General features: G+C 37.5%; 1 protein-coding gene across 1 annotated transcript; it reads right to left on the bottom strand.

Moving 5' to 3' along the window:
* Positions 1-39,131: 39,131 nt before the first annotated feature.
* On the bottom strand, positions 39,132-66,947 carry LOC124804967 (coatomer subunit epsilon). Its single transcript, XM_047265358.1, has 6 exons — positions 66,793-66,947; positions 60,175-60,338; positions 59,941-60,093; positions 59,655-59,790; positions 44,311-44,535; positions 39,132-39,335 (listed from the first exon to the last, which is right to left on the bottom strand). The coding sequence occupies exons 1-6, from the start codon at positions 66,892-66,894 to the stop codon at positions 39,201-39,203; spliced, it is 915 nt and encodes a 304-aa protein (XP_047121314.1). The 5' UTR covers positions 66,895-66,947; the 3' UTR covers positions 39,132-39,200.
* Between the last annotated feature and the right edge of the window lie 5,142 nt (positions 66,948-72,089).

Here is a 72,089-nt window from a genome sequence, read left to right as displayed (position 1 = left end):
TGCGAGGTGAATATCCCCAGGATATGATGTCACATTTCAAAAGGGAATGTATTTATTTATTTATTTATTCATCCGTGGAACAATAAAATATTGTATGGATGTCGTCAGATTACAACACATGAGCACACATACATTTACAATTAAACAGGTTTCTCATATTTTGTGTAGTTTTTATAACTAGTCATACACATATTTATAATTACATAATATTTTGGTGATAATGTCATATGTTGCTAATAATCTACATCTATGTTAAATATTCTTTTACAGTATAACAACTTTTACTTACTAAAAAGGTTTTAAGCTTTTGTCTGAAAGTGAGGGGCTCATTTATTTCTTTAATTTCTTGTGGTAATTTGTTGTACAGTTTTATCCCATTATAAAATATACTTTTTTGCGTCTTTGCCTTGTTCTTTCTATCTAGATGGAGGTGGTGACAAGCTCTTGTTTCATGGTCATGTATTAGGCTGTTTGTGTTGTACATGTTGAGATTTTTCTTAATGAACATTATGTTCTGAAAGATATACTCACAAGAAACAGTTAGAATTCCTAGCTTTCTAAATAATTCTAGACAGTGGGCCCTGTTGTTGCTATTTGTTATTATCCTTATGGCTCTTTTTTGTACTTTGAACACAGTTTGTATGTTACTGGCACTTGTTCCCCAAAACATGATCCCATAGCTGAGGACTGAGTGTAGATATCCGTAATATGTTATTTTAAGACAGGTATTATTGCATTCCGGTGCAAGGATTCTAAGAGCGTAGCATGCTGTGGATAATTTCTTTGCCAAAATGTTGACATGGTTTGTCCATTTCAGCTGGCTGTCTACATTCATCCCTAAGAATTTGGTACTTGTTACACATTCTAATTCATTATTATTAACTTTTATTCTAGTGGCATTGTGTTTTTTGTTCAATTGGAAGTTAATATAGTTAGTTTTCTTTACATTTAGGGTTACTTTATTTTTTAATGACCAGTTGTGGACATCACTGAGAGCCTCGTTTGCTCTTTCTGACAGTTGTATTGGATTTTCACCTGTTGTTACTATGTTGCTGTCATCAGCAATAAGTATTTTTTCGCCATGTCTGATACTTTGTGGGAAGTCATTAATGTGTATAAGAAACAATATTGGGCCTAATACACTTCCCTGTGGGACGCCTATATTCACATTTTCTGGGTCAGACAGGTGTTTTATAAGGGAATTGTTTGAAACTTGTGATATCTCAACTCGTTGAACTCTGTTTTCCAAGTATGATTTGAACCACTTCTTTGTCACACCTCTTATTCCTATTTGCCCTAATTTATGAAGTAAGATTTTGTGGTATGCAAGAATAATACACCACTCTAACTGTTTCAGCACTTATGTTGTTCCATATAATTGTTTTGGCATAGGTCATTGTAGATAGTTTAAAATTTAAGAATGTGCTTTGGGAATTACATTTAAGATTGTCTTGTAAGTAAATGCCAAGAAATTTTGTTTCAGTGACACTGTTAATTTTTTTGGTTTTCCGTAGACATAATTGGTTTTACTGGATTTTTATTTCGCTGCGTATGGAGGTGTATGATGACTATTTTTTGAGGGTTTATCAGTAGCTTATTCCTCACAAAACACTATGAAATTTTTTCATTTGCGACTTTAGCATACAGACTAAGGGCCTTTTCATTTTCACCCTCAGTCAGACAGTGGTGATGTCTGCAAATAAGACTGGTTCAAAGTGTTGAACATGTAGAAGGAAGTCAGTTATGAAAACTAAGAAGGGGAAAGGAACTAAAATTGAGCCTTGTGGTACATCATGGGTTAATGGGGAAGGTTTCAAGTGCTAAGCTTGGAGTTAGTTTTTTCCATATGTTTGATCTCCGTTATCTGAGAGATATTTTCTAAGTAGGGTTTCAGTGACTCGCTTGGCACACCTTTTACACCACAGCACTCTAAATTTCTTAGAAGAATTTCATGATCTGTTAGGTCAAAGGCTTTGGTTGAATCCCTGAAACATTTGTGCCACTATTCACTGCACTTAAAACACAATTTATGAGGGTGAAAGTGGCTGTTTCACTACAGTGCTTTGGCCTGAAGCCATGCTGACATCCTGAGATAATATTATTTTTGTTAAAAAATTCAGTTAATTGTAACAGAACTAATTTTTCAATGATTTTTGAAAAGCCTGACAGGAGTGTCTCAGGCCTATACAGTTGACCATCTGTTGTCAATCACCCTTTTTGTAAAGCAACACAACTTATGAAGTTTACAGCTGCTGCAGGAAGATACCACTCAACTGTGAAGAATTGCGGATACGTAGCAGGGATGGGAGTATCCGTTCCACCGATATTTTTTATAAATAGTCAGTTATCATCAATTCCGGCTGAACAATTATTTTTTAATGACTTAATGGTGTGTAACGTTTCTTCCCTGCTTATTGGTCAAAGGAACATGAATGCACTGTTTACACATATTCCAGAAATTTCCTCTAATAGTTTGTTTGATGCTTTTTCCCATTTGTCACTTCAATGAAACTAAATGAAATAGAAATAATGTTAAATGACCCAAATGATATTTCTGTACTATGCTTGACAGAACACTGGGTCAAACAAGATATGTTACAGCAAACATACATTCCTCAGTTCAAACTTGAAAGCATGTTCTGTAGGAAAATATCAAGTCATGGGGGTACCTGTGTATATGTTAATGAAAGTGGTGTCTGTCCAGTGAAAAAGATATAAAACTCTCTATAGCTGAACTACCAAGGCAAAATACAGTTATTATTTGTGGATAGAGGTCAGCAGATGGAAACAAAAAAGTGTTTTACAATCGCATAGAGGATCTCATAGAAGAAATATAATTATATATGATGAATTTCATATCGCTTTCTGGAAATCCAATAAATTCAGAGATGACATTATAAATCTACTATAATCATTTAGCGTCAGTGCAGCAGTATCTGAACCAACTCGAGAAACACTGCATCTATAATTGATCAAATCTTGATAAATATGTGCAAATATGACTGTAACATACAAGTTGTAAACAGGGGTTTTAGTTATCACAATGCTCAAATTCTTGCAATGAGTATTTCAGACACTTAGTTCCCAGTAGAATATGACACACTGTAAGGAATTTCAGTACAAAAAATGTGGAATATTTTTGTTCTTTCATAAAGGGTGAAAGTTGGAAAGATGTATATGACTGTAATGATACTAATGAGAAATATGACAAGTTTATGGCTACATTCAAACATTTTTTGAAGTGACCTTTCCCAAGAAAATAACTCCCTTTAACTTTACTCAAAAAACAAACAAGTGGGTTACAAAAGGGATAAGGATATCATGTCAAAATAAAAGGAGATGGTATGAGTACTTCAAGCAAAATACTAATCCTGACTTTGTTACATATTTCAAAAGGTGCAAAAGAATACTAACACGAGTTATTTCAAAAGCAAAAAAACTAGAAATGACAAAATATTCTGTAATTCCAAGAATAAATCCATTTATTTATTCATTTTGATCCAACATCAACTGAATACAAGAAAGGTTTTTTTTTTTTTTGTTCCAGTCTTCTGGATAAGTCAGAGCCTTACTTACTAGGGTTACATATTATTGGCTGGCACTTTTATCTACACAACTTTTTCTAAATTTAGTTGAGAGAACAGAGTTACTTATATGGACTATACATAAAAAAATTGTTATTGCCATACTTAGATTAAGGAATCTAGAGTTTGTGACACAGTATTCATATCTGACATTCAAATATTTACAGTCTGTGATACAGTCTAAGATCTGAGATTACATAAAGTGTTGTTGTATGGGAGATATGTGGGGTCTCTCTCTACCTCTAGTGTTGTGATTGTGTATTTCTTTATTAAGTGTTTTGTTACTGTTTACTGCCATAATGATTATCTTCAGCACATACAGGTTATGAACAGTTAGTATTTTAAATTCTTTAAACAAATTTCTGCAGGACTCCCTGGCACATTTCTTTCCCATAATTCTAAGTGCCTTCTTTTGTAAGATAAGTACACTTTTCATATTACCTTTACTGCTGGATCCCCATACCTCTATCCCGTAGCTTGCATGGGATTCAAATAGTGCAAAATATATTTGCCTCAGAGTGGCGATGTTACAAAAAGGTGTCAGTTTTCTTAGGACATGTATGGTAGTACATAGCTTTTTGCAAATATCATTCACATGATCAGACCAGTTTAACTCTGCATCAAGTGTCTGGCCAAGAAATTTGGTTGAGTATTGTTTTTTAATGTATTCGTCACCCATTAAGATTTGGTTTTCATCAGTTTTTTGCCTCCCAAGATCAAATTCAATATAGACAGATTTATTTGTGTTTAATTTTAGTTTGTTTTCATTAAAATATTGCAGAATTAAGCCTGCTGCAGTATTGGATTCCGCTTCGAGCTGGGAATAGCTTGGATTGCAGCATATTAACGTGGTATCATCTGCATATAAGATAGCTGTTGCATGGTTTGTTATGGACTCAGTATCATTAACATAAATAATGAAAAGAAGTGGTCCTAATATTGACCCCTGTGGAATACCAAAATTTATGTCAGTGGTGTTTGATTTGTATGCTCCCTCTGTAGTGCTAATAGACACAAACTGCTTCGTATTTGCCAAGTAGGACCTCATCAGATTATGGGCTGTGCCTCGAATGCCATAGTTTCACAGTTTGTCCAGCAATATGGTCATATCAACACAGTCAAATGCTTTTTGTAAGTCCAGAAAGATGCCACATACATATTGTTTATTATCTATTGCTTGAGTGATACCTTTGATTAAGTTGGATGCTGCTGTAAATGTGGACAACCCCTTGACAAACCCATACTGCCCCTTAGAAATCACTTTTTTGCATACCAGGAAGTTCCAGATTCTTATGTATATTACTTGCTCAAAGATTTTGGATGTTATTGGAAGAACATAAATGGGTTGAAAGTTTTCTACTAGATTCCTGTTGCCTTTTTTAAAAATAGGCACAACTCGGGAAATTTTCAACTCATCTGGAAATAGACCATCTTCCATATGAGAGTTGATAACTGTTGATAAAGGTGATGCAATTTTATGTATACATTTCTTAAGAGTGTCCAGACTAAGACCATCATATCCTGCTGCATGGGAATTCTTTAAGCTACTCACTATTTTAATTATTTCTTCTTTACTTGTTGGCATCAAAAATATACTTCCTGACACTGGTGTTCCTCTGAATTTGTATTTATGATTTTTAAGATGATTGATTATGCTGGAGCCAGCAGAAGTAAAGTAATTGTTAAATAGATCTGCTATCTTATTCTGATCAGTTTCTATTGTGCCATTTATCAGCAAGTGATTTTTAGTTGTATGTTTCCCAGATTTACCTATTTCTCTATTTACTAGTGACCATGATGTTTTGGAGATATCTTTTGAGTTCTGAATGATACTTTCAAAATGTTTCTGTTTTTCCGAAATTAGAAGGTCTGCATAGTATTTCTGATACTTTTTGAACTCTTCTTTTAATTTTTTATTGCTCAAGTCATTTAACATAGCATACTCATACCATCTTAGTTTTTCTCTAGCCTCAGTGACTGAACTTGATATCCAGTTTCGGGTTACAGCATGTGACTGAATTCTCTTTTTTATTAATGGGTAGGCTTGGTTAAGAATGTAGAATAGTTCACTTGAGAATTTGCCATAACTATTGAGTGTCATTAGAACACTGTTCCAATCCACATTCCTTAGATATTATTCAAATGAGTTATATTTTGGTCTGTATTCATCCTAATATATCTATAGCAACTGTGTGTAGGGACCTTTTTTATGTGCACACTGCACATCTACTGCATGGTGGTCGGACAAAGCACTTATAATAACAGAAGATGTAAGATCGTAAAGACAAATACCAGTGATTATGTTATCTATTGCAGACTGGCATGTTTCAGTCTCCCTGGTTGCAGTGTTTATCAGATATCTTATATTATATTTAAGAAGAGTATTCTTGAATAGTCTAGTGTGTAACTTATCTGCTAGTACATTTATGTTGAAATCTCCTATAATTACTAACTTGTTCAGGTGTGATATCAAAACATTCTCTTATCATGTCACAAAACTTTGGTAAGAAAACTTCGAAGTTTCCACCTGGCAGTCTATATAAACATATAACATAAATTTCATCATTTGGTATCTCTATACATGCTGCACATAATTCAATTGTTCCTTCTAATGAATATTTACTTGAATTTACAGAATTAAAATCAAATGTGCTTTTTACATACATTGACACACCCCCACCTCTGATAGTAGATCTGCAGAACTTATTAGCTAGTACCATGTTTAGAGGTTTAAAAAGTTCTAATTTGGCATCAGATAGCCAGTGTTCACTAATGCCAAGCACATCAGGCATAGTTTCATTTACAAACATGTCTAATTGTTCATGTTTCTTGCTTCAGCCATGTCCGTTCTGGTGGATTATTTTAAAGTTGTAAATACCTTGTTGTAGATTTCTCTGCTTTACCGACTTAAATAAGGTCCTATCTCTGTTTCTCTTGTGGGCTTCCTCCTCTTTCTGGTTTCCCACTAAAAATCATTTAGATGGGATGGAGGCACTGGCTTCTGTCTGCTGTCTGAAGTTTTTTTAGTTGACAGTACTGGTTCTGCTAATGTTGGAGTTGATTCTGCTGCTATTGATGATGGTTCTGTTGCTTTTGCTGTTGACTTTCCTGCTGGTGTTAGGGCTGATTCTACAGTTGATGGAGCTGTTACTGCATTTGTTGTTGTTAGTGTAACTGTTCTTGATGTTTTTACTAAAGCAACCTAGCAAGTTATAAAGAAAGGAATGGGCACTATGCCAGCTAATCACAGTAATATAGAGCTGATTATGAATAAAAATAAACTAACTGACCCCAAACATGTGGCTAGTGTTTTCCACAATTATTTCTCTAATATAGCACAGCAGTTAATAAATACACACATTGTCGAATAGCCAGCCAGTTACTCAGACCAAAAAATTCATCCAAAAACTTTATTCATGTATCCAGCAATACCTGAGGAACTGTCAAGAATTCTAAAAGAATTACCCAATAAATACTCAGTGGTTGTTGATAATATACCAGATGCTATTATCAAAGTTAGCGCAACATTTATTGTGGAACCACTAACAGACATAGTAAATTCATCTTTTGAGAGTGGTGTATTTCCAAATAATCTACAAGCTGTAAAGGCGCAAAAAGTGATATTGCTATTATAGGCCAGTTTCAGTATTGTCAGGCTTCAGCAAAATTATGGAAAAAATGATTGTTATAAGAGTAACAGTTTTCTCAGATAAAGAGAGGCTGATAAGTGACCCCAACAAAGGTACAGAGCTGGAAAGTCAACTCAAGACAGCAAATTTTGCCTTCTTAAATGAAGTACTAAAAGCAGTGGGTGATAAGCAACATATATCTGGGTATTTCTGGATCTAAGTAAAGCCTTCGATGTTATTGATACGGCATTCTCTTCTGTAAATTAAGTAATTATGGAATGAGAGGCCAGTCTGAAAGGTGGATCCAGTCGTACCTCAGCAATCATCAGCAGATTACAGAAATAAAACACAAAGATAGTGAAACAAAAAAAATTTCTAGTTTTTACAATGATGAGGAGAAAATGAAGTAAGGAGTCCCACAAGGGTCAGTTCTGGGACCTGTCCTATTTCTGCTGTATATAAACGACTTGGCTAATAAAATACACGATGGAACCACTGTAATCTTTGCAGATGACACTAATATTCCAGTTAAATCACAGAACGACGAAAATCTGCAGGAGACTGCAATATCAATTATGCATGCCTTAATACAGTTCAGAACCAATAGGCTCATCATAAATTCTGAAAAAAAACTGTGGCAGTTAACTTCCACACCACACAAAACCTCCAGCCTGCAAACCCTGTTTTCACTATTGAAGTAAAAAATGTGTCGAAGGTCAGTCATAAAAAATTTCTAGGCATTCATATTCAGGCAGATCTGATGTGGGAGGTGCACCTAAACAATTTAAATAAGAAACTGAATTCACTTGCATATGCTGTTAGGATCCTAGCTCAGAATACAAGCTGTTCAACAGTGCTGACAATGTACCATTTTGTTATACAGTCGCTACTTATGTATGGAATAATGCTTTGGGGGATTCCACAAATCATACAATAACATTTAAAAAACACAAAAAGATTATCAGGGTGATAAAAAAAGCTAAATGGAAGGATTTTTGTAGACCCTGTTTTAAAATCCACAAAATATTGCTGCATCCTTGCTTGTATATATACAAAATACTAATTTTCACAAAAGGAAGCATATTAATAAAGGAAAATCTCTTCAGACACAACTATGATATACACACATACAAAACAAAGCAAAAGAGGAATCTACACATGAAAACAGTAAATACAAAGTTATGCAAAAGAGGAGTGTATCATACTGGAATTATGTTATATAACCATTTGCCTTCTTACCTAAAATGCATACCAACATCAAATGCATTTAAAATAAAGCTAAAACAGTTCTTGCTTGAACACTGCTTCTGTTCTTTGTCAGAATTTATGGAACATCGTAATAAGTAAACCTCATTTAGCAAATTTTACTAATTGTCAATTCATAATAAAGTTCACATTGTGCTTATCATGTCATCTCACTGCTATTATCACATGTAGAAGCAATGTAGTACACCAGTCTACATTATTATGCATTTTGATTATGTCAACAATGTAGTTAAAATGACTGCTGTATTGTAAATTAACTACGTTTACCACTGTCCTGTATCGCATGTGCAAAGAATGTACTAAAATTATTCTTGAACAAATAAATAAATAAACAATAGCTCACCAGCAATTTTGGTATAGTAACTACTCAAGTGATTACCAATTAATTTTGGATCAGTGCTCTCATTGACAGCATGTGACAGTGCAATATTTTTGTGTATTGCTGCCGTCCCAGTAAATCTCTGTACCATGGTCCATATAGTCCAAGTTTTGTTTCATGACTCCATAATAAATTTGTTGTTCTCTCTTAATTTTCTTCCTTTATGGCATGACTCAGAATTAACTCGTATTTCATAAAGTAGTGAACAAATTCAGGGCTACTATCTTTTTTTGTTAGTGCAAAAAGTATTCATTTTGCTTTACATAGTACTGTGATCCCTGATGTGATTCGTGTTTTGGATCTTCTGGCACCTTTACTAATTATTTTCTTTTTTGGAAATGCCATTTCAAAACAATGCCCGTAAATTTCCAGGAAGTTATCCAGTTCTTTATCCATGTTGTAATGGTTCTAGATTTTATCCATGAGTGGGTTTTTAGCATATGTTTGAAGTGTTCAGTATTTTGTTCAATATTTTGCTTACTATATTTCCTTTTGTAGATAACACTTCCATCTCTATGCAAGACATTACTTCCACATCTTCTTCTTCTTCTTTGTCTTCTTCTTCTACGTGATCAGGCCCAGTGGACCACACACTGCTACAAGTTTCCTCCTCCATTGTATTCTGTCCATTACTGCTATCCTCCATCCGCCCACATCTATTGATGCTTGGCTTAAATCTTCATGAAGGCCATCCCTCCAATACTTCTTGGGTCTCCCTGGGGGTCTCTTTCCTGTAGGTGTGAAATCCAGGAGCTTCCGAGGCCATCTGTGATCTTCCATCTGGGCCACATGGCCTGCCCACTGCAGTCATTTGATTTTGATAGCTCCTGCTATGTTGAGCTGCTGGTATAGTTCCTCAAGCTCTTGGCTGTGTCTGATCCTCCATTCCACTGTGTCTGCATCCAGAACCAAACTGAAGATCTTCCGAATCACTTTTCTCGCAAAAACAAGAATTACTTCCACATACAGTCAGTAGTTGTGCACTGTGGTCACTGTAGCCAGTATTAAAGTTTTCTGAGATGTTTATGTCTGTGTTTACAAAGATCTGATCAATATTTTAGCATTAGTTTTTGCTGTGCCGTACAGAAGTTATACTCCTTAATAATATTAAAAAATTTTTCTCTTGAGGGCTGTGTTTTAAAAGATCAGTATTAAAATCACCAAAGAGAACTACAGTTTTGCATGTATTTTTAAGTTTTCCTAGTGCAAGGTGAGGGTTTTTTATTAAATAAGATGCATAAATTGCTATCAGGGGATATGTAATCAAATATTATTACAATTTCCCTGATGTTACTTAAAATGCTTCAAAGTATTTTTCACTGCCTAACTGTATAACATAGTCTAATGTTACTGCTATACTGACCTAAAGAGCAGTTACTTAGTTAAGCCTTTACCTGATGATTTTTGCAAAAAAGTTGATAATAAGATAGTTTAGTTAGTTGCATGTGTTGTGGGTCATAATGACAACATCTTGCTATGATCTGGAATGAGTCAGCTTTACAATTATAGTATACTTTCTCAACAAAAAAATGCCAACATGTCTTTACCTAAGTTTCCTTTTTCACTTCTTTTTTATAAGCAGATATTTCCACAAGACTCAGTAGTGAGACCCATTCATTCCTGTCTACATAGGATTTAAACGAAGAATGCATAAACTGTACAACAGAGGTGTAGGTGAAATAGAGACTAACAGCTTGATATAGGACACTTGTAGTCCATCAATCTGAGAGACTGCCTCAACTTTGCTACAAAAGTACCTTAGCTACAGTATATATGTGCCGCTCGAGATTTTGACTGAAATTGTCCTTGAATATTAAAAACCCCTTGTTCTTACACTTAAAAAACATAAAATTGATATTTGTGTAAATCTTGCCTCAAAAGTATTGTGAATTTTAACAGTACAAATTAACAGTTAAATCATTTTGTTTGCTGGCATCTTACTATAAATAATCCAATAGACATAACAGATCCTGGGTGTTCCATAGAAATGTATTGAATCCAAACTCTTAATTACATGCTTCAGGCATGGGCTATCATCAGACAATCTGTTAAAAAACATTTACACCATGAGCACAAAAATACTTCATGATCCACAGAGTAAGGTAAAAAAAGTGACAGTCAGATTCACTGAATACATACCAATGTACATAATGAAGAAGGGTGCATAAGCACTGACACATAGTGCGTGAGATTTCACACAGAAAAACTGTCAGATTCAATGGCTGAACATGAAAGTAAAGTGAACAAACCATGCTAACCAGAGCAAAGTAAACTAAATTGGGTGAAATTATGTATGGGGTTCCCCAAAGTTCAATCTTAGGTCCACTATTGTCCCTCATATATGTAAACGATCTTCTGTTTAGTATACAACAAGCAGAATTATTTCTTTTTGCAGATAACACTAGCATTGTAATCACTCCAACCACATGTACAGAAACAATAGAAACAGTAAAAAAAGTTCTTAAAAATATAATAGACTGGTTTTCTATGAATTGTCTCACCATCAATTTAAAAATAAAATAAAATAAAAACACAACTTATTCACTTCTGCACATCTAGAGGTATTACACCAGTGATAAGTGTAACATATGGTGAAGAAATAACAAATAGGATGGAAACTTTAAAATTCTTAGGTGTCCATATTGATGAGAATTTAAATTGTAAAAAACATATTTTGGAACTCCTAAAACAACTTAGTTCACCCACTATGTTGACATATTTTAGCAACTCATCTTTAAGCAAGAATGTCTTCATTGCACAAAAACATGCTGTCAGAATAATATGTGGTGCTTACCCATGATCATCTTGCAGACATCTCGTTAAGCAGTTGGGCATTCTGACTACTATTTATTCTCTCATGATGTTCATTGTAGATAATCCTCTAAAGTTCAAAGGGAACAATTAAGTACATAATTACAATACCAGACGGAAAAATGATATTTGTTACTCCACATTAAGGTTGTCTTCAGCACAAAAAAGTGTACAGAATGCTGCAACAAAATTTTCTTTCACTTACCCAGTGATACAAAATGTCTGACAGGCATCAAAGTAAAATTTGGAAACAAACTGAGAACCTCCTTGTATTCTGTGGAAGAACTTCTATTTCTGTTCTGTGTAAGAGATAATGGATAGGACTAACTATCTCATAACATCTGCATATCTTCTTTCTTGCCATTTTCTCACATGATATATTGCAAACTATGCAACAGGTAGGTTCGAATACTTTTCTGAAAAGCATTTGAACTGCTACCCCATTGCAGACCATCAATGAAGTACAAGCTTACAGAATAGTTTCCCAGATATATTAGTGGCTCAAAGACTTCTTACGTAATAGAAGGCAGAATATTGTCCTTGATGACGAGTGTCCATCAGAAACGAGTATTTTCATGAATGCCATAGGAAATGTGACAGGACTGCTATTATTTTCTATACATGTAAATGATCTGGCAGACAGAGTGAGCAGCAACCTACAATTATTTACTGATGATGCTGTGGTGTACAGAAAGGTGTTGAAGATGAGTGACTGTAGGGGGGTACCAGATGACTTAGACAAAATCTCTAGATGGTATGATTAATGGCAGCTGGCTCCAAATGTAGCAGACTGTAAGTTAATGTGAATGAATAGGGAAAACAAACCTGCAATGTTTGGATACATTGCTATTTTCTCACATGATATATTGCAAACTATGCAACAGGTAGATTCGAAATACCTACTTTTCTGAAAAGCATTTGAACTGCTACCCCATTGCAGACCATCAATGATGATGCTGGCACAGTAACTATGTAAAATGCTACAAACATGTGAGGATTGTGGTTGGGAAGGTGAATGGCTGTCTTTGGTTTATTGAGAGAGTTTTAGACATGTAGGGTTCATTATTAGAGGAGACCACATATAGGATGTTAGTGTTATCTAATATCGAGTACTGTTGGAGTGTTTGCAACTGTTATGTTGAAAAGGAGATAATAGAGAGAAAGTTAGCAAATTCTATAGGCTTACTCTGTCAAAGATTGACTTAGTATTTGGGAACATAAGACCAACAGCAAGAAATTTATCTTGGTGTATTTTCACGATCAATCTGTTGTTTATATGTTTATTCACTGCTTAATGCCCTCTGTATGGGAAGTGGATGTTTTTTACCAATACTATTGTTTCTAGTCCACCAGAAGCTTTGCACATTTAAATCTGCATCACCATCTTTCTCATGATGTTATCTAGCAATACTGACAAATCGGTTAGAACACTACAGACAGATTCAGAGAGGAAACTGAAAACAAAGCTGACAATTCATTGCTGCAATGACCATGAGTGACTACAATCTCTAACATTCACTTTTAATTCATTCTTACAAAAATCTTCCGTATATGGATGAAGAAATACAAGGAGGTAACTATTTTGTAAATGCAAAGGCCATATTAAATGACTTGTGTGATACTGATAAGCCTTCTAGTTTGGTTTGCAGTGAATTTTACACAATATCCTTACTGCATGCTTCTGTAGAATAAGTACTTTGGCTGCAGAACAGATAAAAAACAGAGAATTCAGGGTTTGGTTTGAGAAAAGGACACAATATGCAGTGGATGAATATGCCAGTTCTTTACATGCATTTACGTTTGTCTGTCTACTTAATCTATATATTTCTTCAATTTACCTTTGCAGCTGAGCAACTGTCCCATCTACTGTTACATACTTCACATACCATAACCATTGATTTTTTTAAGAAAAGTGCTCTGTAGTGCCCAGATAAAGTACTTATGAAAATTGCCCACTTACTGTTGTAACATAACAAACCAAAATACACTCACTGTAGTGTACAATACATCAAATTACTAAACAATGGGATACTCTGCAATTTTTTGTATATGAAGAATTACAAATCCTCAAAGTTGAGATCGCAAACAAATTATGTTGTGATTACTAGTGTGGACTATATATGAGCCATCTTCAGATCATAAAAACAGTCTTGATTAGTGTAACTGCCATAATTGCTTAAAAAGCCCTCTTTTTTTAGTTACAACATCCATTCAGAATGTATTAGTGAAATAATTTGACATGTCATTTGCATATAATCAATTAGAACAAAAGTCATAAAACTAATTTATTATGTAATTATTGCTGTAATAAAGGCTTTTTTGTAGCCAAAATTAGTGATCACAATAATATTTGTTTGCAATCTTGACTTTGATGTCATTTTTAATCCTTAATATATAAAAAATTGCAATGTATCACTCTTTCCAGTGAGACAGTTTAACAAATATGACACTGTTATTTTATTTGTTGGTTATATATTAATTAGGGTCACTTTGATTTTCAGTTTACATTAATTATTGGTTAACAACATTTGCGATGCTATAGAAAATCCTTTAATACAGTTTTTATTCAAGTCTTATAAAATGACAAACAACTGAACATTGTTCATTGTAAAAACTAAAAATAAATATAAAGCAGCCTAGAATGTAGTAGAAAATCAAACAAACATGGATAAGGAAGAAACCTCTATCCCAACTGACTATAATAATCGACAAATATTTTGTAACTTCTGCAAGTTCCCTTGCATCACAAAGTTATGTTACATCTGATGCTGAGGCTTTCCTTTTGCAAGCACAGAATAAAACAAATGATAGTCACTTGGACAAAAGTTACTGTAACAGACATTACTAACTCAGTAAAGATTAGATTAGATTAATACTTGTTCCATAGATCATGAATACGACACTTTGTAATGATGTGGAACATGTCAGGTTAATAAAAGATGTCTGTACAAGATATTACATTACACAAAATATCGCATGACACTAATGTTTAAGTTGTTTTTTTTCCCTTAATTTATATCTAAAAATTCAGCCAATGAGTAGAAGGAGTTGTCATCTAGAAATTCTTTTAATTTATTTTTAAATGTTGGTTGGCTATCTGTCAGGCTTTTGATGCTGTTTGGTAGGTGACCAAAGACTTTTGTGGCAGCATAATTTATCCCTTTCTGTGCCAAAGTCAGATTTAACCCTGCATAGTGAAGATCATCGTTTCTCCTGGTGTTATAGCTATGCACACTGCTATTACTTTTGAACTGGGTTGGATTATTAACAACAAATTTCATAAGTGAATATATATGCTGTGAGGTTACTGTGAGGATCCCTAGATCCTTAAATAGATGTCTGCAGGGTGACCATGGGTGGGCTCCAGCAATTATTCTCATTACACGTTTTTGAGCAATGAATACTTTTCTACTCAATGATGAATACCCCAGAATATGATGCTATATGAAAGCAGTGAATGAAAGTAGGCATAGTAAGATAATTTACTGAGATTCTTGTCACCAAAATTTGCAATAACCCTAATAACATACGTAGCTGAACTCAGACGTTTCAGCAGACCATCAATGTGTTGCTTCCAGTTTAACCTCTCATCAATGGACACACCTAAAAATTTTGAAAATTCTACCTTAGCTACAGACTTCTGTTCAAAGTCTATATTTATTACTGGAGTTGTGCCATTTACTGTACGGAACTGTATATACTGTGTTTTATCAAAATTTAAAGAGAGTCCGTTTGCTGAGAACCACTTAATAATTTTGTGAAAAACATCATTTACAGTTACATCACTTAGTTCTTGATTTTTGGATGTTATTACTATACTTGTATCATCAGCAAAAAGAACTAACTTTGCATCTTCATCAATGTGGAATGTTAAGTCATTAATGTATATCAAGAACAGTAAAGGACCTAAGACCGAACCCTGTGGGACACCGTACTTGATTAGCCCCCCCCTCCCCCCCCCCCTCTTTGAGGAATCAGCTGTTGTTTTAACATTACATGAACCACTTATTTCAACTTTCTGCATTCTTCCAGTTAAGTATGAATTAAACCATTTGTGCACTGCCCCCTCAAACCATAATGATTTAGCTTATCTAAAAGAATTCCATGATTTACATGATCAAAGGCCTTTGAGAGATCATTGTCGAATTACTCCAGAGCAGAGGACTACTGTGGTTTCAGTTACTATGTTATGAACTGAATAATTATGGAAATCAGAACGCCCCTGTTCTATATTTTAAATAAAATTCTTTATTTTCTCTGGAGAGAAAGAGTTATGCTCCCAGTACACAAAGACAGTGACATAGACATACCAGATAACTGTAGATCAATATTAATTGTCGCTATAATATTTAAAATCATAGAGAGCTGCATACATACATACATAGATTTACATTTAGTTTGAGAATAACAAGTTACTGAATGAAAGCCAGTTTGGATTAGACCAAACCTGCCCACCACAAAAGCTACTGGAATCCTGTTAACTGCAGTTCACGATGGTTATGATAGGAAACTGACCACCTGTGCTACACAAGACCTCAGTGAGATTATTGCAATAATGCTAGAACACTATGGTAATGTAGATAAACCACTAAGTTTAGTTAATAATTACCTGAGCAACAGGCAACAATCACTGTATGGGCTACCAAGTGAAATTTGTGACTGGATTCAGGATTTTTTGGTATAGAGGATGTAGCATGGTATGTTCGACAGAGATTCATTGACAAGTGTAGAAACAACTTCTGGAGTGCCCCAGGGAAGTTTGTTGGGACACTTGCTGTTTATGTTGCAAACAATATTAGTTCCCTCAGACTTTTTGTGGATGATGCAGTTATCTTTGAAGCACTGTCTGAAAGAAGTTATGTAAATGTTCGGTCAGATCTCCATAAAATTTCAAAGTGGTTCAGAGATTGACAACTTGCTTTAAATGTTCAGAAATGTGAAATTGTGTACTGTATAAACAACTAGTATCCTATGAGTATAATATCAACATGTCACAGTTGGAATCAGTCAACTCACACACAAATATCTGGGGGTAACACTTTTAGGGATATGAAATGGAATGATCACATAGGCTCCATTGTGGTTAAAGCAAGTGGTAGACTTTGGTTTATTGGTAGAATACTGGGGAAATGCAATCTACAAAGTCTTGCAAATCACCCCTGCAAATCACCCTTGGAATATTGCTCAAGAGCGTGGAACTCATACCAAACAGACTAACAGGAGATATTGAATACAGAGAAGGGCAGCATGAATGGTCACAAGTTTGTTTGATCCATGGGATAGTGTCAGAGAGATGCTGAAGAAACTGAACTGGCAGACTCTTGAAGATAGGTGTAAACTATCCTGAGAAGAATTACTTATAGTGTTTCAAAACCTGGCTCTAAAAGAGGGCTCTATGAATGTACTACAACATTGTATGCATCACTCTGTAGGGATCATGAGGACAAGATTAGGTCAATTATAGTATGCATAGATACATTAAAAGCCTTAATAACTGGTACCATTGGGTGTGCCCTCTACTGTAGACTTCACCATTATTTGCAGAATATAGATGTAGATGCAGATGCATATGCATGTCAACAAGAAGTAGGCACTAATGGAAATTTAGAGGTGTCTCCCACAAGGCTCTGTTCTTGGACCGTTCCTCTTTATAGTCAGTGATAATTACTTCTCAAACTGCATTCCATATAGCCAGCAAAAATGTCCTATATGCTGATGATATGACTATGACTTCATCCTACTACAATATTTAGCTGGTTACAGACAAAAGTAAGGAACTGTTTGAAAAAAGTAACCATTGGTGTAAATCTAACAGGCTACGTGGGAAAAAACGTGGAAATTTATTTTAATCTAGAGGTACAGAAAGAAGAGAACAAATTGTCAAACTATTGCGCTTTGTAATAGATCAAAGACAATCATGAGAGGAGCATAAAAGTATTTGAGTGGTAAACTTGAACATGTGACTTTATTACTAAATAAATTAAGATACTGTATAAAAAAATAACTGGTTCATTGTTACTATTGTGTTCTCTTAGACACAGTTGCAGTATGGGAAACTGTTACTGGGAAATTCACTTCATTCAAACTGCTTTTTCAGATGGCAGAAAAAAAAGCAATCAGATGTTTTCAAGGATTGGGTCTAGAGAACCCTACAAGAAAAATTTCAGTTGACTCAATATAGTGACACTCTCAAGTCTCTGTACATATAATTGTTTAATATATTTCAAAGAAAATGTACACCAAGTGGCAGCAGAACACAAAAATAAAAGACAGTTGTAATTAGCAAGCTTTTGGAGCCAGGCAGAAGTGTTGAAGGGAAAGGAAGAGGGGTGAAGAAAAAGGACTGGAGAGGTCTAGGAAAAGGGCCAGATTTCGGGAAAGTCACCCAGAACCGTGGGTCTGGGGACACTTACCGTATATAATGAGAAGGAAAGACTGATTGTCGGGGACTGCATCGGATGAGATTTGAAAACCTGAGAGCTTAAAGGTGGAAGACAGGGTAATATGCAGGCAGAGATTACCGCTTAAACATCATGCATGAGTTAATAAGAGTGAAAAGCTAAGTACATTGTATGTAACAAAGGTGGGAGAGGGGGATGAAAAAAAAATAGATGAGGAAGACAATGAAAAATGTAGAAAACTAAAACGGAGAGAAGCAAAGAGTAGTTTCAGTGAAGAAATGCTGAGATGGAGGAGATTAATATAAATTAAGGCCAGTTGGGTGGTGAGAACCAAGGACATGTTGTAGTGCTTCTGAAGATCTGGAGGAAGACTCTAGATGGTGTGTGTGGTGAAACAGGTGCCGAGGTCACGAATGTCATGTTGTACAGCATCCTCTGCAACAGGATATTTCACACTGCCAATATACACCCTCTGTCTATGCCCGTTAATCCTAATTGATAATTTTGTGGTAGTCATGCCAATGTAGAAGGCCAGACAGTGTTCACATAAAAGCTAGTATATGATGTGTGGTTGCGCAGGTGGCTCTCCCTTTGATGGTATATGTTTTGCCAGTTACAGAACTGTAATGAATAGTGGTAAGACGGTGCATAGGTCAAGTCTTGCAGTGGAGACGGTTATGGGGGCAGGAGCCATAGGATAGGGAGATGGGTGGAGAAGGAGCATAGAGTCTGAAGAGAATATTGCAGAGATTGGGAGGGCAACAGAAAGTTATTGCCCACCACACCTAGAATAGCTTTCCTTCACCCTCCCAATCTCCACAATACCCAGTTTCCTAGACCTCTCCAGTCCTTTTCCTTCCCCTTTAACCCTTCTGCCTGAAGGAGGAGCCACTGGCTCCAAAAGCTTGCCAATTACAACCATCTTTTACGTGTGTGTTCTGCCACCACTTGGTGAGTAGATTTTTTATCTACTCAATTAAATAATTTTGTCAATAAAAGAAAATGTATAGAAATTTACTGAGACTATGTATGACTTGTATATAACCCACTGTCTGCATACTCCAGGAGATGAAGTGTTCCATGCATTATGAAACACAGAAGCAGTTAATTCTGTCCACCCTTCCTACTATGTGTAGTAATAGCTGCATATAGCTGTTTAGCTGAACATCTTAATACATGGAGAAATCTGCACAAGTCCTTCAACCAGCAGTGAATGTCAAATTCAAATAGCAAGAAGAGAGAGAGAGAGAGAGAGAGAGAGAGAGAGAGAGAGAGAGAGAGAGAGAGAGAGAGTCATAATTTTCTTGCAAAGGAATGTGCAGTTTTCTTCAACTGATAGATTTATTTATTCACCCAGGGATCATTTCAGAGTGATAAGACTTTGTCGTCATAATACAATGAAAATGATTAGCTTTAATATGCATACACACAGAATATATAAATGTGTTTTTACAAGGAAAGGACCGATGGTCAGCCTTGGCCTTGCTGAAGGAACCTCCCAGTCATTTGCCTGAAATGATTTAGGAGAACTATAGAAAACCTAAATCAGGATGGTCATACAGAGTAAACTCCATCATTCAGCATCATATGGTTGTTCCCTAATATATATATTCCTTTGGTCACACAAAATTTGCACCAGATAACTTAGGGCCTATAAAATAAAATATAGTTTTGCACACACTATGGATACCTACTGGTGACTCCAGGACATCGAGCATGCTGCTATGCCCCTTGCACTCTCTTAAGTCTGTTTGGAAAACTGATTCTAGGCTCATAAACATGTTGCTTTACCCCATGCAGGGCTCCATGGCCTCCATTCAGTCTATCTGGAAAACTGAGCCAGCAATCCCCATGATGAGTGAGATACTGAGCTCAGGAGAATGAGAAGACATTACTATCACTATAAGACTAACTACAGATCTTGGCACATTTTCTTGTAAAAGCATTACATTGTGATCACATACTGTAATGTGATGGGTTGTTGTAGTTGTCCCTACTCTGAGCCTCTAACAAGGGAACCTCCCCATAGCACTCCCCTCAGATTTAGTTATAAGTTGGCACAGTGGATAGGCCTTGAAAACCTGAACACAGATCAATCGAGAAAACAGGAAGAAGTTGTGTGGAACTATGAAAAAAATAAGCAAAATATACAAACTGAATAGTCCATGCTGAAGATAAGCAACATCAAGGATGGTATGAGTTCAGGAGCGCCGTGGTCCCGTGGTTAGCGTGAGCAGCTGTTGAACGAGAGTTCCTCGGTTCAAGTCTTCCCTCGAATGAAAAATTTACTTTCTTTATTTTTGCAGAGTTATCTGTCCATTCATTCATTGACATCTCTGTTCACTATAGTAAGTTTAGTGTCTGTGTTTTGCGACCACACCGCAAAACCGTGCGATTAGTAGACTAAAGGACGTGCTTCTGCAATGGGAACCGAAAACATTTGATCGCAAGGTTATAGGTCAACCGATCCCTCCACAGGAAAACACGTCTGATATATTCTATACGACACTGGTGACGGCATGTGCGTCACATGACAGGAATATGTTGTTGACACACCTAACTTGTACACTTGGCGAATGGGTAAAAAGATTCTTCTACCTTGCCCGATTTACGCTTTCTTGTGGATGTGATAATCCCATTGGAGAGGCACGTCCTTTTGTCTACTAATCGCACAGTTTTTCGGTGCCGTCGCAAAACACAGACACTAAACTAATCACAGTGAACAGAGACGTCAATGAACGAACGGACAGATCATAACTCTGCGAAAATGAAGAAAGTAAAATTTTCACTCGAGGGAAGACTTGAACCAAGGACCTCTCGTCCTGCAGGTGCTCATGTTAACCACGGGACCATGGCACTCCTGAGGTTACACTGTCCTCGATGTTGCCTATGTTGCACATGGTCTACTCAGTTTGTATATTTTGCTTATTTTTTTCATAGTTCCACACAACTTCTTCCTGTTTTCTCAACTGATCTGTGTTCAGGTTTTCAAGGCCTATACACTGTGCCAACTTATAACTAAATCTGAGGGGGGTGCAATGGGGAGGTTCCCTTGTAAGTAATCTTTACTTGTGTAGTATGCACTATTTATGAAGTACACTTTTGATGCCTTTTTAAAGATATATATTTTAATAACTTACTTCATCTCCTTGAGCAATTTGTTATAAACAAATAACCTTATAGGTTGGGCAACCACAAGCTAAAAAAATGTTCATAATGTGGAGGAAAATCAAATAATTTAAAATCAGAAATGGTATAACAGTCTATAATAATCCACAATAGCTGTTTATTGCATTTTCACATTACAGCGACCAGTTTCATACCCTGATGGTTTATCTTCAGGCCACATAAAACTAATACTTCATGAGCCAAAAAATCCAAGTACAAATGTGCATAAAAACATGTCACTTTTCAGCAAAACCTTGGATGAAACGGCAGCTGGGCATCTGATATGAACCATGCATGATCATTAAAACATCTCCAAAACAAAGTCAAAAGAAGAGCCCAGACAGCACATGACAATCCACAAGTGAAAATACAATAAACTGCTATTGCGGATTTGGACATTCACTCTTTTAGTATAGACTATTTTACCATCTCTGATTTTAAATTCTTTGATTGATCTTCATATTATGTATTTGTTATACAATCAAATTAGCTCTTATCCATGATTATGTATAGAATTATTAGTGAAACACTTACTAGCATAATGTTTTGTATTATATGCACAACAGATTGTTAGATGTACTCACTTGGTGCAATAAGAATACACCTATGGAAATTCCCACACCCTTTTCTGCAATTTAAAAACTATGTCCATGTTTTTTGCCTTTGATCCCCAGAACAGAATACCATAGCTAAGAACTGAGTGTGTGCAAGAACAGTATGTCATAACAAGACATTGGTTGTTACAAACAACTGCTAAAACCCTAAGAGCATAGTGTGCCAGTGACATTCTTTTTTGCCTGTGTGTGCATTCCATGTTAACCGACCGTCAGTATTGATCCCTAAAAACTGTGTGTTTGTTGAAAAGTCTGTGTGTTTATCATCGTGCTTAATGCAATACAGTTGTTTTCCCTCTTTGTGCTAAAGTGCATGCTTTTTTTTATATATATATATATATATATATATATATATATATATATATATATATATATATATATATATATATATATATATAGCCACCTGTAAACATCCTTAAAGGTTTCACTTGCCTTCTCTATTAGGAGTTCTGGTGATTTATTAGCGACTATGATGTTACTGTCATCAGCAAAGAGAACATTCTCTCCATGTCTTATGCTGTCTGGAAAGTCATTGAGCTACAGAGTGTAATAGGTGTATACATGCAGATATTTTTATTTGTGGTACTGTAATATGTACATTCACCAGAGTGCTGGTTTTTTTTCTCTTGTCGAACAGTCTTCCGACAAACACATAACAAATTTTACTACCTGGTGTTTTTTTTTCTGTATGATCATAACTGCACCATTAAGTGGACTACACCTGCCACTATAGACTAACTGTTTTGTGTTCATGTTTCACTGCTTGACCTGCTGCCCAGGGTAAAATAAGCATTAGTGGCTTGCTCTTGCCACACTTGGAGGTGTACCAGCCTAAGTCAGTTAGTTTCATGTTCCATGGATCATTTTGTATGATAGATTATAATGATGTGGAACAAATCAATTTACATTCACATCACAAATTAATTTGTACAAATTCTTCTACAGAATTTGTTTTCTGATTTTACTTTGCTGTCTGTCAGATATTTTATAGTGGGTGAGTGATCAAAAAAAATTTTTTTTTTTGCAAAATTGTTCTCCCCTTTTTGTGCTAAAAACAACCTGAATGTGGAGTAATGAATACCATTTATCCTTCTGGCATTGTAATTATGTACATCATTGTTCCTTTTGAACTGTAGTGGACTACAGTATTTGCAAAAAAAACCTTGTGAGGGAATAAATATATTGTGAAGCAGTAATCAGAATGTCAAACTCCTTAAATGGATGTCTACAACATGATTGTAGGTGAGCACCACATATTCTTAAGCACATTTTTGAGCAATGAAGACTTTCTTTGTTAAAGATGATTTGCTGCAGAACTTCATTATATTACATTATTGAATGAATGCATGTGAAGTACGGTAACTTATTGATCTGTCTCTCCCCAACATTTGCAATGATTAAAACTGCAACTGTGGCTGAACTAAGTTGGCTTAGGAGTTCCAAAGTGTGCTTTTTCCGATTTAAATTCTCATCAGTATGAACATCTAAGAATTTTGAATTTCCATGCTATTTATTATTTCCTTGGCATGTACTACACTTATCATTGATGTAGTACCCCTAGATGTGCAGAACCAAATATGTTGCATCATTTACAGTTGAGTGAGAGACCATACACAGAAAACCAGTCAGTGATACTTTTAAGAAATTTGTTTACCATGCAAATTGTAATAGCTATAATTATAGTCTGCAAATGATGTAACTACTGATGTAATGTTGTTCAGTACACTGTTCTCTATCACTAATACAAGTATTTGCACTTATACCCATTACACACTGCATATTAAGAATGGAACTGGGCCCAATACGCTACCTGGAGACACGCCTACCATTTATATATTTCTTGCATAACAATTACTTACCTAAAAATGTATCATTGGCAGACGTGTGAGCTATCTCTACCATTTGCATTAAATTATCCAGGTAAGGCTGGATTCACTTATTTGCTATTTCTCTTACACGTAGTGTTTCTACATCGTTTAGTAGTATTTTATGATTAATGGTGCCAAAAGCCTTGCAAAATTGTAAGAATATGCCCAGAAGACAGTCATGCTTGTCAAGAGCTTCAAGTATCATTTTGTGAACTCTATAATGGCCGATATTGTATGTCTCTCACTTCAGAAACCGAACTGTATTTTGTTAAAAAGGTTGTATTTTCCATGTAACCTATTAGTCCAACTTTCATGATTAATTCATTTATTTCTGAGAATGCTGATGGTAGTGAAACTGGCATGCAGTTTTCTATACTTTCTGCATTATCTATCTTTAGTACAAGCACAACTTGTATATTCTTTTGGTACTAATGAAAAATATCTGAACTAAAGGATGAATTAAGGATGGGTCCGCCTTTTCACAAGTACATAAATTATTTTTTATCACCCACACACGTTTCACCACAGTTGTGGCACACTCAGAGGGATTTGTATTATTTTCCTTTTAATTTACATTGTGTGTGTCCTGTGTCTGCCACCAAAATCAGCCACAGGCATAAATTAGTACAACATGTTGTCATTGTAGTAGTTTGCTAGTCCTTAGCGTGACAAGTTCATTTATATGTACCTAACCTGATTTTGTGTAGTTGAGCTGAATGTTTTCTCCGGATGATTTATAAATACTGTATCCTCTTATGTTGCTGTGTGTTGAATGGTGAATGTGCATCCAAGCCACAGCAACATAACAGCAGGACACAATACTGACAAACAAGCAGGAGAAAATGTCCAGCTCAACTACACAAAAATGACGTGGTGTGGCTGATTTTGGTTGGCAGCCACAGGACACAGAATGTAAAGTAAAAGGAAAATAATAACTAAAAAAATAAAACATTGACAATGCTGCAACTGTGGTGGAACATATTTGGGTGAAAACAAAACAATAATTTGTATACCTGCAAAATGATGGAGCCATCCTTCCCTCATTATTATTTTTCTGCAAGCACGAGAACTAAGTTCAAAACTCCAGTATGACTGGCTCAGTAATTTATTTGTTAATGAAGTCTGTATGCTGCCTATGCACATCTTCAGAATAGAGACTGGAACATCATCTATGCATGCTAACTTCTTATTTTTAATTTCAGAGTTGTCTACCTGTTTTCAAGTGCTCTTTTGAAACATATCACTGTGCTTGCTTTGTATCCTATTTCAGTGTGGGTAGTCAATGTTTGACACTGTAATATAATTGGATAGATAAAAAATTGACTCACCAAGTGGCAGCAGGAGAACACAAACATAAAAAAAGGGTTTTACTTATCAAGCTTTTGGAGCCAGTGGCTCCTTCCTCCAGCAAAAGGGTTGAAGGGGAAGTAAGAGAGCTGAAGGGAAAGTCTTTTCTTCTCATCCCATCCGGAAGTCTCTCCTGATCCGGGGTTCTGGGAGACTCTTTTTAACTATACCTCTTTTGATAAACGTCACAAGTTCCTTTCCCTTCCCCCCTCCTCCTTCCCTTTCAGCCATTCTGCTGAAGAAGGAACTACTGGCTCCAAAAACTTGCATCAGTGAAACCTTTTGTGTGTGTGTGTGTGTGTGTGTGTGTGTGTGTGTGTGTGTGTGTGCGCTCGCTCTCCTGCTACTTGGTGGGTAAATTTTTTATCTATCCAATTATATTCTATTTCATTGTGGGTGCTACATGTGTTTTAGGAATATTTTATTGCAACTTCTCCTGACGATTTCTGTTACTCTCATAATTGATTTGTATGTCTATCTTTCTTTCCTAGTTTCATATTTCATAACATCCCATACTAATTTTGATGTGTTGACAGAAGTGCCGACACAGTGTTATTTTGAGGGGGCCGATAGGCACGCTATCTAACGCAGACGGGGTGAATTCTGGAACAGGATAACTATTGAATGGTAGCAAGAAAAGTACGTAGCTGGAATATACTTAACTTTAATGACTCCTTGTGATACATCTCTCTTGACTATACAAATGCGACTCGTAAGATACATGCACTGTTACAATTGGTGCCTTGCTAGGTCGTAGCCATGGACTTAGCAGAAGGCTATTCTAACTGTCTCTCGGCAAATGAGAGGAAGGCTTCGTCCGTATTGTCGCTAGCAATGTCGACCGTACAACTGGGGCGAGTGCTCTATCGTATATCGAGACCTGCCTTGTGGTGGCGCTAGGTCTGCGATCACACAGTGGCGACACGCGGGTCCGACATGTACTAAATGGACCGCGGCCGATTTAAGCTACCACCTAGCAAGTGTGGTGTCTGGCGGTGACACCACAAATTTTCTTATATTTTCTGCATTACGTGTTATTTTGTCAATAAATGGTGTTATGTGGAGCAAGCAGTTCCGTCCTTTATTTCTTTTTGAACCTGTGAAAGTAATTTAAGAACTGAGGAATGATATAGTGTTTTTGCAGTGAACTGAAATTAAAGTTTGTGGGAGGATTTATAGTACTTTTAGCTATCCATCCATTTTCTGTAGCTGCTGCTGTTAAAGTGGCCACTTTTGGAAATACAGCCCCAAAACTTAATGTAAACAGAGGGTAGAACTTGGGATCTACATTGCTTTCCATATACACTTCATCCCAGGTTTGATTTGCCTATGCCCTATAAAATGTTTGTATTTTATGTCCCAAGAACACCTGTTCATCGATGGTAGGCAATGAAAACTTCATAACTCCATTTGGATACATTTTACAGGAGCAGCAAAAACAGTTTCTTAAAAAATATGTAAAGTGATACAGATAATATTGCTACACATGTAACTATATAGTAGAAGTCTAGTTATTGACAGATTAGAGAAATCCATTACTTTCAAATCTCACTTTGATATTGGAGCCTACTGGTTACTAGAATCACAGACATACAAAGTTACAAGATTTTCATTGCCTACCATTGACATGTTCCTACATTTTTGTGGGTTTTATCGAGCCTGTCTTCAGCTTTATCATCTGACAGTAATGATCAGAGCAGCCAAGATAAATACTTTACAAATTTCCCTGTCAATATCTGTAAGTGAATGATGTAAGACTAATGCTGAACTTTTTGATTCCCTTGTAGCAGTGATTACTACTTGTGGCAGACCTAAAGTGGCCAAAGTCTTTAGGAAGTTATTACTAATTTCACTTTCTATATTTGTATTAATGTCTTCACAAATTATTATGTTAGATTTTGGAGTTGAGATTCTTTCAAAAACAAAGTTAATTTGTTGAAGACAGTGTCCACACTACCACTAATATAGTACATGCATAGAACGTTTAACTTTCCATGGACGTCTAGCTTTGTTAGTTCAATGGCTGTCAGTTCAAAATGTTTATCTCCATTACATGTGATCAGATATTCTGCAGCTTTAAAATGCACAAGACTTCTGATACAATTCCCCAATCCCCCCCCTTCTTTAGATAGTTCTACAGTAGTAACTTGCACAACCATATGCTGATATCACTATCTGCTGTACTTCAGTGTGTCTGCACCAGTGCTCGGTAATGAATACCACTGTGCAGTTCAAAGACTGTAATACTGCTTCAAGTTGGTGTGCTTTACTTTTAATAAATTGCATACTTTGATGAGGAATTGATAATTCTAAGATAATATACGTGTTGTTCGTCCTTATGATACCTTTTTCTCTCTGCTCATAATTGACGAGTATACATTCCAATGTGGTAGGTTCTATCTTCTGCGTACATGTTGAAGAAATTTCTTAACTGGTTGAGACACTATTAAGGGAGTGTTCCCTGTTGTCCTGAATTACCCTAAAAAGGCCTAGTTACCCTACCTATGACTACAGGTGTTTGACCATATGTAGCTCCTTACCTACCTGCTATACTCAAGCTAACACCAACCTTCATCCATTTTAAAAAAATATGTAAGCTACTGAAACAATCATCTGCACATGAACTGCTATGTTCTGTGTCATCATTGAAATGTTGTCCTCCTAACACCTCCTTCATTTGCACAACCCTGTGGCAGTCACACTGAATGTGCTTTGTCACAGCTTATTGTATGGTTTTTTGCTGTAGCAGTTCTCAAAGCATGTTGTCTGGAGCATTTTTAGTTCATGTTGGACATTATTAGCATCGTTTATTTGGTGGGCTCACACTGTCAATGTACATAACCTACATCTACAAATCCCTACTCTGCAAACCACTGTGAGCTGCATGGCTGAGGGTACTTTTCATTGTACCAACTTACTAGGGCTTCTTCCCTTTCCATTCACATATGGAGTGTGGGAAGTGTGATTGCTTAAAAGCTTCTGTGTATTCTGTACATAATGTAATCTTGTCCTCCATATGGGAGCAATTCATAGGGGTTTGCAATATATTCTGAGAGTCATCATTTAAAGCTGGTTCTTGAAACTTAGTAATTACATTCTCTCAGGATAGTTTGCACTTATCTTCAAGTGTCTGCCAGGTCAGATTCTTCAACACACTACCACAGTTCAGGCAGAACATGTGACCATTCATGCTGCCTTTCTCTACATAAAATATTTTCTAGATTCTACAACAAATGGCTGTCAAGGTTATTGTGGATGGCATTTTTGTGAATCACTTCAGCTACCCTTCTTGCAGAAAGGTGTGAACTGTGCTTTCTTCCAACTATAGGGCACAGTTTCTTGTTCGATGGATTTGCAGTAGATTATTGTTGGAAGAGGGGCTAATTCAGCCACAAACTCAGTATGGAATCTGATTGTGGTTCCATTTGGCATTGGATCTTTGTTCAGTTTTAACAATCTAAGCAACACCAGTGAGACTAATATCTGTATCACTCACCTTTGCAATGGTATGAGAATTAAACTGGGGCAACACTATTGAATTTTAATTTGTAAAGGGACATTTGAATTTGGTGTTTGTTGTGATATGACACTTCTTCCTCTTTATCTGGTTTGCTGAGCAAATAAATCCTTCTATTTGTTTTAACTGCCCTTTGTACTTTGTTAATCATTGCTTCTACAACTGCCTCATGGTCACTGATAACAGTTTCTATTTGGACATCCTCAAATACCGGGTGATCTAACAGTCAGTATAAATTTGAAAACTTAATAAACCACAGAATAATGTAGATAGAGGGGTAAAAATTGATACACATGCTTGGAATGACATGGGGTTTTATTAGAACCACCCCATATTGCTAGACGTGTGAAAGATCTCTTGTGCGCGTTGTTTGGTGATGATCGTGTGCTCAGCCGCCACTTCCGTCATGCTTGGCCTCTCAGGTCCCCAGACCTCAGTCCGTGCGATTACTGGCTTTGGGGTTACCTGAAGTCACAAGTGTATCGTGATCGACCGACATCTCTAGGGATGTTGAAAGACAACATCCGACGCCAATGCATCACCATAACTCCGGACATGCTTTACAGCTGTTCACAACATTATTCCTCGGCTATAGCTATTTTTGGGAATGATGGTGGACATATTGAGCATTTCCTGTAAAGAACATCATCTTTGCTTTGTCTCACTTTTTTATGCTAATTATTGCTATTCTGATCAGATGAAGCGCCACCTGTCGGACATTTTTTGAACTTTTGTATATTTTTGGTTCTAATAAAACCCCAAGTCATTCCAAGCATGTGTGCCAATTTGTACCTCTCTATCTACATTATTCCGTAATTTATTTAGTTTTCAAATTTTTACTTACTTTTTGATCACCCGGTATATCGGGTCTATTCATTGATATTATATCAAATATAATTTCATCGTGAGTGGTCATCAGAACAATCTGTTCTAAATAGTTCTCACAGAACACATTCAGTAATGTTTCACAGGATGCCTTGTCACATCCACCAATATAAAACAGTAATTTTTCCAATTGATTGTTGATGATTAAAGTCTCATCCAATGATGATGGTATGATTCGGGACCTTATGTACTGGTGAACTTGGGTTTTCTATGAAGCTTTGGATTTTATCTGGAGGTGAGTCTGGTGGTCAATAAAAGGACCTGATTGTAAGTTTATGCCCAGCCTTCCAAGTTTTCCCCAGACAATCTGACATGGTGTTTTAATTTCTAACTTGGTGGACATGCATTTCTTGCTTACTGTGCCAAATACACCATTTACTATTAGCCTCTCCTTTTGATACATGCCTAAATTTTCCCCAAAAATCTCTTTGCTACCACTTGTTTTAACCAGCTTCCAGAACACAGCAGGTATCCCAAAAGGTGAAGAGAGTCTGACTCCATTTCAGTTTAAGACATCACCTCGCGCTTGTTAATTAGGGAGACGGACATAAACACACCGAGTTCTCCTTGGTCCTGGTTTTCACTGCTAAGGTTGTGTAGCCTTAGCACTGTCACACCACTCTCAGTCATGTGGACAAATAGTGAAGATCCCTTACTTCCTGTCGAGGACATAACTCATCCAATGTTTAAGATCACAGTGGGGCTCCACTGTGGGCTGGTACAATGTTTTACTGAATAGTAAGCAAATAACTTTAAAATAAGCCTGCTGATTCTCCTTTAATCTGTTTAGTAATTCTTCTAGCTTGTTTCCTTTAACACAGTATTATTTGAACTTGATGGCAGTGTGGCTGTGTGTGTGTGTGTGTGTGTGTGTGTGTGTGTGTGTGTGTGAGTGTGTGAGTGAGTGAGAGAGAGAGAGAGATACACGTTCTATCTGACTTTACAGTTAGGTGTTCTACATACTGGTACATACAAGAAAGGAACTGAGTCATTATTCTTTGTGTCTAGTGTGAAATAGGTTTTTATATAATATAATCATTGGTATCAAACAGTTCATTTATAGTTTAGGAATGAAGAATCGTGTATTTCTTATGTGGGTGTGGTGCTGTCTATCTACTTCATTTTAGTCACATATAAATTAGGCAGACTAAAATTCATAAATTATACAGATATAAGTGACTATGTTGTCAGTAATTGACTAATTATGTAATTAAAAATTTATTAGAAGCATTGTAGAATCCTACTTTCAAATCTGAAAATATCTGAAAATAACCGAAAGTATGTCTGAAGAGCTTGCCTATAGAAAAATGATAAAGCCATAAAATCAACTCTTGTTTTTAGTATTTACTTTTCTGTCTGTATTGCATTCATTGCCATGCATGTGATGTACTAGTTAGTTTTAAGGTGAAGCTTGTAAGAACTTCGAGAGAGATCATACAGTGGAGTGTTTAGGGAGACCTCACGAAATGTGAGACCACGTGAAATGTTTGATAGTAGTAACAAGATGTTTGAATTAAGAATGTACATGTCCTTGAGTAGAAGAAGTTATAGGAAGTTATTGCAAATAGTGGATGGTATGCTGATGAACTAATAAAGAGAAGACGCACATAATTTGAGCTTTTTATTTTCTACATGACAATGTGAGACTGATAGCTTAGATTTGCCTGTGCCACTCAAGCTTCAGACCATGGAGAAGAGAATTTCTCCTAAGAAGCATTGGCAAGTTGCAGTAGGCCACTGAGCTGCTGCTGAAATTTATGTAGTTCTGCTGCCATGTGCAGCCATATGACAACTGTGTCATCCACATGTTTCAACCAACAACATTGGCACAACACATTATTGCTTTTCATCTGAAAACATCCATATCCACATCAGCCGCTATAGATGAAAGCAGGCTATCCATTGTCACTCTGTGTCTGTTCAAAGAATTTGTCTTGTCACTACAATGACATGCACAACTTCACAATGCTGTAAATGTCTGGCAGTATTTGTTTCTGTAATACATTAAAGCTATCAACTATAGGCATGTTCACTAAAAGAGATTCTACGTCAAAGCTGAACATTAAATCCATACCTTATAGTGGCTTTTCCTGTACAATTTCAATGAAATATATGGATTTCTCAATGTATGACTCTGTATGATGCGGGCTTTCACTAATATATGATGAAATGATGTGGCCCTCTAACTCAGAGTTGCAATATTAAAAGTTTTAGCTGGTTTCGTTGTCTAGGGGCTGGGATACATAGTTGCCACATTACAGGCCAAATACTGCTGAGTCTACAGTATACAATAAGAATACACAAATGAATCGAATGGTCGAATTATGAATGTAACATATAAATTTATAAATGAAAGACTGCAATTAAATAAAATCTGCACATACTATCTTAACAACTTTAAATGATGAGTACGATAGTAGACGTACTTTTGAGAATGCGGTATATTTCTGCAAAACACTTATTGGTATCGATGGTCTAGCAATTAAATAAAATATAAGGTGGATTACAGGGAAACAAGAGATTCCTACTTCACATAATTAGTTATGAACAACAACATAGCTAGCAAGATATTCACTTCGAAACGCATACTATGTCTTCACTATAGAAACGTTGGAAATCTCACAAGTTCATAAGTCCGCACTCCAAAGTATTTCTACCTCTCGCGACCATGCGCAAACCACTCCACGCTCCAAGTCCTTCCTCACGACCGTCGCATCCAGCACCTCCCATGTACTGTTCCATACTCCGCTGTCTTCTCTCCCGAACTTGCTTCCATCCAGTCTACCCAGTCATGAGCACTATGATCGGCTGGAGCGCTCCCTCCACAAGCCAACGCACCCACACAAACATAATGAAACACATTCGAAATACTGGATTTACAATTAAATAACTTGAAATTAAATAAATATTCCTAAAGCTGGACCATAAACACGCTCTAACACACATTATTAGATACATATACAAATTAAATAAACATATATCAAAGGAATAGAACAAAAGGTAGGCCAGTAGCCTAACGTCTCTGTGCTTTCTAAAACACAGTAAATTTGTAACCAATTTCTTCATGAATAGTATATATCGGATATAAACAAAGACATAGATGAATAAATATATTTATAAGCATGCTGCTACTGTTTTTTCATGTAACTGTGGAGTACTTATAGCCTGACGCGATCAATAGTAATCGGCCACTTTGACCCTCAATAATTCATGTACCATTCAAGTTACATGCCTGTAATTCATACCAATTTAGGTTTACACTAACGGCTTTCTAAAGACATGGCGATCGACAAAATCGGACGAAGCGTTTATATTTTTGGAAATTCGTTGTTGGTTGTTACTTGTATAATTTACTGTCAGATACTAAACTTTAAACTAATAAAGATATAGAAACTCTGATTACACCATCAGAATCATCGTGCAAATAATAGTAAAGCACATTTCTTTTTGAGGCTACTATTAATTTCTATATGAACTGTGAAATGTCTACCATTAAGGTTTCTTTGGCCCTCACAGTGCACAGCATCATCAAGGAATCCCCATCCATGTGCTCAATGGACCACGTGCTGGGGCTCCCCTCATGCTCAGCTAACGTTCGGCACCATGTGGTTGCTGCCGGGCCGCGGCTATGACAAGCCTCCTGTGCGGCTGCCCCAACTCCAAACATATAATATTTCCAGGGTGCCACAACTCACCCATTACCTGACAGTGACCAACCAGGCAACTTAACTTACGGACCAAATATTTCAGCAGATAGTACATGAGTCAGTTCTGTATTTGAGGGGTCTGACAGCACAGTCCTTCTTATGTACTTTGGTACCCCACATAATCTTGGTAGCACTGGAACTTTGATGTGAGCCAGTTAGTTCTGTCAGCATTAATTCTGCAACCATTAATTAAGGCTTGCACCTTCTTTACTGTCTTCGCTGTGGAGTCACTGATTTTGTCTTCATATGTTGCAGTGTCCATTATTATGTGATGTTTACTTTATCTGCATTTAAACTCTCAATATCTTGTTATTTGCGATGGCTGTTTCTTCACTTGATCTAGTCTGCTTCATTGGTTTCACACGCACCAAGAGTGTGTGACTTGCCACATCTTTGCTGCTAGTTGAGGCAGTTTTTGGAATGGTGCTTTCATGGATTGTATATCATCTTCTGTAGATATGCACTGGAGCACCAGTGAGCAATTTAAACCTTTTAACAGAACGTCAGTAATTGCTTTGCTGACGGTGCGCACCGATAGATTCACCACAGCTCATGCTCCAGTTTTGGCTCAGTATTTCATTTGTGTGAGCACTATAAATTTCTGCTTTTGGCTACTCCTTATTGATTCACTTGATACTTAAGCTGTTGTTGTTGTGGTCTTCAGTCCTGAGACTGGTTTGATGCAGCTCTCCATGCTACTCTATCCTGTGCAAGCTTTTTCATCTCCCAGTACCTACTGCAACCTACATCCTTCTGAATCTGCTTAGTGTATTCATCTCTTGGTCTCCCTCTACGATTTTTACCCTCCACGCTGCCCTCCAATACTAAATTGGTGATCCCTTGATGCCTCAGAACATGTCCAACCAACCGATCCCTTCTTCTGGTCAAGTTGTGCCACAAACTTCTCTTCTCCCCAATCCTATTCAATACTTCCTCATTAGTTATGTGATCTACCCATATAATCTTCAGCATTCTTCTGTAGCACCACATTTCGAAAGCTTCTATTCTCTTCTTGTCCAAACTATTTATTGTCCATGTTTCACTTCCATACATGGCTACACTCCACACAAATACTTTCAGAAACGACTTCCTGACACTTAAATCAATACTGGATGTTAACAAATTTCTCTTCTTCAGAAACGCTTTCTTTGCCATTGCCAGCCTACATTTTATATCCTCTCTACTTCGACCATCATCAATTATTTTGCTCCCCAAATAGCAAAACTCCTTTACTACTTTAAGTGCCTCATTTCCTAATCTAATTCCCTCAGCATCACCCGACTTAATTAGACTACATTCCATTACCCTTGTTTTGCTTTTGTTGATGTTCATCTTATATCCTCCTTTCAAGACACTATCCATTCCATTCAACTGCTCTTCCAAGTCCTTTGCTGTCTCTGACAGAATTACAATGTCATCGGCGAACCTCCAAGTTTTTATTTCTTCTCCATGAATTTTAATACCTACTCCGAATTTTTCTTTTGTTTCCTTTACTGCTTGCTCAATATACAGATTGAACAACATCGGGGAGAGGCTGCAACCCTGTCTTACTCCCTTCCCAACCACTGCTTCCCTTTCATGTCCCTCGACTCTTATAACTGCCATCTGGTTTCTGTACAAATTGTAAATAGCCTTTTGCTCCCTGTATTTTACCCCTGCCACCTTTAGAATTTGAAAGAGAGTATTCCAGTCAACATTCTGTCTATTTTGTCAATGTTTTCCTAGTCGGTTGTTGATAATCTGTCACCCAGCCATAGATATTTCCTAAAGAAAAATTCAAGACAATGGACGTGAAGGGCTATTTCTCTAAGTAATGAATGATTTGTAGATTTATTTGTTTTTCCAGTTCCAAAGTAAAATGAAAGGCATTTTGGTACAGTATCATGGCCCTGGTCTAGTAACCAGAACTGAGTGAGACCGGAGCACATCAACCAGCGAGTCAACGGTGTCAATGGAAAATCGCTGGTGCAATGCAGTCACACACAACAGGGATGACTGACAACACAGACCACACGGTGAAATACCAAGACCTGAGAGCAAAACCAAATAGGATACAAGAAGTAACAACTATCAGCAACCAGAGCAACAATGAATAGATAAATGATCACGAGTAATGTCTGAACATGACTGCAGTCTGCGCTCCTGGCTTTATAGGACCACCATGTGCGCAGATAGGCCAGTGTGACAGGCATGCTCTGTGCATAGCTCCGTGATGGTGACAACAGCACTTTTAGATTACTGGGGCGTCACCTAATGGCTGTTGTCTATGTCCATGCCTTCTGGCGAGCTGGCAAAAATGTCGGACCGGGATACCAGATCTGGCACCTCTCGAGGAAGCTGAGGTTGTTCAGCAGTTTCTCTGGGGTCTTCAGCTGTTGCAACTTACGTGGCAGGAGAAATAGGACAGTATGTAGAAAATATCATCACAACAACACAGCAGTTTAGTCGAACCGCTGCAAACAATGTCAAAACACCAGTTTTATAGCTGTTTTTATCATTTTATATTATAAACACGAGGGTTGGAACTTATATAGCGGCAATTATTTATTTACAACCGATACGAAAGAGTTACATGTTTGCACCTGTTACTGTCCTTCAAAATAGTCACCAGCATTGCGTAGAACGCGTTTCCAGCGATGTGGAAGGCGTAGTATTCCGTTAGCAGAGCCTATTCTGTTGATGGTGCAAATGGAGCGGTCTACTGCCAGTCAAATATCTGGAACAGTTCTGAAGCGAATGCCACGAAGTGGTTCCTTCATCTTCAGAATCAAATCAGTCACAAGTCCGGGGAGTATGGTGGATGGTACAGTACTTCCCAGTTCCATTGACTGAACAGAGCAGCCACAGCTTGCGCTGTATGTGCCCGCACATTGTTGTGCAAAATGATGGGTGGGTTGCGCAGTAAGTGTTGCCACTTCTTTCGCAATGCTGGTCGCAGGAGATGCTCCAAAAATGAACAGTAATACGACTTAAGTCCTTGTGATTGATTTGATTCCGAAGATGAAGAAACCACTTCGTGGCATTCGCTTCAGAACTATTCCAGAGATTCGACAGGCAGTAGACTGCTCCATTCACACCATCAACAGAACAGGCTCTGGCAACGCTATAGTAGGCCTTCCACATCGCTGGCAATGGGATCTACACAATGCTGGTTACCACTTTGAAGGACAGTAACAGGTGCAAACATGTAACGCTTTTGTATCGAATGTGAATAAATAGTTGCCACTATTTAAGTTACAACCCTCGTATTTGCAACCCCCTTCAATGTCACAGATGTCTATCATTTCATCTGAAACAAGAAGTGGAACAATTCTTGCTTTTAAGTTCTAAATTTTGTAAATTAAATATTTGCTGAACTTAAAACTGGAAAACTCATACTGTAAACTTGTTAAAACATTTGGTTTCAGTTACTGTTCCATAAACACACACACACACACACACACACACACACACACACACACACACACACACACTCTGCATCCCAACATTACAATTTCATACCTTCTCAACAATATACTGAGAATAACAGATAAATAAATACAACACTACAAGAAAATGTAAACGACATGTTCCCCCCATACTGTTCAATGCTTAAAGTTTGCTAGTGATACTCTTCCGTTAGTTAGTAGCAAAGACATTAGGGTTCAGATAGAAGATATTTGGAATACTATTCCTTAGGCAGATAGAAAAAGCCCACTTGACTCAATTCCCTAACACGTAATATTATTTCCTACATATATTTTAATATCCCTGTAATTTATTAAGAATCCAAATTACAGGTTTTGTTACTTGACAGAATATTTGGAGAGATCAGTTTGCAAAATATTCATTTCACTAATTCTCAAGTTATGTAGGTGGATACCAAAGTGCTGCAAAGATATAAAATAAAAGTAGCAGGGAAGGTTTTATTTAATGACACACTGACTTTAATATCAATACAGATAGAGTAAAACATGTGATTAAGAGATGAATGGGACAGGAAACTTGGCAGTCATTTCAAAGAAACTAAGGTGATTTAGAGCATTTAAACATCTTCCTGCAGCTGAGTTCAATGTTTTAACAACCACACCACATAACACGGTTTGTAAAATACAGCACTGAACTCAGTGAGAAGGCATCTCAAGCCGCATAAAGACATTACAAACATTGTGTCTGCTCTTCCTATGCAGATAGTTTCAAAATTCCAGGAAGCATACATGGACAAACAGAAAAATTACATGCAATTTTCTATCAGTTCCATCTGCATTCACAAGTTTATAGCATTGAAATTTGAAGTTACAGACATCCAAGTTGAAAACATGGTGTGCTGTACTTCTATTGCATACACCAGGTGCCTGTCGGCTCTCTCTTGGTTTGGTGCAGCTAGAACAAGCAACCTGTCAGGCAGGCTAATATCACACATTTTGCCCTTACCTGAGGTTCTTGGTCACCCTGCCCAAGTCAGTTCAGTAGCACTGCTTAGGCTACAGCACAGCTGCCTGCCTGCATGTCAGGTGTTCACCCAACCTGCTCACCTGTGCTTGCTGGTGGGCATGTGAGCTAGAAAAGCCTGGCATACACTTTTAGTATCATCCCTGTCATGTCATTTTTCTGGTCAATCCACAATCCTCATGATAAGTTGTAACCCCAGGCATGCAGTGTTTAACCTCCCATGCATCACTCACAAATGGCCTGATTCCTAATTGTGCTACTAAAGTAAATAAATGTCAAATTCATAAAGTGATTACAACGCATAGAATGAGAAAACACATGTTGCTAATTTCCTTGTTTTTCAGACAGACAGCATCAGGTGTGCCAATATTTACCCTAATTTTCATTTCTTTCCTGGTGATAATGTTTAGTATCTACTGAGTTGTGGTAACAATACAGCATCTCCAATAGACATTGTAATTTGAAATGTTTACATTACACTGATGAGATTAATGAAAGCTAATCATCTCTACCGTGTTCAAGCATTTTCCTATCAGTATCAAAGAGAAGAAATATGGTGGTATGATGAAAAGTAATGCCTCTGAATTTGCATGAAAACTCAAGGCTTCTTAAATAAACCAAATGTTATTAACATTCTATATCGTTATTCTTCATATCTAGATATTTATTATTCAACAGCCACCCTGCTGACGGAAACATTTTGCCAATGAAAGACCAGTTTGTTGATACTGTACAGTAGAATGTTTGACTTTGTCAACAGAGCCACAGCCTCACATCTGCTTGCACTCCATCACTATCAAAGTGGAGTCCTTGGAGGCGGTCTTTAAATTTTGGAAACAGATGAAAACTGGATGGGGCCAAGTTGGGATTGTATGGAAGATAATCAATGACAATGAATCCAAGGCATCGGATTGTTGCATATGTTGCAGTGTTCATGTGTTAACTGACACGGTCATGCAGAAGGAGACGGTGCTCCAAATGTGAACAAACTCTTTGAATTTGTACTTTTAGTTTTCTGAGGCTCTCACAGTACACAGACATTGTTAACGTTACACACCATCATGTTACATGCTACAATTCGGAGCCCACTAATGGCACAGAGTCGCAACTATCATCAGTGAAGCAGGAAGGTAAACTGAGTAATAGGCATGACATGTAATCTCAACTGATGCTGAGAACAGAATAAAAAATTCAGAAGCATTGCTTTTCTGAATTCCCTTGTATATATGATAATGCCATCATTCAAATTCATCTAGAGTAACATTCACTACAGCACCGAAGATTAGGGTTTAATGCACCTCTGACAATTAGGTCACAAGACAGAGAGCTAAAACTCAGGTTGGGAAAGGAAATCAACCATGACCTTTCCAGTGGAGAGATGTTAGCTTTAACATCTTTATGGAAACCATGGAAGATTTAAATAAAAATGGCTGGATGTGGACTGGAACTGCCACACTCCAAAATTCTGAAATCTGTGTGCTTCTCCAAGGAAATATTCATGCAACAGGAATATGCAAATGACAGTTTTTGATGTTTATGTACAAATTTATTCAAATTCATATTTTTAAATCAATTTATTATAAACATATAACATTATGAAGGAGTTGCATATTCTTGTGCAAACTGCTGCGCTAACCGGTCAAATTCTGCTTCTTTTTGAAAGTAATCTTTCACAAATGGGTGATCTGTATGAGAATCTTTCAGCTGGCTCAAGTAGCGGTTGCTCACCTGAAACAAAATAAAAATATTAAATTCTGTGGCAGTGTCGTGGCAGTGTTAAGTTAATAAGACTTATCAAGGTAAAAGATCTGCAACTCCTACAAAAAGTCTCACAATGTTACTACACTCTACTTTCAAAACTGTGAAAAATACTAACCATCATTTTCCATTCCTCCAAAAATCCCACACAGAGTGCAAGGAGAAGAAAGTGCTTTATAGATCCACTGATCTAAATGTTTTTAAGTATGTTGTGCTACAGCAAAAATCTTATGATCTTCACTCTCATCCATTAGCAGAACATGCGTAAGTACAATAACATGCAGCATACCATAATCATTTATGCTAAACAAGAATGGGGGAGGGAGAAGCTGGTTGATACTGAGAAAAAAGAGGAGATAATCATCCTGACATATTAACTCCCCCCAACAAATTGCAATTGACTGCAAATAATGCAAAATTTTTGTTTGTCTCTCATGTATGTAATGCAGAGCATAAAGACATTTACCTCATAAATTAAAGGCAATAGTCCAAAGTGGGGTCGTTATGACAGTACAACAGAGCACTAGAAGCCCTTGGATACTCCCACAACAGGAGGAAGCTAATGGCCTTATATTAAAGTTTCTTTCTGACGCTTGTCCCTATGAAAGTGTGGCTGCTCACACTCTCACACACAGATATTCATCCCTGAAAGCGAAAGTATGGAGATGTTGCAGTGTCTTGTCTTGTCCTATCCCCCACAAATGTTCTGAACTGCTATGGCAATTAACTAATTTCCTTTCATTTCAGAATACTCAATATTTTCTTTGTTATTTTATCTATTGTGTGTGACACAGACAAGAAAATTCCTTTCTGCAAGCTTCATTTGTGTCAACACCCTCTGAACTGTGCAACTCATTAAATTTGCTCAACACGCTATCTCCTCAGACAGGTTGCAACAGTACAAGGTTCACTTAAACACTGTAAAATTACGATTGGTTTGTAGGCCATCCTTCACTCTGGCAACTCACAAAACAGCTGGGACCTTTTACTACATGTGTCAGATGATTTATTCCAGGTGTACTAAGAATTTTAGTATGTTCCACATCAAGTTCCACATGACAGTTCTGCGTACAATAATGTAAATAGTCTCATTGCTCAAGGACACAACTGAAAAGTCACTGAATTGTAAAGCAAGCAACGGGCTACAAGAAAGAAGGATGAGGAACAGGTATCATCTTCAATTACCGTCACTTAATGAAGAAGGGTCAGCACCTGGACATCCATTTGCTAAGGCAGTACAACACATTTCCCAAAGAAATTTGAAAAAAGAAATCACTTCTGAAGACACTGTAGTACTGTATCAAACATTTTAAGGGAGCCACTGTTACTTGGAAATTAGTGAGTTCCTAGGGGACCAAACTGCTGAGGTCATTGCTGCCTAGGCTTACACACTACTGAATCTAACTTAAAGTAACTTATGCTGAAGACAACAAACACACCCATGCCTGAGGGAGGACTCGAACCTCCGGGAGGGGAGGGGGGGCAAGGTAGCCACACAAACCATGGCAAGGCACCTCAAACCGGACAGCCACTCTGCGTGGCTTGAGCCACTGTTAACTAAGTGTGTAGCAGAGAAGTCACAACTACAAAATCGGTGGTGCGATTCTTGAGAGTAGCAATTTTTTCTATCACCATCATCATTTAATTTTTTTATTTTATTTGAATTGTACATTTATTTTCAAATGGAAATGTTGATTAACAAGTAACGAATCCTAAATTTTAAATAAAAAATAACATTTTGTATCTATTTACTAATCATCTGAAAATACACTCCTGGAAATGGAAAAAAGAACACATTGACACCGGTGTGTCAGACCCACCATACTTGCTCCGGACACTGCGAGAGGGCTGTACAAGCAATGATCACACGCACGGCACAGCGGACACACCAGGAACCGCGGTGTTGGCCGTCGAATGGCGCTAGCTGCGCAGCATTTGTGCACCGCCGCCGTCAGTGTCAGCCAGTTTGCCGTGGCATACGGAGCTCCATCGCAGTCTTTAACACTGGTAGCATGCCGCGACAGCGTGGACGTGAACCGTATGTGCAGTTGACGGACTTTGAGCGAGGGCGTATAGTGGGCATGCGGGAGACCGGGTGGACGTACCGCCAAATTCCTCAACACATGGGGCGTGAGGTCTCCACAGTACATCGATGTTGTCGCCAGTGGTCGGCGGAAGGTGCACGTGCCCGTCGACCTGGGACCGGACCGCAGCGACGCACGGATGCACGCCAAGACCGTAGGATCCTACGCAGTGCCGTAGGGGACCACACCGCCACTTCCCAGCAGATTAGGGACACTGTTGCTCCTGGGGTATCGGCGAGGACCATTCGCAACCGTCTCCATGAAGCTGGGCTACGGTCCCGCACACCGTTAGGCCGTCTTCCGCTCACGCCACAACATCGTGCAGCCCGCCTCCAGTGGTGTCGCGACAGGCGTGAATGGAGGGACGAATGGAGACGTGTCGTCTTCAGCGATGAGAGTCACTTCTGCCTTGGTGCCAATGACGGTCGTATGCGTGTTTGGCGCCGTGCAGGTGAGCGCCACAATCAGGACTGCATACGACCGAGGCACACAGGGCCAACACCCGGCATCATGGTGTGGGGAGCGATCTCCTACACTGGCCGTACATCACTGGTGATCGTCGAGGGGGCACTGAATAGTGCACGGTACATCCAAACCGTCTTCGAACCCATCGTTCTACCATTCCTAGACCGGCAAGGGAACTTGCTGTTCCAACAGGACAATGCACGTCCGCATGTATCCCGTGCCACCCAACGTGCTCTAGAAGGTGTAAGTCAACTACCCTGGCCAGCAAGATCTCCGGACCTGTCCCCCATTGAGCATGTTTGGGACTGGATGAAGCGTCGTCTCACGCGGTCTGCACGTCCAGCACGAACGCTGGTCCAACTGAGGCGCCAGGTGGAAATGGCATGGCAAGCTGTTCCACAGGACTACATCCAGCTTCTCTACGATCGTCTCCATGGGAGAATAGCAGCCTGCATTGCTGCGAAAGGTGGATATACACTGTACTAGTGCCGACATTGTGCATGCTCTGTTGCCTGTGTCTATGTGCCTGTGGTTCTGTCAGTGTGATCATGTGATGTATCTGACCCCAGGAATGTGTCAATAAAGTTTCCCCTTCCTGGGACAATGAATTCACGGTGTTCTTATTTCAATTTCCAGGAGTGTAATATTAAAATTTATGCAGCAATGCAAAATGTCTTATCGTTAAGGGAAGAATACAATTCAATCTTTACAGGCAAGAAAGTATTTTATTTTTTATTTGATGTTTCATATTTTTGTACCCAATTTTAATTTATTGTAAATTCTCACTTTTTTATGTGATTAGTAACTAAAATCAAAAATTATTTTTATTAAAAATTATGGTTCAGTGCCTGTTAATATAAAATATACATAAAAGGTAAAAAAATGTTGATATACTTGAGAATGAAACCAGCAAATTCACAATTATAATACTTCTATGCTACGTACTCTGCTAACAGTGCCTCTGTTAAAACACATGAAAAATTTTGTACTTAACAGTGTTCTACAGATCTTCAAAGACAATCATTTCATATTTGTTGGATGACTACATCAAACTGCTTTAGGAAATTTATGTCTGGGCAAGGTCCCCTTGAGAAACACCACCCCAAAATAGAATTCTAGTACCATAAATAGATGCGCACATTCCCCAGCTGAGAACTCACAACTCCAGCCTCTGTACCATGTGTTGGCAGAAATAAGTGATTTGAAGACTAAACTATTGTGGATAATATATACTTCGTAGCTGCACAAAAGGCAAATAGCATCACAAAGAACAAACTAACAGAAGGAAATGAAAATGGTACTACAGTGCCATACAATCAGGTACTTTCAAAAGGTACTGTGAACAGGCTTAACAGCTTTTGCACTTACAGCGTAAGGCGGAAGAAGCACGAAATGTGTTGTGATGTTTTGTTTGTCATTACATTTCAATTCAAAATGACACTTCACCGGTAATAATTACGAACAGAATTGACAAGTAAGTTGGCAAATTATGATGTGCCTGAGATATTACAAAACCCTCAACTACTAATTATAAAAGGGCACCACCACATTAAGTTTAGAAGGCTGGAAAGTAAAAATAAGTATGATTATCACAGTACATTCCTTTGACATATATTTGAAGTCACTACTCAACTTCTTCCTCTCTACAAGACCCATGCCTTCTCTGACTTACTCGTGTGGTTTAAATACTGAAAATAAGGAATGGTGCAAGTACAATCTGTATAAAAATTTACAACTTGCATCACTACCAGTGAGTTGTGGGCTGACTGAAAAATTGTTATAATAAATAAATAAAAAGACATCAAATTATGTAAATTGAAGGTGGAGGGGGAAGAAAGGAAAGGAAAAGAAATGAAGGGGACTAATCAACTGTCTCATTTAATGGCATGGTATAATGAGTATTTGAGTGCAACCTCATGGAGCAATGTAAAATACCCACTTTCAGCAAATGTGTAGTTGCACTATTGTGATGAACATATATAAATATCAGCATTTGCTTAATATAGTATAACTGTTATATTTCTCTAACAATTGTCCTACATTTTGGGTGTAACAATGAATCAGCTGATGAGAGAAAGAGTCAGTCTTAAAACAAAGCTCTAAGAGCAATGTTTCTTTGAGTGTTCAGCCTGTTCGAAAGATTATTCATACCTAACATTTCCATCAATATTATATGGAACCGATGAGCATGCCACTCAGCATGAGATTACTCCCAAAATTAGTGAAACATATTTAATTAAATTAAACACTTCATTCATTTTTACACTTCACTTGTTGCTAACAAATACATTTAAATTTAACAACAAAAGTAAACACATTTATCTTCTGTATAACATGAGTTACTCTCACTTGGAAGGATGGATTTACAAATACTTGTGATCTTGGCAGCTACTCACCTCTTCTGGTTTGGACATATGTTGTGACAGAACAATCAAGTTAATAAGTGTGTCAGGATGATTGCTGTCTTTTTCCAATGCTTCCTGCAATGCTGCATCTGCTTCCTCATATTTTGCCATGCCAATAAAGCAGACAGCCTGACCATTTAGCAATAAAGGTGTGCTCACATATTTGTCACACATTTCTTGGAATATGTAGTACGCCTCTTGCAACTTTTCACCACCCTAGAAAATCGAAAATTAAAGTGTTGAAATCTCAATAATGTTTCTACATCTAAGGTATACCCCACAAGCTTCTATATGGTGTGTGGCACAGGGTACTTCTGGTACCATTTTCAATCTGCCCTGGCCAGCCCCTCTTCCTCCGCTCCATTCATGAATTGTGCATAGGAAGAACAACTGAGAGTAAGACTCCCATGTCTTGTACATTCTCCAATTTACTTGCTGTGATCATTTAACGTGATTTATGTGGGAGGAAACACTACACTGCCAATTTTTTCCTGGAACACACATTCTTTGAATTTCAACACTACATCTCTCCATTGCAAATGCCTTTCTTCTAGAACCTACCACCGAAGACTGCTGAGCATCCGTGTAACACTCTCATACTAAGCAATCCTCTGTCTAAACCCACCACTCTTTGTTGGAACTCTCTCTCTCTCTCTCTCTCTCTCTCTCTCTCTCTCTCTCTCTCTCTCTCTCTCCCCCCCCCCCCCCGCCCCCCGCCCCTCTCAATCCTAGATCTCAGACTGATGAGCAATACTCAAGATTTGGTCAAATACGTGTTTTGTAAGTCACTTTCTTTGCAAATGAATTACATTTCATTAAGATTCATCCACTGAACCTCAGCCTGGCATCTGCTCTTTCTAAAACTAGTTTTATTTTTACGTCATTACAGATGATATACTTAATAATACAAGAAATAAAGACTATGAACATCATACAGACCAAATACAAAAACATAAGCAACGATATCAATGAATATATACATAGAAATATATAATAATGCGATTTTTTTTATAGTCATTCTATTCTGAATATTATTTCACGATACGAGCAAAGAAATAAAATGTAATAAGATGCATAAATACTTGGAATTGACATGAATGAGGCAAATTAAATTACTACATAAGCTAATATGAGGACCAGGAAAAGAAGCTGAGTCATGAAAAACACAGCCTTATTCAAAGCTGTCTTCTGCTGCCAATATCAACAACTTGCACTAAAGACAGTCATGGCAATGGTGGTAGGAAGTGGAGCAGTTAGGTGGAAATGTTAGAATTTGACTACTTTTCAATGTTAAGATTATTAGAGACTAATGACCGAGTCACTTGCAAAAAGAGGGATGAATCAATCAACTGAAGAAAATCTCAAAATTCACCACAAGTGATTTTGAACTATCACAGAACCAAAATCAATGCACGCATATGACATTTGAACACCACTACTCAATAAAAGAGTTTTCCTTCACTAATGTACCAACTCCCTCAATGAGAAAGGATTAGGTACTGCATCTACACAATTACTCTGTAATTTACACTAAGTGCTTGAACAGTGTGTGGGAAAAACACTTAAACCTTTCTGTGTGAGTTCAGATTTCCCATATTTTATTATAATGATCATTTCTCCCTATGTAGGAATGCATCAATAAAATATTTTCGCATTCAGCGGAGAGTTGCGTGATTTAAATTTTGTCAAAAGATCTTGCACCAACAAAAAATGCCTTTGTTTTAATGATTGCCACTGAAACTCGTGGGTATCCACAATAATACAGAACAGGCTGCTCTTCTTTGAACTTTTCTGATGTGCCCCATCAATACACCTGGTAAGGGTCCTGTACCATGCACCAATACTCCACTATGGGACGGACAAGGGTAGTGCAGGCAGCTTCTTTAATAGAACTGCTGCATCTTCTAAGTGTTTCACCAATAAAACACAATCTTTGGTTCATGCATCCCACAACATTTTCTATTAGATGGTTCCAGTTTTTTACTGCTTAGAGACAACTGCCGCTTTTCACACCATACAGATGTCTTGCCTGCATCATTTTGCAATTGGTTTTGATCTTACGATTTCACTACATGTTAAATGACAGCGTCGTCTGCAAACAATCTAAGAGGACTGCTTAGATTGTCTCCTAAATAATGATTAGGAACAGCAGAATAAAAATTCCTTGGGAAACACTAAACATCACATCCATTTTATTCAATGACTTTCCATCAATTACCATAAACTGTGATCTTTCTGACAGAAATCATGAACCCAGTCACACAATTGAGATGATACTCCACAGAAGTGCTATTTAGTTAGAAGCTACTTGTGAGGAATGGTGTCAAATGGCTTCTGGAACTCTAGAAATATGGAACCAATGCGAGATCCTCTGCTGACAGCACTCATTACTTCATACTGAGTAAAGAGTAATAAAGAACAATAATTTCTGAACCATAGTAGTGGAACATTAGAAGGAAAACTTGAGGAAGATTTTGTGTAATTTTTCTGGTCACGTTATTGTATTAGATGGCGATTTCAATTTACCATCTACAGACAGACACAAGTGATTAAGATGAGTAGTAGGAACAGGAATCATGTGAAATTGTTCTAAATGCTTCATCTGAAAACTGCCTTGACCAGCTAATCAGAGAACTAATAAGCCGATCTCATGGTCACAAACCAGCCTGAACTTCTCAATTCAGTTAGCATAGACCAGGGCATCAGAGATTATAAGGCTGTTACGGTATCACTGAATACAGCTGTAAATAGGAATGTAAAGAACGAAAGAAAGATATTTCTGCTTAGCAATATATATTTAAAAGCAGATTTCAGATTACTTGAGCGATCAACATGAAAAATTCATCTCCAGGCCCAAAAATGTTGAGCATCAATGGACAAAATTCAAAAGTATTGCACAATATGCCTTACACAGGTATGTGCCATGCAAAGGTGTGAAGGATGAGAAAAACCTGCCTGATATGACAGCTGTGTTAGAAAGGAGCTATGAAAGCAAAGAGAGAGTCACTTCAAATTCAAACAAAGGCAAAACCTCACAGTCAAACAAAAACTGGACAAAACCAAAACTAGTACAGGGAGAGCCTTGCTTGAATTGTGTAACAAATTTGAAAGTAAAATTCTCCCACTGACTTCAGAGAAAATTCTATCAAGTTTTGGTCTTACGTTCAATCAATAAGTGGACTGAAGCCACTTTTCACACACACTGTGAAATGAAGGATGACGGAGAGAAGTCTGAAATACTAAGCATCTTTTTACCAACTATTACACTGAGAAAGATTGTATTGCAATTATTCCTATAAATCATTGTACAAATGTCAAAATGACATACCGAAATAAGTGACAATAAGAAAAAAAAGCAACCAAAATCACTCAACAGGGGAAAGGCCACTGGACCTGATGAGATACCATCACTCCCTTCATCTATGAGATACAGAAAGCAATAGATACCAACACTCAGTTCGAAGCCACGGTCCGTGGTTTTCAGAAGACTTTCGATACAGTGTATCTTGAGAAAAGACCATGAACATAAGCATAAAATGAGATTTGAGCTCACATGGAGGCTCTCCAAAATCATACTTCCTGTGAACCATTCATAACTGGAACACAAAAGAGGGAAGTGACATGACTTGTACAGTACAAATCTAGATATGTAAGCATTAACATATTGACTGTTGCATGAGCCAATGGTGGCTCACAGTTACACGGGTTGTGACACCAGGTGAGCCATATTTGGTTCACGTATACATTGTACTGTGGGTCACATGAGTTATAACTGGTTCACATGCAGAGTTGTGTTTAGAGGCCTCATGAGCCTAATACGGCTCACTGATAATGTGTTTCAACTATGGGTTTAAAAGTGGTGGCTCCACTGAACACTCATGTTTGTAGCACTCAATATTTTTACAATTGGTAGCCATGGTGATTCCTAACTTCTGTTATATGGTACAGAAAGATCATTTTTGAAATCCTTTTTGGAACATGTTTGTAATGCTCAAGTGCTGTGCAACTTGGCAAACAAAGGATCAAGGACTCGCATACAAATAATTCCTTTCAGGGGGCACTTGACTCTACTGCTATTGAATGCCAAAGATCCACAACCACGAACAACACTACAACCATTCCATGAAGATAACAGCCATCGCCTTGTGACAGTAGAGGGGCCAAAGCAGAGCAGTCAAAGATGATGTTATAAACAGTCTGCGAAGAACAGAAGAAAGAAAGAATGCTGCTAAGAAAGTGAAGAGGGTATACCCTAAATGCAATAAATGTGACAGTTTTATGTGCAACAAGTGTTTTAGTGATATTGAAAATGCTGTGTAGAAGTAGAATATTCCGAGATCTTTATTCATGAACACTGTCAGACCAAGTAAAAAAAAATGTAAATAATATTATATGCAGCTAATATACTCAAATAAATTAAGCATTTCAATCATTCCTTGAAAAACGATTTTTTTATACCTATGTGATTTTAAATCTTATGAGCCACATGTGCCACAGATTATAATTGTGTTAAAATGTTGTTGGGCCACGTGAGCCATATATGGCTCACACCTGTTATCTGTCCAGATCAGTCATAAATTGACATTTTATCAACCAACTTAATTCTACATGTTCAAAAGAAGACATCTCTTGCAAAAAAATCTATTTGGCTTTAGAAGTAATATTCGTGATTTCAATGTGGCATAGCAACACATGGTACAAATTTCATCATGGCAATCAATGTGTTAATTATATCAAAAGTCATATTGCTTCAGCTGGCATACTCCACCTGCTTGTGCCTTATTTAGTGCTAGCTAGCACAAATGCTAAATACTCATTTCACCTACTTCTACTCAACAGTAACTGTGAAACGTCACAAGTAGATAACTTTATGTCATATCTGATGTATATTTTTAAAGTGAATAAATTCGTCTAAAACTATACTCTGTTCATCATAAGAATAAACCTCATGTAAACATAACACTATGTATTTTTCTGCATTTGCTGGAACCTTATTGGATTTCATTTCACATGGAGCAGAAGCTAAGCTGTCTTGATTACAGTCAAATACGACAATGAGGATACGTTTTATGTTGTGGTTCATGCGTACATCAACTCAGCGATAATACAGGACAACAGCTTTACTGGCACATTTAACTTGGACAGCAATGGCCAGGCACCTGGTTCAACTAACCTGCAGTGATGTGGACAGTTGTAGTAAAGATGTAAAAAGAGATGAGCAGAGAACAAATGGCTCTGAGCACTATGGGACTTAACAGCTGTGGTCATCAGTCCCCTAGAACTTAGAACTACTTAAACTTAACTAACCTAAGGACATCACACACATCCATGCCCGAGGCAGGATTTGAACCTGCGACCGAAGCAGTTGCACGGTTCCGGAGTGAGCGCCTAGAACCGTGAGACCACCGCGGCCGGCGAGCAGAGAACAATATAGCCTTGAATGTCATTTAATTTTTGAACATAAGGAAATAAGGGTACAATCAGGTGATTTGCAAACATAGTACTGTAATTAAAAACAAGGGTGATGAAGATTCATGACTTTAACAAGGGTAGTTTTTTCGCAAGAGCTACCTGTGGCATAAAACTGCACTGCTGGGATTTCACCACATAGTTAAATATTTTAAGTCACTGAATGTATTACAGTCAGTTGTTTGGTAATCTTTGAACTTCTTCCATATTGGACTCCACGAAGTCTTGTTATTTCTTGCGACAGAACCCTTAACTTTGCTCCAGATCAATTCCATTGGTCTCAGATTGCAGTGTTAAGGTGACAAATGTAAAAATGCATCATTTGTACAGTGTGCACGACACTGAAAATTATTGTATTCCATTTTTCTACAACACTTACCACTCTGGATCGTGTGCGACCACATCTGTCCTACAAAAACAATGGGCACAGTCTAACAACAAGTATTTGATATTTCATTTTTCTCCAAAAAATTTAATAGTGTAATGTTTTGTTAACTTCAAGATCTTTAAAAATCTATTTTAAAATATTGATAATTAAGAATGTGTATTTGCAATGAAAACCAGAATTTTGTGTGTGATATGTGGTTAAAAACTAAAAGACTAGCATTTTTCTTGAAAAAATGATGGTTAAGTATGAGTTAATTGACATATATTTGATAAATTTCATATTTAAATGTTTTAGATATTCAAACTGAACTAAAAAAAATTATGGATCACAATGGGTTCTGAACCGCCACCCACCAGACCACTCGATTATTGAGCAACGACGATACCGACTACGCCACGAATGAAAATTGCATATTTACTCTTATATTTATTATAAAGTGTTTTTTGAAAAATGTCAAAGCTGATTTTTCTCTGTAATGTTTTGAAATACATTAAGAACAACTTGTTTCTATCCATTAATGGTGTTTCACACACATTTCACTACAAAGCAGGAATCAGTGTCATCGTTTTCCACACTACATATGAACAGCGACACAATCAGAGCACAAGCAGTGCTTACAGCAACTGTAACTGTACACGATTTTTGAAATAAAAATTACTCAGCTAAAGTATGATTAAGAAACACGTTTACAGCTATTAATACATCAAATATATAAGTTTCATTTACAGTGACACAGTAATAAGATGTCTAATACATAAGTTGGACCTCCTTCCAAGAGTGGAACACCACCAGTGTACAAGGGCTACAGCTGAAGACCAATGTTTTGTTTTGTTTACATCAGGTTTATTCTTATGATGAACTGACTATAGTAACGAATCGCACTTGTACACAATGTTCACAGTTTTTCATTGTGCACCAAATATATGTACATTGTTTCCACTTAATACTCTCCAGTAAGCTCCATAAAGCTAACCCTTTGTGTGTGAGAATATTGGGGGGGATTGTGGATTCCATCCCATTTAAGAACAGGTGTTGTGACAAGTTTCCTGTCATAACATGACTACTTTTACTGAAAACTGAGTAGTATTTACATACCAAACTGGTGAGGATCTTTAAATCAGTTCAACACTAGATACAAGAAAATTTTCAAAATTGAGTAGAAAAACAATTCTGCTTTGTTCATCAGCAACAACCTCTCCCTCACTTATCTCCAACACATTAAGTGAGGAATAGTCAGTACTGCAGTGATATGCAGTGTCAAATGGAATTTTTCTGTGTAACTCCACAAAATAGGTGCAGTGTTATCCGATATACCTATCTGAATAAATGGCAATGTTTTCCAGAAATCACAAGATAACAAAACAATAAAACCTCATCAAGTCCTTTTAACCCATTTTTCCTCACTAATATACTGAAGAGTTATGTTCAAGACTTCAACTCATTCTTGTTGAACATGAGGTTTATGAGGTATGATGGGCCATCATTTTATTTGCATTAGCCTTCTGAAGTATGCTCAGCATCTTTTCCAGCGTTCAGCTGAATTTGCTGTTGACAGTCTTCTTAACATTCATTGTTCCACAAAGAGAAAATTATTTCATGATATTATATGAATTTGCTGTTGACAGTCTTCTTCAGATTCATTGTTCCACAGAGAGAAAATTATTTCATGACATGACAGTTAAAGCAAAATTTTAAAACCATACTATCAATGGTTGTGTGTTAAATAACTGAAAGTTAAAACAATAAAATCCAACACAAACACTGAAAATCAATTTGAAAAAAGAAGATATTGACTGAACCTAGCAGTTAATTAAAGAGAGTTAGAAAGACAAGTAGTTCAGTTGCAGTACACTGCATTTTCTGGTGACAATGAAGAACCAACAAACCAGTCACAGAGAACGTGGTAGTGCCACTACTGCATGTCAACTGAAGGAATCCTTACACTTTTAGACCAAAATCTACAACATATTGTTCACATTAACCTCTTCACATTTTCTCTTCGTGGATTCTGATCATGTAACAACTGGTGCTTTGCTTGTCACTGTTAACACCACCTCCCTCTGCACCAACATTTTTAATGTCCATAGTTCATCATCACTCAACATTACTTCTGCCAACAACCAGCTGACTACAAAGTCGCAACCTATTTCCCGGAAACTATGACTTAACAATAAACTCACTCACAACTAATGTGCTCCTGAAATTATCCCCTGCAAACAAATATGCAGCACTGTTATAGATTCTCAAATGCAATGTCCTATGAAATCCTGTATGTGGACAAACATGGCCCACCAGGGATATCAACCTCTTACCTTGTTCCCATGCACTGATGATATCTTTATGATCTGAACTAAAGGCATGGACACCCTATTCTCATTCCTCCAGAGCATCAAAACTTCTCCTTTAGCTGTGTTTGCTGGTCCTCAACAGTGCAGTAAGTGCCATCATCTTGGATGTTGACCACTACCTCACTGAGGGGACCAGTATAACCTCTATTCAAATAAAACTTAGCAGTGAGTCACAGTACATCCACTTCAACAACTGGTACCCAAGACACACAGAACTTCCTTCTCATACAGGTGAGCCATATGAAGGCACCACATTTGCAATGACAATTGGTCCCTCTAAAAGTATGGGGAAAGTCTTGGCATGGCCTTCACAGAAACAAAACCATTCTCCCAACACTGTCTGGAAACAGATCTTCGGTGCCCTATGTTCACACCCACCCAACACCTCTCAAACATTGACTGACCACCCACAAAAAAACGACCCCCACATGACTCAGTATCACCCTACACAGAAACAACTGAAGCACGTTTACCACAAAGCCTTTGGTCACTTCTCATTATACACTGAAATAACAAATACCCTCCCACATATCCTCCTCATCCCTCACTCATAGATGTTCACTCATAGATGTAATCTATAGGCCACTCAACTTTCAAAATATCACTCTCTGTCACTCTTCTCCTGCTCGTAATATCCAATCCCATTGGCTGTATCCTGTGGAAGACCCAAGTGTGAGACCTGACTAATAGATATTCCAATCACCCATATTCCAGCCTAGTTAGTGTCATACTCTCATCACAGGAAGCAAAACCTGTGAAAGCAGCTGGCATATTAATGTAACGTCTGCACCTCATTCTCCAAGGGTATGATGATAAATTATTAACCCCAATTGTTACTGACAAGCTGTGGCAATGGGCCAAGCAAACTTCTCAGATGCAGAGCACGCAATGCAGAGTGATTTTACTTCTATGGCTGGTTCAAAACCCATAAAACAGCAGTTTTCCTAGACTGCTCAATTGTGAATTCTATGACCAACCTTTGCAATCCTATTAGCAACCGTTGTAACCCTATTAGCCTCAATCACCAGTCCTACATCTGTCATCATCTCACCAACTGTTCCCACTCCATTTCCATCATACTGCCCTTACATGAGATTCATGCATCCCATTACCCTAGCTTGCCATTGTAATCTTCCCTATCTTTCTCCAAGTACATATCCCTTGCTTTCCATATGTACAATTTTTTTCTTTCTTTCTCCAAGGGATACCACAAATACACCCTGTGCTGGGGTCTGCTAACTCCTCTGCACGCATTACTTTTCCTACCCGTATGCCATCTAGACTGTTGCCCTTCTCACTCTACACCAATTTTCAGTTGCCCACCACTCTCTCCAACTACATAGTCAGGAGGCTTCGAATTTTTGTGTGTGTGTGTGGGGGGGGGGGGGGGGGGGGTCGTGTGTGTGTGTGTGTGTGTGTGTGTGTGTGTGTGTGTGTGTGTGTGTGGAGGGGCTAGGAATGCTCGCTCTCGCTCTCTCTCTCTCAAGCACGATTTGATCTTAAAGCTAACGAATTTTTCATCCATTCTACATTCCTGTCCACTGTTCATCACCTCTTATTTAGTGAGTAGTGCTTTATCCACACACAAACACCTTGTGATGAGACCACCGTCTATGTTCAGAGTCAATGTGCAACAACAACTCACAGAAGGCAGGTGGCAGCACTAGCAGTGGAGGGTATATAAAAAGTGCAGTTGTCCTAAGGCAGAAACAGAATGATTTCCTGATGTTCAAAAGGGTCTGATCACTGGCTTTTGGGCCAAGGGTGAAACCATTTCTAAAACAGCTAAGCCTGTACACTGTTTGCATGCCACTGTGGTAAAAGTATACTGTTTATGGCAAAATGGCACTATCCAAAATTGACACCCAGGTAACTGTGGTACACCACAGGCCATAGATGACAGAGATGCACTGACAGCTGCAGAAGTGTGTATGAGCACAGATGTGTACAAGAAAATAGATGTGCAACCACTGAGCAATTGATTACCCAGATGAACGAAAGGGCTACCAAAACAGTGTCTTCTAAACGGCCATTCAGCAAATGAATCTTGCTGCTTATGGGCCTCTGCAGCAGGCACCGGTTCATGCACCCAAGGTGACTGCTGTCTATTGGCGACGAAGGCTGGAATTTGCACACCACTACTGCAAATGGAGGTCCACTTATGGTTACAGATGGCATTTTCAGATAAATCATATTTTATGCTCCATCAGACAGATGGTCGTTGATGTGTATGGCCCTGCAATGATCAACAGAAGGGTCCAGGGAATGCACACTGGATCAACACAATGTATGCATCTGTTCTCAGGTACAAGTCCCTACATGAAGTTTTGTTTCTTCCTCATCTTGATGGCACCTATGAGCAGGACAGTGCAAACAGGTCACACAGCTATGAGTGTATGTGCATAGCTCGAAGAGCACCATGATGAATTTACCATACTCCTCTGGTTTCCAAACTCCCCCAATTTAAACCCAATCAAGAATCTGTGGGACCACCTTGATCAGACTGTTCACAACTTGGATCCTCAACTGAGAAACCTAACACAGTTGGCCACAGCACTGGATGATACCACATCCCTGTTGGCACCTTCCAGAACCTCATTGAGTCCATTCCTGCACGTCTGTGCTCCAAAAGATGCTTACTCACTCTTTTGATATGTGGTCAGACTAATGTGACAGGATTGAGCATATTACAGGGCACCAGACTGAAAATGTACAGTTGCTCCAAATCCAGAGTGAGAAGCAGGTCAACAAAAGTTTCAGAAAAAAAGGACCAACGTAGAAAACCTTATGAACAGAATACTGTAAGCAGAAGTATTTACTTTAATGTGCACGTAAATTGTAGGTGTCTCGAAATTGTGCCCAGGTTTTTCCATCATATAAAGTGTGACTGGATTTTAATACAAATATACTCTTTCTCAAACGTCATATAATTCGAACTCGGGACCTTTGCCTTTCGCGGGCAAGTGCTCGACCATCTGAGCTACCGAAGCACGACTCACGCCCGGTCCTCACAGCTCTACTTCTGTCAGTATCTCGTCTCCTACCTTCCAAACTTTACAGAAGCTCTTCTGCAAGGTTCGCAGAAGAGCTTCTGTGAAGTTTGGAAGGTAGGAGACGAGATACTGGCAGAAGTAGAGCTGTGAGGACTGGGCGTGAGTCGTGCTTCGGTAGCTCAGATGGTCGAGCACTTGCCCGCGAAAGGCAAAGGTCCCGAGTTCGAGTCTCGGTCGGGCACACAGTTTTAATCTGCCAGGAAGTTTCATATCAGCGCACACTCCGCTGCAGAGTGAAAATCTCATTCTGGTCATATAATTCATTTTTAAGAAAGTCTCTGACAAATAAGTGACGTGACATCACTGCAAAATAGGGAACATGGTTCTAGCTCACACTATGGACAACTTGCAAAGGAAGTTTAATGGTAATGCTGTACTCCCATCTATCAAAGGCTCTGCATTTGAAGCTCATCATTTCCTACTGATATATTTTTTTCAAATAGCTTTCCATTGTAAATTTAACTCTACGTATGATTTTATTTTGATGCAGGACTATAGACACACACACACACACACACACACACACACACACACACACACGAAGTATTTACATCATTTCACAATTTTATTTATATTTGTTTCCATGGAAAGCAATATATACCTTAAACAGATGCATAATGTGGGTGTGAACATTCTGGCACACGGCAGCACCAATGGTACTAATGATTTCTTGGAAAAGTAGCCTCAAGAGCATTGTTGTTATTGAACATGGTATCGAAGGTACTATTCCTGTTTTTTATGTAACATGTCTTCACTCTTTGTGAGTCTCCATCCTGCAGAATTGGCACTTTTCTCAGAGGTTTTCTCACAAATGCAGGACCACGAGATATTTTAACAAAGTGTATTTTTGTTTTAAAATCTCTTGGAACATGTCACGCTGCAGAGCTTGGGTGTGAATTTAAATACACACTGTGTGTGTCTGGTGGATGTTATGGATCAAGACAGACAGGTAGAAGCTGCATTTCTTGACTTCCAAAAAGCATTTGACTTGGTACCAAACCAACACGTATTAATGTATGTTCACATGGGGTACCAAATGAAATTTCTGAGGTTTTATCAATGCAGATTGCAGATGTTACCTTGGATGGAGTGTCATCGACACAGTGTTTTGGGACCCTTACAGTTGACATTTTATGTTACTGATCTGGCAGACTAGTTTAATACTAACCTCAAAGTTTTAGCAGATGAAGCAGTTATCTAAATTAGGTACTGACTAAAAAAAGGTACAGAAACAGCCAGATCCTGAAAATATTTAAAATATGCGAAAACTGGCAACTTACTTCAGATGTTTAGAAATGTAAAATTGTGCACCACACAAAACGAAGAACTATGGCATCCTTGACTACAATAGCAATGAGTAACAATTGGAGTTATTCAAGTCACACAGAAGGGGGGGGGGGGGGTAACAATTTGTAAGGTTATAAAATGGGGGAGATTGCTTACAAAGCACTCATGCACCACATTCTGAAATACTGCTCATCTGTGTGAGACCTGTACCAAATACGAGTAACTCATACTCATTTAGTTTTTTAACTTACTGACATGACTTTGGTGCCCTTTTATATCAAAATACTTAACTTTTTTTTACCTTATACCTACACACTTTCAAAATGTGACTTCCATTAGTTATGCACCACACACCCCATCCAAAGTCTATTTCTTGCCAAATTCATTGAAGTGTATCAGGCTGGACTTGTTCAGTTATGAGGTAGATTCTAGCTCAGCTCTGGTAGAGAAGCCAGTGAGGGTGGAACAAACACCTTGGCCCATTCACTCGCTGGAAAGCACAAATTTAGGAAATTCCGGATGTCTGACAGGTAGTGTGATGGTGCACCATTTTGTATAAACTGTACACTGCATTCATTGCCATCAATGTCAAAATGGGTAGATTGAAAAAGGTTTCCAGCATATTTAAGTACCATAGTCTGCTGAAGGTTTTCTCTTGGAAAAGGAAAAGTCTGTAAACTTTGCTCCTCTTCAATGCACAAAACACATTCAGTTTCGCCCTATCATGGGATTTTTGTGAATTTTTCCTGTTTCAAATCCTGCAGTTGCATTTATTAACCTTACCACTCAAATAAAAAGTTGACTCATCACCAAAAATAATTTTTCCAATGAAATCTTTGTCCAACTGAGGTAACATTTCTGCACAAAAGTCCTTAAGAGGAATCTTATCAGTGTCTTCCAGTTCTTGCACCATTGTGTACTTAAATGGTCTGACATGCAATCATTTCCTTAACACATATCAGTCATATGTGGGATGTCCAGCTCTTGAGAAGAATGCTCAGTTGATTATTTTCCTTCCTTCGTTCCATAATCAAATGGAATGGGAAGAAATCCTAATATGCAGTACAACAGACTGTACCATCTGCTATGCACAGTGCAGTGATTTAAGGAGTATAGATGTAGATATCAAAGCCTGAAAAAAATGAGGATACGGAAAACACAAAATATATAACGACAATGCCAAAGATGCTGATCATGTTAAACCATAGGCTGCAGGCTGAGCATATATTTAAGTAGTGTTGTATCATTACAGACTGCGCCACAAAACTGGAAAAAACAAACACTGAATTGAAAAATTTTTTCTGGTGATAGATACAAGTGCAAGCTGTTCACAGGAAGATGAGCGAATGTGCATATGTTACGCAGTGCTGGTACAACATTTGCATTCACATATCAGTTTATGCTTCAAGTGGTGGTGACAGTGTCACCTACTGGCCACAGAACCATCTATCAACTGCTGTGTATTGTATGCATACACAACTAAAAACTGAGGCGAGAGCATAACAAAAGTTTAAAGGATTTGTGAAATCAAAACAGATAGTTTCATGTTGAATGATGGTGTTTCTTGCTACTAATTCCATATCAGTTCTCATAGTCAATTTGAAATTAAAAAAGATCCAGTAGTAAAACAACTGTCATTACTTTTTATCCAAGTTTTACTTAGAGATTATTTCTGTGGTGGCTTCCCTAACACGTTTCATTTCCAAAATGAAATGTGACAGCCAATCAAAAATTATTCAATGTTCTAGCAACAAAGACCTCTGTGCACAGTGAGGTTCCCACGGATTTGACTGATATTTTAAAACCACCTACACAATTCTGTGGGTATCACAACATGCAGCCACAGTTCACTGAACAAAAATAATGGTGACAAACACTTCTCTAAAGAAGTAAAAAGAGCTGTTAATGAGAGGACTTTAACGCACTACTTTTAGCATACCAGCCACATAACCTCACCACTAAGCTACAAGAAAGTTTCAACAATCAGTGTTGTTATTAGTGCTTTAGTCTCCTACCAGATTGCAGGAAATTCATTTTTGTTTATTACTCACAAATGAGAGCCCACCAGGGTAAATGATTGCAGGGTGTCTTATAATATGTGGGATCCTACACTACACAACTGCACACGTGGCTCCAGAAAGTCTACCACTATCCTGCGGACCTCTTCTTGTAAGGGAAACAGTCCCAGGAGTTTGTACAATAAAAAAATCAATGTTGTTTTTACACACACAAACAAAATTACCATTTTAAAGAAATTAAAACAAAGGGGAAGGCAGTTTCAAAGCACTGACAAACTGAAAAATTTGAAATGAAATTTACCTTTTTTTTGCTGATAGGTTCTGGTGATTTCCCACTATTATTTTTGCAAAAATTCTAAATTCTTCTGACTGTTCATCTCACTGGTTGAGAGAGAGAGTAGGGCAACTCTAATATTTTTGCTCTCCTGCCCACAACATTCAGCAATGTTGTTACTTTTCTAACTTCACTCCATTAAGTACTAAACCTTATCTTTCTCTGAGGAGTGAAAAGAGTATTTGGCTGTGCCCATAATGGAGCAGGAATCACTTTGGGACTCATAAAAGTATTAATTTGTGACAACATAACACAACAATCATTTTGCAGTGGCTACATGTGGAATGTTCTGTATTAGATCACAAAGACTGGAAGAGACCAAACAAATCCCGAGCATGCCAAAGTAGACTGACTTGTACTGATCCAAAACAACACAGCTCTTGCTCATCTGTTTGCATTTTAGAACATTTGTAATAAAGTTGCTGGCAAAATTCTTACCATGTAGATATTAACCCATGCCTGTGCCAACTGAGTCAAAGTAGCATCATCATCCTTCTCCTGCATGACTTTCAATTCTTTTTGTGCAAGATCTGGGCGATCCATTTTTAGGTATATCTGCAGCATAAGTGCTGAGCTGAAAATGTGGAAACCAGTATAAAAACAATATATCATTCAGCTATAGTTAATTCTGAACACACTTCATTATTGCTTAAAATGTGGAAACTATTATAGAAAACAATCACTGAGTTACAGTTAATGATGAAAACATTTCGGTATTGCTTACCATTCCAAATGATCTGTATTATGCAAGATTCTCAGAGCTGAATCAAAGTTTTCTTCTTCATAATATATAGTTGCTGCTGATATTATGAAATTCACATTTTTGGGATCTATGTTGCCAGATGTTTGATCATCTAACTTTGTTACGATTGAAAGTCTGAAATGAAAACACAAGAAACACAGTAATCACATGGCCGAACTATACTTTCATAAATTTGTTGAGGGCACTAATACAAACCTTTTATGTTTGTCACTGAAATATTCAGCAAGTATTTTCAATGGCTGTAGTTCAGCAGGAGATGCTGCACTGATTTCATCGATAACAACACGATACTTCTTTTGCGCTATGTAAGCTCTGTACAAGAAGGAGTCACGCTCAGTCTGCAATGCTGGATTTGACACCTGTAATTTTGGCAGCAATAAATAATCATAATTCAGGAGACATAAACCACCATAATAAAGCTAACTGTTGCAACACACTTGCTATTTTACAGAGAGAGAAAAAAAGTGCTGCAGTTTGTCTTTGGGGAGGTAGATGTAAAAGTTTTTAGATTAAAAAGCAATAAAACTAAATCAGTCATTTTCCTGGTATTAACACTCCTTTCCTTTCATTTGTATCTCTCCTGATTCATTTGTTAGATCAGCTCCCACTTTTCTCCAATACTTGTGTCTCTCATTCTTTCTTTTTCGTGCTTCTATTGTCTGCCTCTCTTTCCCATGATACTGGGACAATCTAAGACTCTGGTCACTACAAATGATATCACTACTTTTTATATCTATAACCTCGTTGCAATTACATCTTTTAGAAATTTGTCAGTTTGCTTACATCATAATGGACAAATATGTTTAGCAAGTTAATATTCCAATTAAAATACAGTCATTTTATTTGTTAGATAATTACTAAATGAACGAAAATCCTGGGTTTGATATTAGCTTCTGGATTCACTTGTTTGCCATAGTAAAGGTGTAACTTCATAAAAAGATAAGAAATTACAACTCACATGGCACCCTTCAACTTTGAAATACAAATCACTTCATGAAAACACTAAAGGAGACTGGAAGAGATTGTGGTGGTGGGGTGCACGACAGAGTTGTGTAGGGGATTACATCACTCTAAAATTCAGGAGTAAGTAAGAAACACAACATTTTTTTGTTTTCTCCAAAAAAATTCCTGCCTCGAGATACAGGCCTCCAAAGATGACACTGTGAACACCATTCTGAAGATGTGAATTTTGGATTTTTTAAAAAAATACTGTATCTCCGTAACAGTTCTAGATATTTTGTTAGAGGTTTTTTATTTGAAAGATAAATGTTTTATGATTACAATGGTATCCTCCATTTGAACATATCTGTCAAAGTTCTTTTACAGTCGCATTTTGAATTTTTTTTTAATTTACAGGAACATTTTTTATCAAAAATGTCAATCAAGAAAAGTTAGATTTTTTTCTGTTGATTAGTACCACGTAGTACTATATTCTCTGTACAGGAGAGCTTTCACTTTTAAGTTGGACAGGTTTTATTTTTAAAAAATCATTTTTTTAACACTCGAGGGTAATGTATGTTTTCAATGAAGTTGTTTCTTACTGTTTTCTCTGTTACAATGTCTCTTTCTATTGTCTTTGTTGCAGTTATTTCTTATCACTTTCTTTCTTGCGGTTATTTCTTTTCACTTTTTTGTAGTTTCTTGTCAGTTTCTTTGTCATGGTTGTTCATTGCAGGTTTCTCTATTGTAGTTGTTCAGGGCTAATTTGTGAAAAGGCTTCTAAGAAATCTGAGACCATCCAGTGAGTTCTGTGTTTTCATGAGGAATTTGCCAGTTGACATAGTCGCAGTGTGTTTTGTGAAAAGGACTGTTCGATATGTCTTCTGACTGGGGTCACAGGAGGGTGAAGTGTGATATTTGCATATCGATAAAAGAGTGATATAAATATAAGACAAACAAAGAAACAGACTTTGTTCAGGCTCGGAATAAGTGTTCTCATTTAAAGACTATTTCAAAGTGAAGATGCTCCCAGTGACAACTTTTTGTGTTCTAAATGTTTTGGCAGAATAACAACAATGTTAGTATGTGAACAAGGTGAAGCCTCCAATGGTGCAGAGATGATGATGTTTGGTTTGTGGGATGCTCAACTGCGTGGTTATCAGCGCCCGTACAATTACCCAATCTTTGCTCAGTCCAATTTCACCACTTTCCTGGATGATGATGAAATGATGAGGACAACACAAACACCCAGTCATCTCGAGGCAGGTGAAAATCCCTGACCCCGCCGGGAATCGAACCGGGGACCCCGTGCTTGGGAAGCGAGAATGCTACCGCGAGACCACGAGCGGCGGACGCCAAATGGTGCAGATTTTGCATCAACAGAGGAAGAATTAAATACTGTGAACCAGTCAACTACAGAGTCGGAGTTAGTCATGTTAAGAAACCATGGTCAGTGAAGTCGAACCATAAGCTCTATGCCTCAAGAAAGTGCAGAGAAATTACTAAAGCTATGGATGAACACTACAGCCAAACTGACCACACTCTTCAAAGTAGAAAATGGTTCAAATGGCTCTGAGCACTATGGGACTTAACATCTGTGGTCATCAGTCCCCTAGAACTTATAACTAATTAAACCTAACTAACCTAAGGACATCACACACATCCATGCCCGAGGCAGGATTCGAACCTGCGACCGTAGTGGTCACGCAGTTCCAGACTGAAGCACCTAGAACCGCATGGCCACACTGGCCGTCTCAAAGTAGAAATTTCACCTTCAGAAGAAAATGAACCAAAGCACTCTTGCACTTCTTGCCAGGAATTTTACACAAATATCAATTCAGCTGTTGAATATTGTGCATCCACATGCAAAAAGGTGCAACTTTTAACTATTATTCCAAAGACATTTTCAAAGAAAACAATTCTGAATCATGTTCCATCAGTATCAAAGTACACGGTAGACAAATCAAGAAATGAGAGGTCTGTAGGAGTCTTTGGAAGACCAGATCCCTATTATGGTCATCATGTATAAGCAGCTCAAGTTCAAACTTTGCAGTCATTTTATATGGAAGATAAATGCAACTGTCCTCTCCAGAGTGCAAAAAAAAAAACTCTTTAAGTGTAACAGTTGAAGGTCAAAAAGTTGTGAAAGTGAAGAAGTACATGACTTGCAGTATTAAAGGAACTTTTACAATTTATAACAGCAACTCTACAACTTCACATACTGGAAGAGCAAAATTTTATGCACTACGACATAGTAGTAGTTCCACACCCACCCACAGATGCCTGTTTATTTGTGTACTATGCAAATTTTGGACTTTGTGTGGTAACTTTGAAAGACTTACTGGAGCATGTGACATATGACACCTTGGTTGAGCGTGTGAAGTCATTAGTAATCTATGACGTAAAGCGAGAGACTTGTTTGTTTCAAGAACATGGTGACTGCCCTGGAAAGGGAGGACTGTCTTTACAGACACTTGGCCTGGAAGACGTAGCAGATAACTCTGCAGAAATTACATATGCAACATAGGAAGTAAATAAACTAATTAAGAAAACTGTCATCTTTGACACTTTCATTGATGAACTTGGTAAATGGTCAGTGAAAGCAGTAACACACCAGCATCTGAAGAAATTGCAACAACAACACATTGCAGACGTGAAAGGGTGTGTACAGGCTGAAGAACTATGTTTAATGCTTCACTGTGATTTTGCTGAGATCTCGTCTGTAGTTCTCCCACAAGAGGTACAATGGTATCATAGGTGTAATGACCAGGTTTCAATTTTTACAGGAGTGACATATTTTCAAAACAAGACCACAAGTGTTGCAGTTATGAGTGATGACACAGGTCATGACTCAACACATGCTTTGCTAGCAATGCACAAAATACTTCAACTGCAAATAGGAGCAGAGGAGACCATCATTATTTATGATGGTGCTCCTAATCATTTTATAAATTGTTACCAGCTGTTTGAATTGAGTAAGTTGCTTGTGCCAACTGACTGGGTATACATAGCTACTGGTTACGGGAAGGGGCCTTGTGATGATGTAGGAGGCCTGCTGAAGCACCATGCTATAAACCATAATCTTTCCAGACCAAATACAGCTGCGATTCACAATGCTCAGGATTTTATGAGAGTTGTGACATCTTACACACCCACAGCCCTCATTCTTTTGTCCAAAGAGGCAATCGAAGAATTCCGTGAGCAGAAAAAAGAAGAATGGTCCAAACAAACTATTCATGTGAAAGGAATTCAGAAGACACATTTTTGGAGTCAAAGTGATGGCCAAACTCATACTGCACGCACTTTAAAGAGCAAAAAAAAAAAAGAAATTTTGTTTGTTCGGCCAACACCTCAGAAACAGCAGGATAATATTCAGATTCACAACCTGAGAAGGGGGATGTTTGTGGTGTGTGTATGTATGACTGTGATTGGTGGATTGCAGACGTTATGGACACCAGTAATGAGTTAAACGAAATTGTAGTGAACTATATGCTACCACATGGACCAGCTGCTGGATACAGGTTTCCAGCTGAAGGACAGCAAGAACACCATGAGTGCTCACATCCTCTTCACACTGTTTAGAAGACTGTAAGTGCTCCAGTTCCTGTTGGATCAACAGGAAGGCATCACTCTATCAAAGGAAGATACTGAAGCAGTGAAAAACATTTTTAGTTCATTGACTGGCTAATTTCAGTACAAAACAGAGTGCACAGAAGTTGTAAAAATTGAAACATTTAAGTGTTTGGACCTTTTACATACATTTTTGAACCATTTAAAATGCTTGAAAAAATGAGTCTCTTACTAATACTTTAAAACTAAAATTACGTTACATAAGGCTAGGTTTTGATTTTTATGAACCTTTTTCATGATAATGTGGTACTAAAAGAGGTTCTATGTATGGCAAAAATTTCAATTGTATATAAAACCTGTTCAATCTAAAAGTGGAAGTTCTCTTTTTCAGGGTATGTGGACTACATGGTACTAACCAACAGAAAAAAAAATAAAAATTTATGGATCGGCATTAAAAAAAAAAAAAAAAAAAAAAAAAAAAAAAAAAAAAAAAAAAAAAAAAGGGGGATTTCTTGGTAATCATAAAGTAATTACCTTTCAAATAATAAAAAAAACAACAAAATCTCTAGAATTGTTCCAGAGATACAGCATTTTAAATTTTTTTCCAAAATTCACATCTTCAAAATGGTATGCGTAGTGTCATCTTTGGAGGGCTGTACCTCGGAGCAGAAAGTTTTTTGGAGAAAACAAAAAATGTGTGTTCCTTACTTAGTCCTTCATTTTAACATACGCTAAATTCAATAACATCCAAGATTATGAAAGTAAGATTTTTTCCTAGGCTGCTTGAGTTGACATGGACTATGCCAAATGAACAGTAAACACAGTTAGCACCAGTAAACCAATCTGACAAAGTGATCAATCTCACTTAATGGAGGTTTCAGAAAAGTGACCGATTTAAATACTACAGTACTCTTTGATTTTGTTTGACACTTATTTCTCATTACTGTTAACTTTGCTAATAGGTGGATGTAAATGTTTTCCTCTTGCGAATATTCTCTTGGAGCGTGCAATTACAATTTTTCTACAAGTTAAATAGAATAAAAGCATGATGTGTATTAAGAGATTTGATATACTGGAATGCTGGATTAATGATTATCAGAAACAATTCTAATCGCAGTGCAGTTACCAAGGTTTTATGAACCTGATAGCAAATCCACAATTTATGTAGGATTTAGTAAACAATGCAATAAGGTGCCAATAGACCAATGACATCAACATGGTGAAGATACAGACCTCAAGACATGACCAATAGATGACTTTTCACAACTCCAAGTTGAACATGAGAATATATTTATACGGCTACGGCATTACTTTCATCTCATTTATTTTCATTCACTTAACAGCTCTACTGTTCACTAATTGTTTTTATGGCACTGAACAGTGTTGGTGTCTTATGGTTGGTGAATATTTGTGTTTTCTTGCTACACTGAATTGTAGATATTTAGATGTTACCTTTCTGCATCTGTTTTGTCACACTTGCTGAAAGACTGTTTGCATGCAGCCTGAGAACAATTCTGGATACACGAAACACACTACAGTCAGTGGTAATTATCCACATCTGAAAATTAGTATTTGATCTCCACTTGGTATAATCTGTTATTTTGGGGTTCCCCCTTAAGCTGCAATGGCTCAGGGCTGAGAGATATTTACGGTAAGTTTTAATGCCAAAATTTGATTTAATATTAATGCAGAGTTATCTTTGCTATTATGTAATATCATAATGGTACTTTTAATGTGTGGTAACTTAGATAGTAGGCCTCTAAAGCCTTGTTATTATTAAGGCCTTGCTCTCCCTCCCTGTGTCTCTGTGTGTGGGTGTTCTTTCTTTCCGGACGCAATTTGGGAGAACTGCATTTCCAGTGCAATGACACAATTTACGCTTCCATAATTTTTTCTGTTGCAGGGGAAAATGAAGACAGAAACTGAGGATGGCAGGAAGGAGAGATACTAATTCACTAATCTATTACAAACTTCATTTGTTAGAAATAGGCCTAACACTACAGCTAAGGAGATAAAATTATTGTAACTAAATAATGGATCAGTGAACATACGTTATTTGGCGATTCTTTATTCAAGTTTGTTGATGTAAACAAATTCGAGGTAACGTGGCAACGCACGTTTCATAAAAAAAAGCCATCAAGACAGTAAAACTCCAGTAGCACACACTGAAAAATTATGGTTTACAGCTATCTGCTGTGTGGTCGTGGCGGTGGGTGCATCATATATTAAGTTACATGACTTTCTCAGGTTAAGGAAAACAGAAATACAGGTCAACAACCAGAAAAGGTCTATATTTGTTCTTACCTTAAGTTTCTGAGCTTCATTTATACACTGTTGATAGTTTCCAATATAAAATGAATTTTTGACATCAAATAATTCGTCTACCTCTCCCTGCTGACGTGCCATTTCAAAACAAATCTCTCGTCGCAGACGCTACGCCACCTCTCTGATGGGAATCAAAGTATTTGCAACATCGGAGCTAAAATCGATTGCGATGAGGAAATCCGGAAGCAACAACACTAGAACAGCATTTCCAGAATCAATACTGGAGAGTTTGCTAACCACAATCGGTTTAGGAAATCCAGTAATGGGAATCCTGGGTAAGTGCAGTGAGTGGAATCTTGTATATATGAAGTGAACCGTTCGAAAGCACTAAGGTGCATTCTCAGCAGCTGCAATATTTTGAAAGACAATAGTCTGGTTCACTTAGCCGTAATTACTCCACGATAACTGCGACAGGTAGCTTGTGTTTCGGAATACTACCACTAGAGGGCAGTGGTGGAAGAAAAGTGGCTCAACAAAGTACAATGAAGTTGAACTTTTTGTGGCATAAGAGAAGCTGCGTCACTGAAAACTGAGAGTTCACACATGCAATTTCAGTGTGGCACTAGCTCGGGAGGCACTTTTATTGTATGTTTGAAATTGGCTAAACTTCTTCTAGTAAGGTGGTTGTCAAATTTTTAGCTCAAGAGCCAATAGTAACATTGAGGCAGTACCTCAGGCCACATATGTACCAGTCTTATTATTAATTAGTATTGTTGTTGTGGTCTTTAGTCCAAAGACTGGTTTGATGCAGCTCTCCATGCTACCCTATCCTGTGCAAGCCTCTTCATCTCCGAGTAACTAGTGTGACCTACATCCTTCTGAATCTGCTTACTGTATTCATCTCTTGGGCTCCCTCTACCATTTTTACTCCTCCCCTCGCTTCCCTCCAGTACTAAACTGGTGATCCCTTCTTTTAGTTAGGTTGTACCACAAATTTATCTTCTCCCCAGTTCTACTCAGTACCTCCTCATTAGTTACCCGTCTGATCTTCAGCATTCTTCTGTAGCACCACGTCTCAAAAGCTTGTCTAAACTGATCATCGTCCATGTTTCATTTACACACATAGCTACACTCCATATAAATACTTTCAGAAAAGACTTTCTAACGCTTAAATCTATATGCGATATTAACAAATTCCTCTTCTTCAGAATGCTTTTCTTGCCATTGCCACTCTACATTTATATCCTCGCTACTTCGGCCATCATCAGTTATTTTGGTTCCCAAATGGCAAAACTCTTCTACTGTTGTAAATGTCTCATTTCCTACTCTAATTCCCTCATCATCACCTGACAATTCGACTACATTCCATTATTCTCGTTTCACTTATGTTAATGTTCATTTTACATCCTCCTTTGAAGAAATTGTTCATTCTGTTCAACTGTTCTTCCAAGTCCTTTGCTGTATCTGACAGATTTACAATGTCAGCAGTGAACCTTAAAGTTTTTATTTCTGCTCCCTAGACTTTAATTCCTACTCCAATTTTTTTGTTCCTTTACTGCTTGCTCAATATTCAGATTGAATAACATTGGGGAGAGGCTACAACCTTGTGTCACTCTCTTCTCAACCACTGCTTCCGATTCATGCCTCTCAACTCTCATAACTGCCATCTGGTTTTCTGCACAAAATTGTAAATAGCCTTTCAGTCCCTATATTTTACCCCTGAATTCTTTAGAATCTGAAGCAGAGTATTCCAGTCAACATTGTCGAAAACTTTCTCTAAGTCTACAAATGCCTTTCCTTAAGCTATCTTCTGTGAGGAGTCTTAGGGTTAATATTGTCTCACATGTTCCTAAATTTCTCCGGAATCCAAACTGATCTTCGCTGAGATCAGTATTCGCCATCTGTGTGATCGACTGAATGTTAGAGTAAGTGCCTGCATTGCTGTGCATGGAAGGTACACCACACACTAATGTGGATGTTTCAGCATTCGTCAATACCTCGTATTTCAGAAACCCGTGTGCTATTGATCTGTAAATATAATCATTTCATTCGCTTCATATGCACTGTTGCAACAATGAATCTTGAGCGATTTGGGAACCTCTAAAACGGTGTACTAATTTTTTCTGGCAGTGTATTTAATACATGAGAGCAATATGTCATCATGTTTTACATTTTTTGCCTTTAAAAAATTGTTTTTGAACATGTTATGTATGTATGTACTATACATTTTGAACTATACTTCACAGCTGCAGAACATAAAGTTTTCATGTAACATAATTGTCTTCATTTCTTAAAATTCCATTCTTGCCCATTTAAATGGAAGTGTTATTACTAATTCGTTCTTGTGCACATGTGGTAATCATAGTATTGCGTTTATGTATGAGCACATGACATGTCCTTTCATATAATGAACTTGATTTCCACATTGAGCATAATGTTCCCTTAATGTTGTTCATAATTTCCGACACTTGTTAAAATTGCATTTGTGGATATGTAAATGATTTGATCAGTGATTTGTTCTTTTGTGTATGAGTTAACACACAATTCTAAGTGTTAGAGAATAAAACAGCTTTGTTTTTAAAGTGCAATGAGACTACCATACTGTGGTTGTGACCATTTTTTGACATCTGCGTGGTGTTATTGAAGGCTTCAGCTTGTGTAGAATAGGCTATTTCACCGGCAAGTAAACTGTTGTGAGTTACTTGCGGAACTTACTTCTGCAATTTATTTGATGTGGAAATACCCCCAGCAAGTCGACATCTGCAAGTTTTGTCAAACTGCAGAAGTGGGCTGAACAAAATGTTTGAGAATGTGATGTCTTCCTGCATAGTATTTTGTCTGAGCAACAATAGTATCCTCAGTACATCACAGTTTGTATTTTAGAAAACTTTCTCTACAGAAAGTGCCATTTACATGTTCATTCACCAAATTTTACAAGTATTAAATAACAAAATAGCGCCACTTAGTATTTTCCATGACCTGCCTAAAGCATTTGAGTGAATCACAATAGTCTCCAAGATAAACAGAAGCTTTTATGGAACTCATGGTACAGCCAACCAATAGATAATGACTTATCTAACCAAAAGAATACAGAAAATCGAACTAAGTAATTCAACCACTGTAATCAGGGAGATTCTTCTGACTGGGAGAAATAACATATGTGATTCTCCAAGTCCCGATTTTAGGTACTATATTGTTCCTCATACACATAAAGTATCAACCATCTAATATACAAGAAACAGAATTAGTTCTTTCTACAGATGACACATACAGCAACAGAAGGAATGTTAAACAAGGTTCTTAAAAGTATCATTGACTGGTTTTGAGCACATGATCTCACCCTCAATTTTGAAAAGATATGACATATTAAGTTCTGCATTTCTTGGGGTACAACACCAATGGTACCTGTAACACATGGGAAGAAATAATAAATAGTGTGGAAAGTTCAAAATTCTTAGGTGTCCATAGTCATGAGAATTTAAACCGGAAAAAGCACATTTTGGAAATCCTACAATGACTTAGTACAGCCACGTTTGCACTGAGTATCATTGAAAATCTTGGGAAGAGAAATCAGTGAGATCACTTATTTTGCATATTTCATTCAATATTCTGGAGTAACTCACCTTTAAGAAAGAAAGTCTTCATTCCTTGAAAACACATTGCAATAAAAATACGTGGTGTGCACCAAGGATCATTTTGTAGACATCTGATTAAGGAGTTAGAATTCTAACTGCTGCTTCACAGTGTATTTATTCCTTCATGGTGTTTGTTGTAAATAATTTACTGCAGCTCAAAAGAAAAATTATGTACATAATTATAATACCAGAACGACAAATTATCTTCATTACCGCATATTAAGGTGGTCTTTAACATTAAAAGGGGTGCACAATAATGAAAATAAAGATTTTGATCACTTAACCAGTGATATAAAATGTTTGGGAGAGCCAGCTGATAAAGTTTCTTCTTGACAACTCTGTTATTGTAATGTGTTAAAGGTGGTGAATAAGAATTACTAAATCATATCTGTATATTTAATAATAATAATAATAATAATAACAGGATACCCCAGTCAGAATTAGAAAACATCAAACAACAGGCACAACAAATACTGGAACAAAATTATGTGCAATCAGAAGAAGAAGAAAATACAGAAATGGATTCAAACATCCCAGAGCAAACAAACAAAGAACAACATACATAAATTAAACAATCAGAGGAAAACGAAATCTTAAGACAGCCACCAGAACGTGCACAAATAGAACATGAAGTGACATGCATGTTAGATATAGAAGAAAAATTTCAGCTGACATATATAGAATACAAAGACACAAATACAGACATTAGACCATTCTTGCATAGACCGCCAAATAACCCACAAGTCGAAACAACAATATCAACTATCAACACAATCATACACAACAAAATAAATGAAAACACAACTATGGAAGAGTTACAACTACTGGTTTATATAGGAGCACTCACTACACTAAATATACACACTAGGCAGAGATCAGAACCAACCAACACACAGAAGAAACCCACAAAACCAGCATGGCAACACAGGATACAGATCAGAATAGAAAAACAGAAAAGACATCGGACAGCTAACACAATTTATAAGAAATGAAGTGTCAGAAAAAAAACGAAAAAGGATAGGTAAAATCTCACAACAAGGAGCGATAGAGCAATTATATGAAAAGAAGCAGAAATTACAAGCATTGGCCAAACGACTTAGAAGATACAAAAAAAGTGAAAATAGAAGGAAACAAAACCAAACATTCAACACAAACCAAAAGAAATTTTACCAGACAATAAATAACACACACATTAAAATAGACAATCCACCAAACATAACAGACATGGAACACTTCTGGAGCAACATATGGTCAAACCCGGTACAACATAACAGGCATGCATGGTGGATACAAGCAGAAACAGACACATACAAGATGATACCACAAATGCCTGAAGTGATAATTTTGCAACATGAAGTCACCCAAGCAATTAATTCTACTCACAATTGGAAAGCCCTGGAAAAGATAAAATAGCAAATTTCTGGCTAAAGAAGTTCACCTCAACACATTCACATCTAACTAAATTATTTAACAGTTACATTGCAGATCCATACTCATTCCCTGATACACTTACACATGGAATAACTTATCTGAAACCTAAAGATCAAGCAGACACAGCAAACCCAGCTAAATATCGCCCCGTAACATGCCTACCAACAATATACAAAATATTAACTTCAGTCATTACGCATAAATTAATGACACATACAACACAGAACAAAATTATAAATGAAGAACAAAAAGGCTGTTGCAAAGGAGCAC

This window comes from Schistocerca piceifrons, chromosome 7 (genome assembly GCF_021461385.2).
Source record: "Schistocerca piceifrons isolate TAMUIC-IGC-003096 chromosome 7, iqSchPice1.1, whole genome shotgun sequence".
Lineage (NCBI taxonomy): Eukaryota > Metazoa > Arthropoda > Insecta > Orthoptera > Acrididae > Schistocerca > Schistocerca piceifrons.
The sequence above is the reverse complement of the archived record's forward strand: the minus strand, read 5'-3'. Positions and strand labels throughout refer to the sequence as shown.

Bases quoted from the DNA above. Each gene is read 5' to 3' on its own strand.
- LOC124804967 (XM_047265358.1), bottom strand. From the start codon at position 66,894: ATGGCACGTCAGCAGGGAGAGGTAGACGAATTATTTGATGTCAAAAAT. The intron at 60,339-66,792 runs GTAAGAACAAAT...CCAAAATTACAG, and splicing joins ATGAAGCTCAGAAACTTAAG to GTGTCAAATCCAGCATTGCA. The intron at 59,791-59,940 runs GTAAGCAATACC...CCACATTTTCAG, and splicing joins AATACAGATCATTTGGAATG to CTCAGCACTTATGCTGCAGA.